We start from the raw sequence: 72,089 nt of genomic DNA, 5'->3' as shown, positions 1-72,089 counted from the left end.
GTCTTCCTGATGGAGGTAAGGTTATAAAGACATTGATTACCGTGTTTCAACAAACATCTATCCTTGGGTGGGAAAGAGCCATGCTCTTCTAATTGAGCAGTACACAAGCCAATCTACGTAGTCATGTTATCTCGCCAGACAGATGCATTTGCCGAAATGATTAATAAAAGGAAAGACAGAGCACCTTCAGCAGACGTTTGACGGGCTGTGTTTCCTCTGCGCCGTCCCTCCCAGGCCATCTGGTCCCGCTGTTTCCCTGTTCATGCTGAGGTGCGCAAGCTCCTGGCGGAGGAGGCGGTAGGGGAGGTGACGTTGGTGAAGGCCTACTTCAGCACCCCTCAGGCCAGAGTCATCCAGGCCACAGGGGTCCTGCTTGACTCAGGTAGTCTGGTAGTGATCCACTAACAGGCTGGATGGACCAGGGTTGGGGAGGCCTGTGTCCTTATCAATAAGATTTGTTTTAAACATTATTAATGAGCATGTGCAGTAGAATACATTTACAATGTGAGGGTTAAGCTGGATTGTTTTGTGTTAATGTTTGATAGGTGTGGATGAGTCCATGGTGGTTGTGATGAAGTTCTCTGGGAACAGGATTGCCTTCTGTCTTCTCTATTGCCGTGGCGCTGCAAAATGACGCAATTATCAGTGGCACAAAGGGAACAATCAAGGTATTGCCACACAACCAATGCACAATCATTTACACATGATAAGAATAAAGTTGAGTGTTGATTGATTTATCAATTGGTGTTTACAAACCTGAAGCATTCATACAATGTGCAATAATAATCCTCTTTGGTATTTGAATGACTAATATGATAATATCCAAGTCTGAATTTTCCACATGCAGATTGTGTGCATAAAGCAAAGCAAATTCATGATTTGAATATGTACTTAGGAGGCTACATTGCATCCAATGTATATTATTTAAGTTTATTATTAGTTTCAAGTAGTTTATTGTCATAACAGTGTGTGGTGTGGGGATGGTTTGGTTTGAGCAGCCACACCTGTCTTGGGTCGAAGTGATTGGGTCCAGGATCAGTGTGGCTGTACGCCTGTTGCTCTTTAGACTAATCAACAAGCAACAGGGAAAACCCCCATCCCTCCACACACACACATAGTAGAGGAGCCCTTGTCATGATATGTACATCTGCTCTGGGCTTGTTCCACCTAGCCCACTCGCTGGTGTGTTTCCAACCCTAGTGTGTTTCCAACCCCATCGTCTGTATCTCTGCGCCGGCGAGCCCTGAAAACGCCAACTAAAACGAAACTCGGGTGGTGTATGGAAGGTGGATCTGCCACACAGTTCATCGCAGTACAGATAGTGTCTGTTGGCACTGAAATGCTAACCCCTCGTGCCATCTCAACAATGTAAAAAAGAAAAGAAAATATTTGGAAAGAGTAAGTCATATAATAGTAAGAATAGTAGCTCAGTGACCATGTAAAGTTGTTGAAGTAAAAAAGAAGGGCAAAAAAAATACAAAATAATATAAAAAGTTCCAAAATGGAATTTCAAGTTATTACATTACTTTTCTGCGGACCAGGTGCTGGGTCCCATGCATTGTCCCACCACAGTGGTAGTGAATGGGAAGGCGTCTCAATTCCCTCTTCCTGAACCCGCATTGCCTCTGAACTTCACCAACAGCTTCGCTTCGAGGCAGAGGAGGTGAGGCATATATCCCAAAAGACAATGGATTGTTTCAATGGCCAGCGTTTGAAATACTCACTGTTAAAAATAAATAAATGTAATGTAAAAAAAAAAAGAAATACAAAATATATATTTCAATTATTATAATTTATGCAAACCATTTTTTTTAAGGTAACATATCTTGATTTATTATTATTGGCTACATATTACCTGATGGCGGACCAAAAAAGGGCCTATGAACACCCGATTATCAATATCAAATTATTCCTTTTGCCATGCATGCTTTTGAATGGTCATGAATAATGGATGGGCCCGTTTCTCACTGAATACGACTGAGTGGCGCTGGTTTTATCACCCGAGAGTAATCAGGAAAAAAGGAGATCATGGCAGATTTATGTAAAAACGTTTTCACTCCACAACACAGTGAAATAGCGCAGTTGAACTTGGGCTGGGCTATTTGGAAGAATTATTCATCACAAGGAATATAGATAGACATACATTGATGTTTACCTCAATATTGGCTCGTAAATGCGGAATCCAACTGATGCACCTCTGCGCCTCCCTCCCCCGCACCTTGGACCCGTTGCAGTTCGCGTACCGGCAGAACAGATCCACGGATGACGCGGTCTCCCAGGTACTGCACACCACGCTCACGCACCTGGATGGCCAGAAGGGGGCCTATGTGAGAATGCTGTTCATTGATTATAGTTCAGCTTTCAACACCATAGTTCCCACCAGACTGGCTGTCAAGTTGTTGGAGCTAGGATTGAATGGTCCGCTGTGCACCTGGATCCTGGACTTCCTCACAGGCCGCCCCCAGGTGGTCAAGGTGGGGAAGTACATGTCAAGCTCCCTCACCCTGAACACAGGATCCCCCCAGGGCTGCGTCCTCAGCCCCCTACTGTACTCCCTGTACACACATGACTGTGTGGCCAGGTCCAGCTCCAACACCATCATCAAGTTTGCTAACGACACCGTGGTCGTGGGCCTGATCACCGACTGCGATGAGAAGGCCTACCGCGAGGAGGTGGCTGACCTGTCACTCTGGTGCCAGGACAACAGCCTACACCTGAACGTCAGCAAAACCAAGGAGCTGATTGTGGACTTTAGGCGTGGATCACAATCGAGGACGCACGCGCCCTTGTGGATTAATGGGACTTCTGTCGATAGGGTGAGCAGCTTCAGATATCTGGGAGTCCACATCACAGAGGACTTAACATGGACTGTTCAAACAGACACTCTGGTGAGAAAGGCGAGGCAGCGTCTCTACCACCTCAGGCAGCTGAGGAAATTCCGGGTCTCGGTGAGGATCCTCAAGTCCTTCTACTCTGGAGCAGTGGAGAGCATCCTGACAGGCAACATCACTGCCTGGTTTGGGAACTGTACTGCCCAGGACAGGCGGGCCCTGCAGAGGGTGGTGCGTTCAGCTGAACGTACCACTGGAACTACCCTCCCCCCCTTGCAGGAGTTATACACCAGGAGGTGTAGTAGCAGAGCCCGTAGGATCATGAAGGATCCTCATCACCCCAACAACGGACTGTTTCAGCTGCTGCGGTCAGGCAAGCGCCTCCGCAGTCACGGAGCGAGAACAGAGAGACTGAGACGGAGTTTCTTCCCTCAAGCCATCAGAACTGTCAACGCTGACCTCACCAGGGGTCCTAACTGAGCCATGCACTAGGCTCCACTACCTACTGTACTGTATGTAGCATACTGTACCGCATACTGTATCACTGTTCAGAGTTGTTCGTGATGCCGTATTGCTGCACCGTACTGTTGTATACTGTGCTGTATTATCCCAAACACTACCTCACACTATTCACATTCACATGCCACTTTAATTCACATGCCACTTTAAATGCACATATCTGTATATACATAGGCATATTCCTTCAACCTATTCCATTTTATTTCAATTTATTTTTTATTGTATTTTATTCTATATATTTTTTATCTTATTCTATAAGTATTCCACTTACTGTATTACGTTTTAGGAGTCAGTTAGTCGGTCTATTAGAAAGGAATTTTCTACTTTTTATTTTATTTTATTTTTGTACTTTTTCCTAGGACTTATTGTGTGCTATCACCGGGTGCATTGCATTACATTTCACTGCATATATGTATGGAAGTATGTATATGTATGTGACAAATAAAAATCTTGAATCTTGAAAAAACGCATTGAACTACAGTATATGATAATGTAAAGTCAACAAGTGAAGTAAACATATTAGAAAATAAAACGGTTTCCCCATATTGTCGGATTTCAGGTAAAACCCTGATAGTCTTGATAATCGCCCTGACAATCTGATAGATAGATAAATAGATAGATAGATAGATAGATAGATAGATAGATAGATAGATAGATAGATAGATAGATAGATAGATAGATAGATAGATAGATAGATAGATAGATAGATAGATAGATAGATAAAGAAAATGGCAACATATGAAAAAAAATACAATATACGCTAATCCTAATGATAAACAATAAATATATCCAAAAAAAACAAACAAAAAAAAACAAAACTATAAACAAATCTATTAAAAAAAACAACTATAAATTAAAGTAAAATAAATTACCCAAAAGATAAACGGGAACTTGGTCATATATGATAACAATTGAAATAAACCTGACAGAAACAAACAAACAAACAAACCTTATCTCAAGGGTGCTTTGATAAACACTGAAAAGGCAAAAAAACAACAATTCTAAATGATCACATTGGTCCACAAGACTCAAGGAGAGCCCTCGGATGCCCCTGTCAGAGTCTGTCCTGCTGACAGAGGTCATGGACGAGGCCAGGACGCAGGTCACGGTGCTGTTCACCCAGGACAGCCCATGACATCACTCCAACCAGAGCTGTCAGCTGAGAGGTTGAGAGCCGCAAGGAGCACGTTTCGTACCTTTTAAACAAATACAAAATGTGCCCCGATAAAGCTTGCAAAACGGATAGTATACTGTATGTATTGAGATTGCTGTGGATTGGACGACACTTTGAGCCACTGACAATGGCCTGTTCAAAAATCAAATCTGTACCGTGTGTGTAAAATCTCCCTTTTACCCATTTTTTTCCAATAATGGGTTTTGAAATCACCAAATGTACATCTCATATGCATCTGTGTTTCACTTGAGGGTTTGCAAATGTCCAACAGAAAACACACATTAGGCTACATGCAGAACACTGTATATAGCCAAAGCCTGCCACCATTTGCTGTCAGCCTTGGTATCAAAGCAAAGTCTATGAATATCTGACCATGACCAGACAGTTCAAACTGGGGGGGGGGGGGGACACGTGCCCCCTCAGATTTGGCAATTTAGATTTAGCTTTTCTCAGAATATATCAACATATGAAGAGTTCAATTTTATTTTATATTTCCAAAACACGATATATAATATGACTGTGTATTCACTCAAAAGTAGTCTCCAAATCTGATTTTCTTAATCAACTGCCCCTTCTTTCCCATTTGGTTCAGTCCTTTCTTTCACAACAAAGATCTTCAATGACACTGGAGATATCTAACTGTTGCTGGAGAACGGAGAAGTTTCCTCTGATTCATACAGATGGACATTTTAGTGGTAAAGTTAGCCTGTTAAAAAACCATAGCGTTGATATCTATTTATAATGCGAAGTGAGTGATAATCAGAATATCAAATGATTTGAACATTAAACATTAAAACATTAAACAAAAAAAACATTAAAAATGATCTGCAATTAGTTAACTTTCAGTGGGTTCATGTTTCCCCTGAATACATTCTTTATCAGGCTCCCACTATACTTAAACATATTTCTAATAGACAACTTCTTATTTTAAGGTACCATGTCCTACAATTTATGTCATGTTTTGTTTTCAATATGTACATGCATTTAAATATGTGTCCCTCTGGGCCCCTTAGGTTATTTTAATTGCATGTTGTGGGTATCAGAGGGTAACACATTTTGTTGCATAAATGAACCTTAATTCGGTAAATAGGCTGAAACAAATCAACTATTCAGGGCAACTTTCTAAACATAGGGCGGCATACTGTTATAATATGCCAGCTGTCACAACGATGTGTAAAGACTGATAATTAGGGCCAGGTTGCATTTCATAAATTGTTAAAGAAATACAAATAATAATAATACAAATAAAAGAGAATCACTTTTAAATCAAGGTGTTCTGCCAGGTCTGACCCTTACCCAGGGCTACAAATAGATTTATGATCTCTGTACAAAAATAGGTTGCACTGTCTGCTTTCCAAGGTCAGGACAGAGAAAGGCTTCATGAGTCAGCAAAGAGTGATGCCCATTTCGCTCCGTTGTTGGCAACACCCATGACCGCTAAGAATTTCAGGATGTAATGGATCGATGCCTTTATATAGAGCACACAGTTTGGAATTACTCAATCTGAAAAGTTGATTAATTATTTTTGCTCTCCCCCTATTGCACTGCATTGATGAAATAATGCCTCGGCCCCTCAAATATTTAAACATTCCCCATGTTTAATGGGTTGGGAATGTGTAAAATTAACTTCATCATTTCTCCCAACATGTGATTAATGATCGAGCGTCCACCATCTCCCCTGCTGTACCTCAAGGTTGAGGGAGAAGGAAGCCATTGGTCAGCTCAAAACAGAAAGCTTGTGATTTACCGGGTCCCAGAATATCTGATGAGATGGAAACTATTTATTTTGTATTCATTTATTTGAACAGATCATTTTCTATTTATCAAAATGATAACAACAGTCGTAGAACATGTGGAAAATAGAACAGTGAAAAAAAAACAAAAAAAAACAACAACATAGGATTATGATAAACCATATCCCAACATTAATTACATTGAACTTAATATAAATACATAAATGGTAAACGAAATATCCAATTTTCAAATATAGATTTATAATATTTTACCTTCATTTATTATATTTTAGATTGAGAGGGAGATTTGAAGAGTGAATCAAATCCATTTCTATAATTTGGAATTGGAAAGCCGAAGAAAGAAAAAACGAAACTTTTGTGATTATGGATAAAGAGTTTATCGTATGAAATAGCGAAATTACCAACACGTGCTTACTGGTTTGCATTACAACAATCACAACTGGAAGGATTAGACGCAGCATAACCATCAGTGCGACGAACAGTAAATGGATTTCTAATGATTCGTCGTCAACGTCGCCGTCGTGCAGCGTCTCACCCAACAGAAGCGGTGCTCTCCCGCCCCCCGCCGGCAGCGGTTGGCCACTACACCCAACATGGCGACCAGGTGGGGGATTTGCAGTGCGGGCAGAATCAGCAACGACTTCACTGTGGCCCTGAAAACACTGCGGAGCACCGAGCACCAGGTAGAGCAACGTCCTTTTGAAAACGTGTCAAACGCAACGACTATATTCACCGATTGTATTTTGGTATGGGAGAAAAATGTACTTGGAAACTTCTGTGGTCCACCCCTTCTGCCGCACGGTCGGCTCGCAGTGATGACTACAAGTCCGTTCCTATAATAAATGACACGACTTTCTATTTCTATTAAAAGCCGCGTTTCTGCAGCTCGTCGTGCATTGGGTGGGTTATAATCTGTGAAGTTTAACCTTCGTGAATGAAACAAAGTCATTTTGAGGTGTATAACAACCTTTCGCTCACAAGGTGGGTGCTGCAATCACTTTTTGGCAAGTGCAAAGTTGCGTTTCATGAGTTGTATCGGCCATTTTAAATGGAGTTCGGCTGTCAAAAAAAAAAGGGCTGGTTGGACTGTAAACTGGGAAATATAACCATCAAGAGTGAAACAAGGTTATTTTGAGGCAGAAACCTCAGCCACGGGGTAGATGCTGCGATCACTTTTTGGCAGGTGGAAACCGCAGCTTACCGGTTTTGGCCCTTCGAGAAGGTAATTCAACAGGTAACAAGGACTGGGCGGGTCATAATCTTTAAAATATAAACTCCCGTGAATGAAACCAAGTCACTTTGAGCCATAAACAACCTGCCGGTGACAAGGTAGACGCCGCAGTCACTTTTTGGCAGCCGGTTTTTGGCAAGACACCTGTCGTTCGTGGTCGTGACGTCACATGACGATTTAAAAAAACAAATAAAACGTCAGTGTTATTGACTGATCCTGAACGGTGACAGGAGAAACACCTTCAACAACGTGCAACTTACTGCACTTTTACCTGTGGAGTCGAATAAAAATGCCGAATAAACGTTACAGGTGCAATTTGTAACTTTTCCGCATTAAAATGTAAAAAAAAAAATTATATAAACAAAAAAAATCGGCTGGAGCTGTGTTAAGTTGTGTACTTGCCTTCATCCCACATGTTCTCACATTTTTTTAAACCCGGAGGAACCCGTTATTTCCATACGGGTAACGGTCCGTTTGACGAGGTCGCCTGTCATGGCGTCACGACTCTTCCTTCTTCCTGGACCTCGCTATCGCTTCCGGGGCGAGGCGGGCGGCACCGGATGTGACGTCGGCGAGTGCGGCGGCACCTCGGCGGCGTGGCTGGCGTCCGCACGCCGCTGGCTCACGTTTTGGCGGCGGCGGCGGTTGTTTGTTTGCCGTTTGTTTTCCGTTTTCTGCGCGTTCTGTCGGCGAAGCTTCCCCCCCGTAAAGATGAAGAGCACGGCGACGACAGCGACTCCCATGAGCCCACGCCACTTCCCCTCCCGACGTCGCCGAACTCCGGCTTTGGTTTCGACCGAGAGACCGCTACGTGTTGTGCCTCTAAAAAGTCAATAAAAAAAACCCCCAAAACATCACATTTTCAAATCCGCGATACGTCTCGTTTATAAGTTGTCTATTAAAGTATGCACCCCCAATAACAATAATTACAGGTATATAAATATAGTTATTAGCCGTTATTATTATTGGACTGACTTTCTATAGCGTTTCAACCCAAGTATCGTTATGTTCAAAACGGAGTCATTCAGCTGGATCAACACATTGCGTCATGTGATCAGTGGGGAAAAAGGGAAACGTATCTCAGGTCCATATGATAAAAGAATAAAGTAAAGAATACAGTACATCCACGTGACCCTTGTTTGAACATTACGTTTAATGAGCCCCCCTTTGCCGTGATTTGATCGCCCTTGCAGGTTGTGGCTGTGGCAGCACGAAACCTAAAAAATGCAGAAGAGTTTGGTGAGAAACACGGCATCCCCAGGGCGTACGGCAGCTACGACGAGCTGGCCCGGGACCCCGACGTGGGTCAGTAAGCTGCGTCGCCTCTACTACGCTCGATCGCCTCTCCTTTCCGATGCGCCGTGTCAGATAAGTTGTCAGAGAGCCGTGTCAACTGGCTGAACACATGAGCCGTATCTCTATACATGAAGCACATTTCAGGGGAGGTAACTCATTTATATTTTCCTAAAAATGCCGGTGATTTAATTGTTGTACCATATGAACCGGGAAGTCTGTCTTAACTTAATCCACATGTCTGGGAAATCCACTTTAAAGGCATACATTTACGTGACGTTACAGGAAGACATTAAAACTACTTATTTACCCCTGTTATAGTATACAGTACATTTAGTCATATATTTTAGTCACTTCTTTAAAATGTTGTATATTTACATTGGAAACACTTCTTAGACAGTCGCCACAAACGTGACAATGAGAAACTTCACTTTCACCAGGGTCTGATCTGACCTTTGGTGCATTAACCTCTGTATTCTGCCATTTTAATGAAGTACTCGACAAACAAGGTCGTCCCGCCCCGTTTCGTTTCTTTGCTTCCCCGTTTGGTTTGTTTTCAGACGTGGTGTACGTGGGCACCATCCACCCGCACCACCTGCGCGTGTGCGTGCTCTTCATGGACGCCAAGAAGAACGTCCTGTGTGAGAAACCTCTGGCCATGAACCGCCGGGAGGTGCAGGAGATGCTGGACTCTGCCAAAAGGAACGACGTGTTCCTCATGGAGGTGCGGGTGCAGATGGGGGTGGTGGTGGTGGTGGTCGAGGAGGGGGTGGAGGAGAGGAAATCCTTATTAACGGTGGACCCTGCTGGCGAGTCATTTAATCAAAGATAACACCCACGCTGCTGTCCGGATGGGGAGGTGATCCGACCAGCTGGAGTGTTCACGCACACAATGTGCTGAGTTTAATGAGTTTGTGTCTGGATGTGCAAAAAGAAAAAAAGAAAAAATGGGGTCTTCTGTTCCGAGAGGACGTGTTGAATATTTTTGGGAAGTTGTCATTGTATGAAAAAAAACCTCAACTATTCTCTCAAATTCAATCAAAATAGTTATGCTGTACGTTCTTGAGACGTTTATTCTTAGGATTAATACCTATTTTATTTTTTGCTTATAGTATGTATGTTATATACGTTATATATATGTTATATATTGTTCACTTAGATTATGTTCTAGTGAGGATAAAACAGCAACAAAAAATAGCAAAATTATGATGTAATTAATGGAAGGTATTGGAATACAGAGGTCTCACAAGTGTGGCAACAGTCCCAGTGTATTTTAATAATCATCGGTGATTATTTTATTTATTTAGTCTTGGCTTGAGACCTCATGGATTGTTAACGCCCAAGAAACTGAGTCAGTGAAGTCACCACATTTCCTTTTTTTTTGTTATTTTCAAACAAGTTGTTAATATCACTTTATTACTCCATTCCAGCCCTTCATTATATTCACAGATATCCATTATATTCATTTATTTTTGACTTACACTCACTTTAACCATTTACTCCATAGTGTATTTCAGTAGTTTACAGTTGAATCTACTCTGCAGGTTAATTCCCATTGAGATCCATCCAGACTCAGAGGTTGTTTTGGGGTCAGATATTGAAGTGAAAGTCACTTCATACAAAAGATATCCAACCAAATAATAATAATAAAAAATGCCTAATCTGAACATAATAGTGATCTGTCCAAATAATTTTGGTTACGTGAAAACAGGCGGTCTGTGCATGAAAAGGCGTTATTTGAAACGTTATGAAACTGATATCCATGTTAATCCTCTCAAGGCCAAGACAACAATCTATACTTTGAGCTCATACGGGGAGTGCTAGCAGAGGTGTTTTCTACCTGCTGCTATCACTGTACAACCCTATTAGAAAAAATACAAAATAATAATACAACATTTGTACAACAATCAGAAGAGTGATTGTGTAAGTACACAGGTGAATGTTTACTGTTCATGTTTGTTTATTATGTTTATTCTCAACATTCTGTTTTTACTGCTCAACATTTTCAGGTTTATTTACCATTATCCTGCCATAGTTTATTTTGTACAGGGTTAACTGAGGTTTATTGTATATTTCACCTTTTTCCATATATTGCTACTTTTCACTTTTTATATTTTTATTCCATTTTTATATGGATGTGTGCATTCTATCTATCTTCCTGATGGTTGTAAGGGCTCTGATGTTGGGAGTGTTAATTTGCTTGCTCCTTTATCTGAAATTAAAAATCAAATGTATATATTTTTCCCTTCCTGCCCCAGGCGGTGTGGACCCGCTTCTTCCCGGCCTCCCTGGAGATCAGGCGGCTGCTGGCGCAGGGCGAGCTGGGCGAGCTGAAGGTGGTGCGGGCAGAGTTTGGAATGGCGATGATGAACGTCCCCCGGGCGGTGGAGAAGGAGATGGGCGGCGGCGCGCTGCTGGACATCGGCATCTACGGCCTGCAGTTCATCTGCATGGCGTTCGACGGAGAGAAGCCCCAGAGCGTCCACGCCACCGGGGTCTGCGTACACACAGGTACACAGTGTGTGGAGGGGTCCGGTGCTTTTTGCGGGGTCCACTTTGGTGGTGGACTGTATCCTGGTGTTCAAGGTAAAATGGCTTCCTAGTACTTGGTCATTATAGACAGACGATTCTTTATTCATCCCCATAGGGTAATTGCATTGTCACAGCAGCCCACATCAAAGATAGATAATATTAATAATAATAATAAAGTCATAAGAATAAAATGGAAAAAAGAAAATGGCACTATGCAATAAATCTAAAAATTAAAAATAAAAAATTAAATAATAACCTACAACAACCTAAAATTTAAGTAGAATTTAGAAAAATAATCAATGATACAATAAACGCTAAAAATAAACCTAAAATTAATAATAATAAAATAAAAAAACTTGCTAAATATATACAATAAACCTTATTATAACCAGCAAATATAGAAACTATAATTATATATTAGATACGATACTATATACATGTAAATATATATGCCTAACAATAAAAAACCTAATGATAAACGAAAAAAATCTGAAATATACAATAAATCTGCTAATTTACAAATACAATGAACCTGAAAATAAGCGATCTTGTCATAAACAATAAACTTAATGACAAACAATAGAAATAGACACAAACCTCAAGAATGAACAGTAAGAATAAACCTAAACAATGAACGACTAACAGAAGTTTGGCAATATACAATAAACCTGAAAAATAAAAAATACACAGCAATTATTGGAACCAATGTCTGCCATAAGATGGCTGTCTGTACCACCGTGGATCCCCCCAGCATGTTTAACAGTTGATTAAGGACATTATGGGATGAAGGAATCTGTTGCAGCCATTTGAATGGATTGTAGTCTGACTGCTGCCACCTAGTGGCCGTAGTACCAAACTGCTCTGAACGTGCTCTGTACTGCATTAATAACAGACGACAGAGACAGTTTTTCAACCACATTGACATCATGTTTTTATCCATTGAATTTATTGACTTAATGTATTAACTTGACTTGTTAATAACATACATCTTTATTTATTGATTCAATGATGCACACAGCGCTCTCCATTCCTGCCGTGCTGTGTCATACTGTTGTATACTATACTGTACTGTATATCTACATACTCGCAAAAATCATATCAAACGTATACAAATAGCCTATCCTATAAACATAACTCTATTCCCTTCTATTTTTTACTCCCACTCTATTATCTTTTTGAGTCTTCTTTTATTTTTATTAAATTTTGTTTATATTGTTCTATTCACTCACTGCATTACGTTTTAGGAATCAGTTAGTTTCAGTTAGTGAGCTAGGTAGGAATAAGGTTATCTATTACATTCGGTTTAGTAACTATTGTGCATAATCTCTGGGTGGGTTGCAAATACATTTCACTGCATATATGTAAGAACGTATGTATGTGACAAATAAACCACTTGAATCCCAGATAGTTGTTAAACATGCTGGGGGATAGACACAAACATGAACAATAAACAGTAAGAATAAACCAAAACTAATTGCTGTGTATTTTTTATTTTTCATTTTTTAGGTTTATTGTATATTGCCAAACATTTGTTTATCGCTCATTTTTTAGGTTTATTCTTACTTTTTATTGTTCAGGTTTGTGTATATTTCTATTACTTGTCATTAAGTTTATTGTCTATCACAAGCTTGCTTATTTTCAGGTTTGTTTTATTTGTAATTTAGTGACGATGAGTTGGAAACAAAGTGTATTACCGGGCTTTATCCTAACGTAATCCCATCGGAATGAGGGAAACAAGACAAAAGAAAGAATCATATTTCTGTCCTCGTTTTCTCAGGCGTCCGGGTTTTGCGCTTGGCCCGGGGTGAAAAGGTGTTTTTTTGGAACGGCAGCTCTTGGTGAGGCTCACAGAGTATATCATTTGTCACAGAGGAGCGGAGTAAATCCTTGTGGCATTTATGCTTTGCCCTGCTCGCTGTCCGTCCATCCCTGGCTGGGAAATTAAACTTGTGGCCACTGAGCCTGAACAGTTTTGACCTATTCTGTTATATGAGACTTCCCCACCATGCATCCAATAATTCCGCAGTTTCTGTGGCTGATGCAACTACAATTCAGGCGCTGACTATTTGGCTTCTTTGGACCTCTTAGTTTTCTGATGTTGCTTTGAAAAACACACACATCAACGTTCTAATCGCTGGACATCTGTTACAGCAGGTACACGTTTTGATTACTAATTGGGATTTTATTTACTTTAAAGTCAAGCTCCTTTTATTTCGTTGTGTGGTGGAAAGGTAAACATGGGCACAGGGGGAAACTGGGAAGATGAATCGCACAAATCATCGGGGGAAAAATCACTTGTCCCGACTTCCGCTGTTCATCCGAATACTTCTATTGATGGAGGCCGCACAAGATGCTGCAGCCAATCAGAGAGCTCAGAATCGGAGAACCCTCCTCTTGGATTCAAGCCTCATCCCTCAAGCCCAGGATGACGATCAAGAAACGCATTTTTAGCTGTCGACCTCAAAGACGTTGCTCTGCCGTTGTACAGGTTGCGTAATGCAAACCTTAATGGGGCAGAAAGATCGGAAGACACAAAAGAAAATGGAAGGGGGCAACATCTTGAGTGTGAAAGTCACCTTTGACCTTTGGACACCCTATGAATACTTTGTACCACACCAGACACAAGTACTTATCTACTTTGTTTTTTAATTGTTGTATTATGGGTTAACCACGGGTCTTTTGTAGGAGTGGACGAGACAATGGTCGTCACTTTGAAGTTCTCCAGGAACAGAATGGCCGTGTGTACGTGCTCTCTGGCCGTGGATCTCCCCAATGACGCTGTGATCGTTGGCACCAAGGGAACCATCAAGGTCGGTCAAAGTAAAATAAAACCCCTCAACCTTCCCTGAAATATTATTTCAATTTATGATTTAACGTTGGCAAGTTATGCAATGTTGGTTCTGAAGTGAGAGTATTTGTAAAGAGGGATTTAGGTTGCACTGATAATTTAACTGCAATGAACAGGAGTGAGGGATATTGTCTCAGATCTATTATAATTACACATAAGGAGTTATGAAAAATGGTTTTAGTCTTGAGCCCTACAATATGCTGCATGATGACCGCCGAGTTTTGATAGAATTGAGGAATATTTTTTTTTTGTTTTTCCTAATTCAGGTCCCTGCCCACATGTGGTGCCCCACATCGCTGATCGTGAACGGAAAGGAGAGCCAGTACCCACTGCCAGAACCATCCCAGCCTCTCAACTACCTAAACAGCACAGGGATGAGATACGAGGCTGAGGAGGTTCGACAGTGTCTGCTCAAAGGTGCCGCGCTTCATTCTAATGCCCCAATCATGGAGATGAAGTGGCTAAATAGCAGACTAACAGATAAAAGGATCTGAACCTGTCTGTATTTGACCCACAGGTGTATGTCAATCAGGACCATGTCAATCAATGTACTGAAACGCAAGATACAGAAGATTTCTGATGAGTTCTGATGTCACCACATGGTGGCATCAGAACTCTTTTTAAGTCTAAACAAATTTACTTGCACTTTATAAATTGGTTCAACTTAAATTAAATGTAAATTGAGATTCACACCTTTGACATGAATGCACTAAACATATGCACATACAACGTAAAACTAGAGAAAAAGTGCAAATTAATACCTTGCCAGACCAGCCATTACAAACCCTTCAATGCCATTTGGTATCGCTTTGGAAGTCTACTTCCATTTTCAAATTGTGCCATGATGATTATTCATTTTAGCTGAATCTGTTGCAGGATTTTAATTCAAAAATGTATTCTGTGTCCGGTCTGCACATTTTTTAAAGTAACGAGAGATAGTTACTACTACAGTACTGGTTTAATCATTGCTATACAGATTTCCTGTTCCTGATATCTATTGGACCTATTTGATAAAAATGTAATGTACCACCATTTCTGAAGTAATGTATCTACTGTGCTGATCCAAATGTGAACATTATCACTTATCTGGGCTCAAAAGTACCACCTGTTCCCCACACAGGGCTGAAGGAGAGCCCCGGCATGTCCCACGCAGACTCCCTGCTCCTGGTGGAGGTGGAGGACGAGGCCCGCAGGCAGGTGGGGGTCGTCTACCCCCAGGACCACCAGTGAAATTAAATTCAGATGTATTTCCAACATGTGAAGATGATGAACCCAACTTTTCCTCACATAGTAGAGACTAGTGCAGTCCTGGAAATAAGCCCAAATTAAATGGAAATTGCATCAGTAGTACACTTACTAATGGGTGTAATGAGTCATTTCTGGGTTTATGGGAGATCTGAACTTAACCCACTGTAAATCTGTAAACTCACCGCAGACTTGGAACACGATTCTTTTAATTCAGTGTCACCATTAACACCACATTTGTAAAAATCGAATTTGGACGACTGAAGAATAACATTCCAACACAAGACAACGGAGGTGTGTTTAGTCTCTTTTATTGATGGAGGTTCAGTCTTGTAGGACACCCAGGTTTAAGATGCAGTCAGGTCTCACGGCCCCAACCAAAAGCGTTCGGGTGGTGAGACACGTCTACAAAGCTTGATAACGTCACCACGGAAACGACTGAGCGGGCGGACGAAAGGAAAATGAGTTCTACCAGTGATCCAGTGCGGGGTTCTGGAGCCATAGGGCTTCTTCCCTTCACCCCCCCCCACCACACCACAAAAGTGCTTAGTTATATAATTTAGACTTTTATTAAACCACATGATGCCGTTTTCATAAGTGCCAACCGAGATATAATTCAAACAAAAATCATGTAAAGGCTTTCGCAGCGCTTCTCTCAACACAAAGACAGTAACTGCAGTTCAAAAAGACCTCTAGTGTGCGGACATCCAAAACTAAAGTTTCTCTACGGTTAGGCAAAAACCAGACACGGTGATGGATGACGGGAATACAAGGATACGCCATTCAACCACCGACAGTCAAGTATAATAAAGAATGTAACATCGTCTACAGTAGATGGGGAGTGCAACGTTTAACACAGACTAAGCTGGCATAAGAATACATAACACACACACGCACGCGCACACACACACAGCAGTGGGAGGACTCGGAGCGCGGCGGAGCCAAGGTCTCGCCGTGACTTTGTTCGTGTTGTATGCAGATTGTGTTTGGTAAACTGGGGTTTGTGGTGTTGGTCGCTCTCTCAAGGTGAGCCCGTCCACGACGCTGGGCTCGCAACGTCTGGTCGACTCGGATTAATACGCAGTGTTTTAGTGAGTTAAATAAAGCACATCCTGGACTGGTTTGGTTGAGTGAACGGACGTGACTCACGGTTTAGGAATACTCTGGTGCGGCGGACTATGTGTGTGTGTGTGTGTGTGGGTGTGTTCGTGTGGTGGAGTGTGAATGGAGGTGTTGTGAAGGACAGATGAAGGGGAAGAAGAGAACCTCCAGGGGTCGTTCAGGACACCAGCACCACACGCATGGTGTTGGTGTATCCGGAGCCCGGACGCCAGCCGGTCAGCACAATGACCACGTCGCCCTCCTTGAAGAAGCCTCTGGCCTTGCCTGGAAAGTGGACAGACACACACACAGGTTAAGGTATAAAAGGAGTAAGGGTGCTCCCATCAGGGTTTTTGGGGCCAATCGCGGGGTCTATTTGCAGCCTTATATTTATCGTTTATCATAAGTTATTTATTTCACTATTCTTAAAAACATGTATATTGAGTATTACAATTCCGAGATGAGAAAGTATCATAAAATGACAACTGTTTATTTATTTATGCATGAGGGGCAAAGCTTTGGATTTAGACCCCGTTCCCACCTGGCATTAACATGCGTCTTTGATTAACGCAAGTGGACAGCTCTAACGCCAGATCTAAGAGCGCCCAATGCGTCCTCAATGCAGTTTGAGATCCGATCGCTCGGACCACATTCAGGGGTGGTCGGGGCCACATGTATCCACATTCTTTTGGCGCCTTAAACGCAAATGTGTCCTGGGCCACGTTGACGCATCGCCTACTCAACCGACATCTTCCATGGAAGTACATACTTATTTGCGCGTCATATTAAAGTCTGGTCAGGAAATTAAATCTCCCCGTCACAGACGTGAAGGATTTGTTATTTACAAGTCAAGTATTTTGACAAAAAAACAGAAAAACATAGTTTTTACTAAATTAGATCCCATAGCAACGGAAAGCGACGGGGAGACGTGCGGCGTCGCAGCACTGGACACACAGGTTTTTCGTTTCATTCATTCCATTACGCAGCGATCGGGACGGTGCCTTCCCTCGGTAATGTTTAAATAAAATTGTTCCATACAAGTAGGAAACAAACGGAAATAAATCCATCTGTCGACACGCTGTCTAGGCAGTGCAGTGGATCCTTGAGGGAGCGATCTGCGGCATGTACGGTGCACCGCTGTCTGGGGGAGAAAAAACTGCACTCCAGTTCCCTCAGTTACATTGACGTTATGCAGTATTACTAGTGTGATAATCACAATGTTATTCTCTCCCTCTGTCCCTCCCACTGAAATTGTTGCAGTAAAACCGCGATTTCCGCAAGTACCGCTTTGCCACTTCCCACTTCCATTTTGGTGTGTTATTACATAACGCGTTGAATTAATACTCATCATAAAAACGTAACCTATTGCATTCAAGATTTTCATTACAAAATGTGGCCTTGTTGCGGTGCCAGCTGAATTATTATCTTTCTAATGTAATTGGTTCAGGATAGATGGCGTGGGCGTCTCACCCATCTCCATGGCGAAGTTGACGCGCAGGTCGACGTCCTCGGCCCACACGTTGTGGGCGGGCTTGTTGTAGAAGACGGGGAAGATGCCGCGGTACAGGTGCGCCTGGCGTGCCGTCTGCGAGTTACGGGTCAAAGCGATGATGGGGGCGCGGGGCCGGTACCTGGAGATCAGGTGGGCAGACCTAAAAGACAAAAAAATAAAATAAAATAAAAAGCTGCTTGTGTGCTTGAAGAGGATGTATGTTGCATGTCAACTCTGCTGATTTATTTTTATACATTATGAACATTGTTTAACACATTATATGAAGATCAGTGGGAGAAAGTCTAGTACATGACAACTTAATATGAACGAAATCGATTGTTCATAAGCCCCCGAATTAAACATTTGACAGACGTGATTTGACATGAAAACTAGTAAATGGTACAGTAGGCCCACAGAGGCAGCTCCACCAGGCACAGGACAGGAAATTAAAACAGGACAGAGGACTGATGCGAGTAGACGCCCAAAAACAATCTACATAAAATGTTTTGTCAAACTCCCTCATAGATCCTTTTTCCAGTTGGTACAAGTAAAGCAAATATTCTATTTAAAATCCCCAATACTTTACTATTGGGGCTTTTGAATAGAATACAATTTTACTAATATATACTATGAGTTTATGTAGACCGTTTATGCCAGATCTCATGACCATGGTGATGGTCTTCTCATTAATCTGGAATCTTTGGCATTGGTTGTGAAAATGAACCTTTGAAACAAAGCTCTTATCAGTAGATTAAATGTTATCGTCAGATTACATCTTTACATTGCATCGGCCGCACGTTAAGTCAATCACAGCACGGAGCCACAGCCTCACTGTTCCCCTTTTTACCAGCACCATGCATGACCAGCACACACACACACAAAGCAAAGGCTACGTTCACACTGCAAGTATAGTGACCCAGATCTAATTTTTTTCTCCTATGTGTGTGACACACACACACATACATATACATATATATATATATATATATATATATATATATATATATATATATATATATATATATATATATATATATATATATATATATATATATATTTTTTTTTTTTTTTTTTTTTTAAATTTTATTTATTTTTTTCCCCCAGCACGTGAAGAGCAACAATCACATGGAATCTGATCTTTTCAAATATGACCTGTGCCACTCTCACACGGTCCTAAATGTGATGCATATCCGATCTGCGCAATATTAGTCATATGGTCGGATTAGGATTTGTGACTTTTAAATCACTTCCTGTTTATATTGGTCATAATTATACATGGCCGGGGCTGTTGAAGTAAAGGTGGAGGATGTTTGCAGCCCGTGGAAAGATGGTGGTCTTGAAGAAGAGGTCTTGAAAATAACTGGCCCCTGACGAGATGCCCCTATTTAAAATGCAACCCGCTTCAAAAGACTATCAAGAGAAATGGCCGAGCAGGAGCCATGAGAGAAGGGCCATTTCAGGAGAGCAAGCAGTTCGCACTGGCATTAAATATGGGCCACATATAAACAAAATTCAATTGGATGAGTGTGATAAATTGGAATTGAGCACGAAGGCCTGCAATGTGCACGTAGGTTCAGAACAGTAGTTATTCATCGCGGATCGAGGAGTTCATCAAGGATTTGCAAAACGGAATCATCTTGATCAATACAGGTATTGACACTCAGTATTGGCACCGTACCTCCAGGGACCAGGTTCCTTGTCTCACTCATCTCACCCCTCCCTCCCTTACCTGCCCGTCTTGGTGAGAACGATGATGGCGCTAGCGCAGCATTTGAACGAGGACTCCACGGCGCCCACGGCCACGCCCTCTGAGGGGTCTCTGGTCAGGTGGGAGTGCCTCCTCAGCTCCTCAAACAGCTGTCTATGGAAGGTGGCGGCCTCAGCCTCCCGTGCGATCTGCGCGTGCGGGCGAGGGTCCGAGGGAGTTTACACTTAAGTCACACACACACACACACAGCTACACAGCAAGCACCAGGGAGGGACTGGCAAATGCTTAGCAAACCTCCTGGATGGACGGGTTTTAGAAAGGAACCACAGCTACATTATTTTTGACTTCCTTTAACACTGTTAAGCGATATAATTCCATTATAACAAATTATAAATGGCCCTGAAATAATATTTCCAGGTTTTTGCACCATTTTGAATCTTTTGATCCATCCCTTCCTCATCCAGTAGGATATAAAAGCAGATACCATGCCTCCCAGGCCGCTTGGTCCCTGTCTGGCCCTTCTCTGAATCTGAACCTCAGCACCTGACAGACAGTTTCCTTGACCAGGGAAGAGTGGTGGTGGTCATGGGGGAGGGGGGTGGGGGGGTGGGGGTCCTGCCTACCTTCCAGAGCCAGTGAGCACAATGAACGCAGAGGCTAAGATCTTAAAGGAGGCTTCGACGGCACCGATAGCGATAGCCTCGGCGGGGTCGGTGGCTTGCGGCGTGCTGCGACGCAGGTCCTCAAACACCTGCCGATGGAACATGGCCGCTTCGGCCTCGCGAGCGATCTGCCGCAGGCCAGGGGCAAGGTGCAACAGGCAAGGGTGCAAATCCACATCAGGCACGCGATAGCAAATCAAAGGAAAAGACATTGAGGAGAACAGATAGGGAAAGAGAGAAGGAGGAACCAAAGATAGGAAATAGGATAGAAGTAGAAAAACACAGAACAGGAGGGGAACGCAATAAAACATTTTTAGTGCAGTTAGTGAGATAACAACTAGAGATGCACCGATCCATCGGCCGGTTCTCAGCTTGATCGGCCGGTCACTGGTCACGGCCGATCAGTGTGAGATAAATGATGGCTCACGTCATGCTAGGGCTGGGCGGTAAACCGACTTTACAGTACATCCATATATTTTCAAACGAGATACGAGGACGACACCACACCGATAGTTTGATGTTGCGATAAAATACATGATCCCTTTCTTCTGAAAGCCGTGCCAGTGTTTGCATCTTCTCTCTCACACTCTCCATGCAACGCGACCCAGGGGGGCAGATGGATAGTGGGGAGTCTGCTAGTAATACACGACTTGAGATAAAAAAAAAATTAGGGGGCGCATTTTTTTGGGCTTGTTTAAAAAAAAGAAAAAAAAAAAAAGGTTGCTTGTTACAAAAATCTGACAAGTGACTTTATTTTTATTTTATTATCATTTTTTTTTAACGTATGCTCACTATTTTCCTCAATGCAGAGGTTCCCAACCACCAGGCCGCTGGGCATTTGCAGCCAGGCTATGAGAAGGCGGGCGGGAATTCTTTCAGAAGCGATCTCAGCTCTGATTGTGCCGCTGCTGCTCTGCTGCGGAGCTGGATTTTATTTGTACAAAAAAGAGCTCTGCCCGGCAACCAGGGGCACTTTATAATTTGAGATTTGTTCGAGTGAGTGGGAGAGAGAGAAGGTCCTATAACCTGGTGCAGTTTTGGAGAAAATGTAAAAGTGATTAGACAGTCAATGTTTAATTATGAACTTACAATTGAATTTCCCATTAGAGAGAAGGTACAAAAATGTTTGCCGTTGCCGTCAATTATAGTTCTTAGAAAGAATCGGAATTGGCCAGAATCGGAATCGGCGGCCAAGAAAATGGCAATCGGTGCATCTCTGATAACAACAAAACGTACATGTTAAAACACATCCAAAAGGCATGACCTGACGACAAACATTTCACTTCGATTTCGAGAGGAAAAACCAAAAAAAAGACAATAGTGCTCCACTACAGTGAAACAGCCAAATTGTTGCACCCTGACACAGTCATTATGACTCATCTAAACTGTCAAATGTACTGTTAGATTGTTGGGTTTTGAGGATTAGAGCCCATTGGGAGTTATAACATGTTACGCTCTGCACAAGGCAAACCATAGAAAAGCAGACAATCAGCAGATGAGAGGAACAAGAAATAGTAGAAAAGTAGAACTCGAAGGGTTAACTTCATGAGGCGTGCAGAAAATAAATATGAGATGTTAAAAAAAAAAAAAAAAAAGGCAGGTGAAAGCCTGCGGGTGAGTGCAGGGTGCCAACATATTTTTGATGAAAATTGAAGAATAAATAAAGGCTTTTCTTGGGAGTGGTAAGTTGATGTGCAGCGAGCAAGAAAGGCGGGGACTGCTGAGTCACTGCTGCATCCTGCAACATGACTGTGCAGAATCCAGAGCAGCAGAGGACAGAGGAGGTAAGCGGTAGAGGAGCAGGAGGACTTGCTGCGTTATCCATCCATGCAGGCTGTTCTAATGCTACTATTCCCATCAGAATTCCTTCCTGAGACACAATAATTGTTTTAACAGGTCTTCAGGTTTTCGTTCTTAAAGGGTGGCTCACCCATAGCTGACTCTGGCCAACACAGAAACGCCAATAAAGAGGTGATATATCGATATAATATCCATATTGTGATTGAGAGTTAATGAGGTTAAGAGATAATGTCTGGGATTTTGGTCAAAGATATAGTTACATTTTGTTTTTAAGGCTGCAGTACAGTAAAGTAATGCAATATTCTGAATGTCAAGACTGTTCTCGCTGTTCTAATCAATGTCCCTACCTGCTTGGTCATTCAAAAGTTCTGTAATATTTCTTGTGTGTAAATATCCTATGAAAGAAAACTTAAGTAGATGGATGGATGGTTAAATAAATGTAGCTCCCAATGGACCAGACCCTCCCTTTATGCTGAAAGTCTGGCCAAGAGGGAAGAAGATGCAGTACAGAGGGGCCAATGAATGACAGCTGCCTTGTCATAAAGGAACATGAAAGAAAATAACAGGAACTTAACTCCCAATAAGTGACTAAGTACTTTAACCTCTAAATACTGTCCTTCAAACAGACAATTTGACTTTTATATGCGTTTGTCATAAACAAAATAAAGGGAACGACATGAAGCTTTGACATGACGGTTGTGTAGCGGTGCCGGAGGTGCGTCACCACGTACTCACCATGTGCTGTGTGCGCACGGCCTCCAGGGGATAGTCTCCCTTGGCGGTCTCTCCACTCAGCATTATGCAGTCGGCGCCGTCCAGCACGGCGTTGGCTACGTCGCTTCCCTCAGCGCGGGTGGGCCGGGGCTTCTTGATCATGCTCTCCAACATCTGCCGATGGGATCCAGATAAAGGGGGCGTTAGAAGAGACATAATGCATTATGAGAACAGTGTTGGTTTAGTTGTTGTTACGTGCAGAGGGGCTGGGTATTGGGGCAGGATCTCCTCTGAAAAAGAAAATGCTGTTTTTCCCGCCTCTGAGCTAACCTGCGTAGCGCAGGTGATCGGCTTGCCAGCTCGGTTGCAGCGACCGATCATCATCTTCTGGGCCAGGAACACCTTTTCCGTGGGGATTTCAATACCCAGGTCACCGCGGGCAACCATGATGCCATCACTAGCCTCCATGATCTCATCAAACCTGCCGAAAAAAAAAAAAAAAAAAAAGCATGAAGCGCAAGAAAACAACTTTTATGTATGTAATGTATCTTGGTGGCTTATGTGGTGTTGGTACGCGCTTACCTGCGAACGCCCTCGTGGTTCTCCAGCTTACTGATGATCTTGATGTCCTTGCCCTTGTCTCCCAGCACGGCCCTGACGGCGTGTACGTCCGCTGCCTTGCGGATGAAGGAGGCGAAGACCATGTCCACCCCCTGTTCCAAGCCAAACTGCAGGTCCTTGATGTCCTTGTCGGAGACGGCAGGCAGGTCCACCGCGGCGCCGGGGAGGTTCACGCCCTTCTTGCTGCCCAGGGTGCCGCCGTTTTCGATCTCGCACATCAGGAAGTCGGAGCCTAAGGGTGAGAGTGAGAGTTTTGTCCCGCTAGCCTACTCTTTCTATCTGATTGCGCATTCTGTAGGTTTAAGTCCCCTCTTCAGTTGAGCTCATCCATCATAGACGATCTTAGGGAGGTACTTACCGATCTCCTTGACCTGCAGGGACATGAGTCCATCGTCGATGTAGATCTTGCTGCCGATCTCCACCACCTTGGTGATGTTCTTGTAGTCCAGCCAGAGGACCTCATCGTCACAGTTTTCTTGGTAAGAGTCGTCCAGGGTCAGCTTGATCATGTTTCCCTTCTTCAGCTCCACCTCAGCTGTGCCACTCTGTCATGTTTCATAAAACACATCGGGTTAGCAAATGTGTTTGGGGCACCTTTTTTTTTTTTGCCTCTGACATGTAAAGCTAGTAGCCATTGTGGTGAATGAGAAGTTTTTGATCACTGGAAATTTAAATTCTCACACCAATGCAAGGAAACCTCTTGCCACTGGTAATTTTCTCCTTGTAAATTGAGAATGACAGTGTTTTCAAAACACCCTGTATTTTGTAAGCACGGTTGAGGTGAATTAGACAGAGGACCGACATGTTTACACTACAGTCTTTCTGTGGGTTGGGCCCCCATAGCAAGTGCACAGCACCACTGCACCAAATAAATACTGAAATGGACCAAATATAGAAATAAAAGTGAAAGTGTTCCATCATTCATGATTGGGTCAGCATAGCTTTATTCCCAAAACTTCTTAAGTGCCCAAAACCGTTAACGTGTATCCCAATCCTGCATGTAGAGTAGCTCTGTAGTCCATACACCATATATTAAGGATTTCAGTTGTAAATGTTCTTCTATAAAAACAACGGTGAAATTGGACTTACTCCCTTGATAAGTCCGGTCCTGATCTCTGGGCCCTTGGTGTCCAGAGCGATGCCCACTGGTCGGTAGTGGATGCTGCCTGGCTCAAAGCTCTCACAGGCCTCACGCACATTTTTGATGGTCTGTTCATGGTACTGTGGATTAAGGAAGATTGTCAGAGATCAGATTCTAGCGATAGTTCCCGTGGTACGAGTTCAGATTATAGAGGTTGTGGCTTAGTGGGAAAACACAAGAGTTACTTAGGCACGTAGGGACCCCTCTGTTCTACAATTAAAATCCCACCAGAGCTTTGTCTTTGTGTTTTTCCTAACTGCTCAATTATTTCCCTCTCTTCCAGTAAACCAAAGTTGGAAAGAATTCTGAAGGAAATGTATTCAGCCTTAGACATGAGCAGGTAGGGAAGCAAGCTTGTGCAAAGCCATCTATAGCACATCTGGCTGTACGGGTAAAGACCAAAGCCGTGACTTTATCTTCAGAAGACTAAATTGCCTAACCCCACGAGCAATAAAACATACATGTACAGGAAAGGACACCACCCAGCCTATAACCACCCCCGCATAGTTGGTGAGTAATCAACAGGTTACGCATAACAAGCTATCACAATACCTGTATAAGTTCAGGCAATTGGAAGATAAGACCTATCTATCTCAAATCTTAATGGCCATATAAATTCATCCCTGATGAATGGGCTTGAATACACTGGGGCTGGGTGACAGGCAAGAATTTATGATGATAATAACCACAGAATTTCCCACAATATCCATATTCATCTTGACTACTTATATTCCAAATCCCATGGTAATTAATCCAATGGAAATTCATCAGATGATTAAGGTATTGTAAATAATGATATTAAACAAACTATAGGGCGTAGTTTATCCAAATAAAACTCCCTCTGATATTCCCTAATATACCATGAGAAATATTTTGTAGCTTCTTGGCATCATTAGTTTAGTCTACAAAAATGATCTACGAAGATGTGTTTTGATCTTCATTTTGTGAGGATACAATAAAACTGAAGGATTGTAAACAATACAACTGAATTATCGTCCAGCCTTAACAGCAGCTGCATTGAGGCTTCATTGCATTACACCGAAGAGAATTTGTATAGACTGTGTGTAGTGTAGTGTGTGTTGCCCTTCTCAAGGTCTCCTCCATCCCATAACTGAACAAAACAAAGCAGCGGTTCTATACGGATTTCTTCTTGTATGGTAGCCAAGTGTTTGTTTGAGCATGGTACTTTAATAACCCTTTCCCACTGCACCAAAAACCTGGTAACACCCGCTAATATCTGGCGTTTGTCATTAGCCACAACATGTAATACCCGTGTTTCAGTCCCATAGACACAGGGGGTGGCAGTAGCAGCAGGTTTTTATCAGCTCCGGCTCCGGCCGGCTTTGATTTCAACATGACACCCAGGCTGACCTGCCAATTTACGCCCCTTTACCGGCGGGATGAGACGCCCGTTGAAGTTTCGGAAGTTGACGCATTGATAGATATCCACGTATCATTCGATCATTTCATATCCAATTTAGAAGACAAAATCAAGGCGTGTCATGGTTCCGTGACAAGCCTCTTTTCAGCGTGTTCGAAACGCCGTACATGAAACGCCAGAAAAAAAGAAAAGAAAAGAACGAAAGAACAGCATTCCTCCTGGCAATGGGTAGGTGTCAATCGCCTATTTTAAAACCCCGGGTAAACCCGCTTATTTAAGTGTAAAAATGGTTTAAGATGGTCATCAACATACAAATGGCTAATTTAAAAGCTTAATAATTGTTAAAGACAAAAACATATGGGATTGGAATCAGTAGAAAAGAAAAGTGGTATCGTGCCACCTCAAGCAAAAAGAGTTGTAAACTTGGCCTGGGAACAGCATTTATGCCCCCAGGGAAACAACGGCAATGTAGAGTACAGAGGTTTATGGGTGTGCCTCTTACCACTGGGTTGGCTGACCATTAAAGTAAACCTACAAATGCTTCAATACGGAGGCAACCACACTGGTGTGACTGCATGCCTGGCCAACAGACTGGAGCCTTAGTTATTAATTTGGATTCATTGCTCAGATCCTCCTCCCTCGCGGATGAAGTCTTTAAATCCAGAGAGGGGCATGGGGCGCAACGGGTGAAGATGACGGCGGTGGGGGGCGGCCGGGATACGCCTCGCTCTGCTTGCCGAAGTTGGGGCGGAGTTCCGAATTTATTCTCAAAACACAGGGGTACTTTTTTTTTTGCGTGACCCCAACACTCTTATTGTAGATGTATTTAATGTATTTATTTTCCTCTGTGCATAACAGGGAGACACTCAGTCACTCACACTATACTGCAGTATGATTAGCAACCAATCAGGTTGGCCTCCTGTCTGCTTTACAAGGGTAACACCTGATCTTGAATTTGAATGATGATGGGTGTCATAATACTTGAGCCACAATTTGCATTGAATAATTTCCGTCTATAATCGAATTAACATTCAAATCATTTGGACTTCAGAGGATGGACAAGGAGGCTTATTGTCTGAAATAATCATTATTTTCAATAAGTGAAGAGTCAAAAAAAGCTGCATGAATACATTTGCACAAAAAAAAACAAAAAACAGCATGAATACATTTGAGTAGTATAAATCTTGACAAATTTCAGTCAATTATGAGCATACGGATCTAAGTCATCAATAACATCTTTCAAGACTGTTTAAATAACACATTAAGAGTTTGTTACACACAGCAAGAAGACACGGATTAAGTATTTATGGTGCTTCTTTAAAAATATAGGTCTGGTCCAAGCCTTTGCACGCACGCACACACACACACACACACACACACACACACACACACACACACACACACACACACACACACACACACACACACACACACACACACACACACACACACACACACACACACACACACACACACACTTTACTGATTAGCATTAAACTCAGTAAATAATAAATTCAATAAACTCTTTAGTAAAAACTCAAGAAATAATCAGATCTAGTGAGGTGTGATAATATGTCCTATTATCTTACTGCTACTTGCATTCTAATGCTGAACTAATGTAGTCATTTCCAAACAAGGAATTGGTTTATTGTTCTGAATTGACCATTACACCAATAGGCATGGAGAAAAGAAAAAAAAAAAAAGAGGGAAAAGAAAGTATGTTTCCTTGTGGCCTAAGGCATTCTGCGATAAGGCACAGTGAGGGGACGTGCTTGAGGGGAGCTTTCAGCCAAGCATGAACATGTCTCAAACAACAAGTCTCTGACACCCATTGTATAGTGCACATTTACACAGTAGGGAAAGAAATGTGGGCCTACCTCGTGCGTTCCGTGGGAGAAGTTCAAGCGTGCAATGTTCATTCCAGATTTGATCATCTCTTTCAGCATATCCACAGAGCGGGAGGCCGGCCCTGTGAGCGTCAGGGAACAGGATTAAGACGCCTGATCTTTTTGAACAGACATATTAAAATTAAGAATTTTTACAAACAACTCAGGTGCTAAACACATAAGACATAAGTTAAGAACAATTTAATCCATGTAAATGACAAAATAAAAAAAACGTCCTTGTAAGTAGAAGCGCTGCAAGCAATGACACAAAATAGGTAACATACTTTGCATGAGGCTATACAAAGGTATGTTAAACAAGGATTACATTGTGATTGTGTGTCTCATGTTAACCAACCGATGGTGCAGATGATGCCAGTGTTGCGTGCGGTGGTGGGCTCGGAGTCGATGTCCAGCAGGCACATGTGTTCCAGGAAGGTGTCGGCCATAGCAGCGTTGAGCTGCTGCGTCTGGATGAAGGCGGAGCCCATGTCGAGAGACTTTGAGTGAGGCATTGTGGTCCCTTGTGCAGCTGGAGAAGTCCTGCAAGGATGCATACACAGTTAGGGATCGACAGTGAGGCTTTCAATCTTTTAGGGTACACTGGTACGAATTCAACAAAAATATATGGACTTCTTAATTACAAATGATTTGTATTTTCTTTTATAATTTTCAAATCAACGGAACATAATAATGCTTATTGAAAAATGTCTATGCATTTGCAACAGCATTAAAATGAATTTGTAATACATTTTAAAAAGGCACACAGTTAATAAAAACAAAATAATAAAACTTATTAAATTACAGACGGAATGCCGAGAAGTTTGTCGAAAACAATAAAATTGGAGCCAAATAACACACACAAGTTCATTTTGAGCATGTCTAAACAACCATGAGACCAAGGTGAAGTGTGTGGATACTGTCCTTGATGTACTGCTCAAGTCATTTGCACTGAAAAACAAAACTTTTTTCCACTCTGCCCCGTCGGAAAAATCAGCTAGAACAACAATATCCCCATGTATCCCATTAAAGACAAACATCATGTTATTGTTACTAAATGATAGGACTGGCAGCTGCCATGAGGCAATGTAGTCATAACTCTTAAATAAAATGACATAAACGTGACAAACTAAATACACAATGACGGCTTATCAAACCTCCTCACCACAGTTGTGTACATGGCTTTACGACATAAGGTGAACAAAAGTGAATTCCCGGCTAATCATTTGTTCATTCATTCGCTTATGAATGAAGGGGAATTTGTATTAAGAGCATGTGTCGACAGCACTTCCCAACACGATTAAACCTTATAAAAAAAAAAGAATAGTAATGATAAATAAAGCTGCAGGCAGCAATACACAGGGTCCAGTTTATTCATGTTAGGTTCGTATTACGGGTTTCTGAGGTTCAGTAAAACACATCCTATTGGACTTACAGAAATGGATGTTCCTTTTGTGTCGTTTTAATGTCCCTCAAAAACTGAGTTATAGTTTTCGGGGTTTTGTGAAACGCAACGCGAGTTCGTTTTCTGAGTTTCCTTTAAACGCAGTGTCTGTTTGGGTTGTCTGTCTACGCGGGTTCTCTCTGAACGCTATCCAGTGCACAAGGCGCAAGTGGCTGGAGGTGAATGACTTCCGAGAGGTGAAGCTCGGACTTGTATAACGTCGGATCATGATGTCACAAAGCCCCCCGCTCATAAAAACGCGCAAACATTCTTCAACTTTCAGTAAAAACAGTTTTTCTGCTCTAAATGTACATCACTATTGATCAAACTCGAATAACAAGATATCGGAAACATCCCCCATTCTAAGGAGACCTCAACCATGTTTCTACATACGGTTGTCGCGTTCCCTATACTAATACTAAAAATACAGAGAAATGTTGATGTATAATTCAAATGAACACAGGAAGATTAAACAGTGTTTAAATCCTAGACATTCAGATATATAAGCACACAGCTTATTGATCTGCCAGCCCAGTGTACATTATGTTCCCTCCCTCTCCTTTGCCCCTCTCAGTAACCCATGGCAACGACACACAATCGAATTGAAGCAATGATTTTGGCAGTGGAAACATTTCATAACTTCCCTTTATCCGCTCACGGAAAAGACCGTTTTCACAGACATTTTATTTGTTCACTGAAGTGACACACAATTATACCCACCTCCTTTTCCCCCACCTAAAATCAATCCTCTAATTCTACAGTTACAAAAGATCTGTGGGAAATGACTCAACACTAGCCAGTACAAAACGGAAACCACAAAATAACACAGATCTACTAGAAACATAAGTCTTTACTTGTAATTTAGGTCTCTTAGGAAAATAGTCACTCTATTACAAGAGGAACTCTGTATGAGGCCCCTGTAACACTGAGGTAGATTAATAAATACCCTAAGGGTTGTTTTGCAAAAGGTGCTGAGGCTGAATCTCTTTGTAGGCAACAAGATCCTCATCATTGTCAGGGTTCTGCTCCTATAAATGAGGCTCTGTTGTTGGAGTTATAGAACAACGGTGACAAATCGGGGCAGACGCTTGGTGGGAAAGAATGCATGTGTGGGGAATAAGTGTTTCTCCAAAAATAGTTCGGGGCCCCACGGTGCATCCAGGAAACATCAATAAAGGTGCCCATGTTACTTACATAGTAAAGGATATCTGAAATTGTTTAAAAAATTAAAAATAAAAGTAAAACCCAAGGTAAACGATGCATTCTCCCCAAAAGAAAAATCCATGTTTCTCCCCTGGGGTTCAATCTATCTTAAAAGTCTCCCTTTTATAGCAGAAGTATTGGAGGTTAAGTATTATCTTTGAAAATAAATCATTACATTTTGTTTAAACAGGGCAAAAACCTACCAGGCAATGTTGGATTCTGAAGTAAATATTTAGAAAGACTGTGTCCCAAAGAAAATGTGAAGACAACATTCTCTCTCCAGCTTTAAACTTATGTATTCGGGCAACTGAAGGCGATGCAACCATAAGGCCTCAAGCTAAACCGCCATTATAGGTGATTTGGACTAGAGTCACCAAGATGAGACTAGATGCCACCAAGTACGAAAATAACTAAAAATTCCAAGACCTCTAGGTGCACACAAAAAAACCCCACCCCCGGAACTGTCCAGTAATTTTAAGTCCTCATCTTTGCTGCAACCATCATACATTTAGAGAATGGTGTGGGAGGAAGTGGCTGTTGCACTGAAAGTACCTACATAAAAGGATGAATTGACACATAGGGGAACTTTCAGAGTTACTCATCAGTGCCCAATGAAAAATGCCAAGACAAACTGGCGGATTCACATTTCCCCTCACAGTACTGAGAGGGGAGAGAATTCCAGTCAGCAGCCCCAATTTGACCAATGGGCTTGCTCAAAAGGCTGCAGCTGACTGATGACGTAACACCATCGTCAGATGAAGGATGCTCCCACCCTAGTGCTGTACGTGAGCACAGTCACATCCCCACTCCGCTGCACAGCACACGAACACAACCACAGGGGACTGGGGGGGCAGCCCCCCCATGGACCAAACCATTCCTCTGAGAATACGAGGGAGGACAGCAGAAGGAGCATGGAAACATTTCTTAAATCCTGGCTGTTAGCGCACTGCTTTGAACCTTTACAGATTTAAACTTCAGGTATACTTAAACCAAGGACCAATGCCATATTTCAAGGCTGATTCGTAGTCGGAAAAGGTTGGTCATTTGTATCCACAGCTTGGGTACAGATCCAACCAATTACTTTCACAGTGGAGGCTTAGATCGATCATTTGGAGTAATTATAACACATTGAACTGCATTACAGTTGTATATTTCGTATACAAGTCAGAATTTCAGATGTTTACACAACCAGCTAGCTTATCATCCCTGCCTTTACATAGAGATTAAATGCCACATTTAGTCTACCACTTACCTTTGCCTTTATCAGTCACTATGCAAAACAAAACTCTTTATGCAGCTCCTCTGGTGAGAGGTTATTGCTAAAGGAATGTGAGTAATATAATTAGCATGAGAAACAAGGCTCTTGAGAGGCCCCTTTAACAGTTACGCATAGGTCGTGAACCAACAGGTGCAATGGTACATCCCACGGCAGGGCCAGTCTGACACAGCTAAAGATGGACTACGCCACAACACGATTCAAATAACAGCATTGACAGGGCTGGATCAGTGGCAGAGACGAATGCTCGATCTGAACCCAGGCCAGTCAGCCAGCAGCCGCACCGGAGGAGCAGCAGTGACCGTGACGCAGACGTAGCGCTAAATTTAGGGCCTGCTGCTAATAATCCCCTCAAATCCTTTTACTTCTCTAATTAACAAATACACTGCCCACACAATCTTCCATCCTGAAGAGGTTAACCCATTGGCTAAGATCAAGTTATAACCCATTGACATTAACATGTGTATGCTAGTGTTGCATAGCCACACCTTTGCATTTAATCACTATCATGGGTAGAGGTTACATTAGCGTGCAAGGTGACGCGCCCTGGCAGGTCACCATTATACCGACATATTAGGAGGCTAATCTGGGTCAAACGAAGGAGTGGCTCCTCTATCTCCTACTACACTCAACAAGGACCTTATCTGCTACTTACCCCCAGTAGTCCTTTCGGTTTCTTCTGGGGACAAAGAAGCACGTTGCTGCCACCGACTTCCGCAGCCACCCCACTGTGTTGGAATCTAGAGCCACAGACTGACCCTCTCTCAGCAGTAGCAACCGCAGCACAAGTGACACCAGCAGACGATCCTGCTGCAGTGGGTGTGCATAAGCAGGCGTCTGTCAGGGGCTCACAAAGGGAGGATAGACGGGACCAAGAGCCCTTGCTCCTTCTGTGACCAGGAAAATACCATGACCCAAGAGCATGGACATACATGAGACGTGCTACTACAGGTTTCACTACACAGCGACAACAAGCACACGCATGTTCTGCAAGGGCATGACAACCTCAGTCATCTAACTCCAAAAATAAGTATGTACTTTAAGTACATTACTATAAGTAAAGGGATTCTACCCCTTTTAAACAGTAAAACATATAATGAAAATCAATATGTAGCTGTCAATGTTGGTATTCTCATAAAAAAAAAAAACGTATGTAATGCATAAAAAAACAAAACAAAAAGAAAAAATGCGATGCTTAGGCCCGGCGGGGGATCAACACTGGGAGGAAACCCTGAGGTTCGTGAACAGGACAGAATCAATTTAAGCAAACTCAAAACCTTCAGCACCTTAAGGACAGAGCACTACTTAGTGCTGTTCCCAGAACTCCAAAATAGTCACGAGACAGACACAATGACCTGTGGGGGTTCTCTGGAAAAAGGGCTTCCATTTTGTCCAAACACGGACCTGAACCAGGACAGGACATTATATAACAATAGTCTGGCAGCAATGTTCGACCTGCAATTTGTCTAAAGACAATACAAAAGTTCTGCTCTGTTTTTCCCCGCACAGCTTATTATTTTAGGCTTTGATAAATATAGGAAGCCAACTACCCACACCTCACAAGGTACGGTTACTCTTTCAATTTAAGTGAACGGCTTTTTTGATACGACCAAACCTATAAAAATAAAACAATAATTCATCTTTACTGTTTTGGGAAGAGGAAGGCAAGGAGAGCTGGATGATTGCACAATGAGTCACTCTGGTGCATAGAGCACGTTTTCCCACATGATATACAGTATATGTGGTATTTTTGTTCAAACTCTTAAGCATTCTGTTTTTAATGCTATTTGTCTGCTGGGCCAACAGTGCATCGACCATGATCAAGGCACATGCCCTTTCTATAAAATTGTACTTGGCCTCACAAACAGATTGTGCAAAATTTGAAATTTACATTTTTCCATCTATCTATGTCTGACGCTTTATATATATTTATTTATACGCAGCAGTAGCTTTGTTTTCGGATTTCGTGCAATTTAAGAAACTAAAACGCGGAGGAGACGATGCCCTCGCTCTGCGTCATATTTTCCTGCTCTGAGCGGCCGCTCAGACGCGGACCAATGGGAAGCCGAGCTTGCCGCAGCACCACGCCCACACCAGGAGGTAGCAGGAAGCGACTTCCTGACGTCACACCCCACGCTCCCCATCTCTGCACCGCATCAAGTTACCCCCTTGAGTCCGTCTGGGGAGAGACCCCTTCCCTGAAATTACCTTTTTTATTTATAAAAGACCGTTTGTCGACGGGACACGCGGTTGAATAGCTCAACTCCGAGTATCCGTCGATCCTCTACGCGGCGGAAAACAAGTTTTGACGTTCTCCCGAACTTGACCACATATTACGTAACAGACATATTCGTTACGTTGTCCCCAGTGGTAAACTGCCAAACGGGTCTTAAAACTCAAAATGGACGAGAGGAAAAGGTTAAATAGTAATGCGATGTGCGGCGGCGGGGCCACCGGTGCAAGTCAGTGATGTTGTCCTCCAGTAACCGAACGCACTAGCAAGATGCCACCGATGGTACAAACAAAGGGGCTAGGAGGCTGGACGGTAAAGTCCCCCCGGTGCTAGCCGGTGGGGACCGGAGCACCGGGGGGGATTAGCCTTAACACCGCTGCTGCTGCTGCTGCCTGATACTCACCTTAACCCGCTGAACGCCCGCTCGGATTGACGCACCGCGACACGCAGCAGCTCAAGGTGATCCCACCCACACAACCGCCGGGACTACTTTTTGGAGATGCTGCTGGGTTAAGTATACCTCCGAGCGGGCTTAGGTCGTTCGGCAAGCAGACGCGGCGCTGATGCGTTTTTGTGTTCTGCTATGTCATCGAAGTTATGCGTCATCGCGCGGGCAAACAATGTCGCGGGCTTTTCTGCCCGTCATTCTTCAAACCAGGGAGATTTTCAACTCTAAACGTCAAGACGCGGAGGGTTAAATCAATGCCGTGGAGGTGCGTCGGCGTGGTTGGGGACCAATCAGGAAGCAGAGACGCATAGTTTGGAGCGCGAGCCCGCACGTGACTGCCGGGACGGGTATGAAGGAATGTTTCTCATTTGGAACCGAATTATGTATTTAAATGATGGTAATATGGGTCTGATAATATAATTAAAATATACGTTATAATATAATAACATCATATGATAAATACACAAAAAATATGAATAATCACATATCACATAATACCTAAATATATATATGTAAAATATGATGTGGTCTATGATTATTTATAATTATTATGTATTATCACATTGTAACGTATGTCATCTATATATATATATTCATGACATATGTTGACTTACGCTTCATATATACACTACTCACAAAAAGTTAGGGATATTTGGCTTTCGGTTGAAATTTATGGAAAATGTAAAAAGTTCACGCTACAGTGATATTACATCATGAAACTAGAGCATTCAAGCCGAAGCATGCAATGGTGATTTCCTCATCTCAAACAATTTATTGAAACAAAAGCCAACGACAGCGGTGGGTTTACAACGACAAAAAATGTCAGTGTCTCAATAACTTGTCATGTGCCCTTGAGCATCAATTACAGCTTGACAACGACGTCTCATGCTGTGCACAAGTCGACTTATTGTCTGCTGAGGCCTGGCCCCCCCACCCATCTTGAAGGGCGGCCCTCAGGTCATTGAGGTTCTGGGGTACAGAGTTACGAGCCTCTACACGGCGACTCAGCTGATCCCATAGGTTTTCTATGGGATTCCGGTCTGGAGAAAGTGCAGGCCACTCCATTTGAGGTGCCCCAGTCTCCAGCAGCCGCTCCCTAATGAAGCCACCTCCATGAGCTGGAGCATTGTCATCCATGAAGATGAAATGAGGCCTGTGTTGTTCATGCAGGGGCACAATGACTGGATGAATGATGTTATTCAGGTAGTATGGGCTTGTCACTGAACCATTCACAAAGTGTAGGGCAGTTCTGTATTGACTAGACACACCTGCCCACACTGTAACACCACCACCACTAAAGGCTCCTCCTGTGACAACAGTAGCTGATGCACAGCGCTCTCCTTGACGTCTCCAACATCGTTGGCGGCCATCATTTCTGCTCAACGTGAATCGACTTTCATCAGAAAACAGCACTGAGGCCCACTGGTCCCTCGTCCAGCGTAAATGCTCCCTGGCCCATGCAGGACGATGATGCCTGTGCCTGGTGGTGTGGTCAGGTACCCTTGCAGGTCGTCTAGCACGCAGACCACGCTGATGTAAACGGTGTCGAATGGTCTGACGTGACACTTGGATGCCTCTCACCTCCCTTAAATGTGCCTGGAGTTGAGTGGCATTTATCATCCGGTTGCGCAGGGCACTGTTCACAATGAAGCGCTCATCAGTGTGGGATGTGGCCAAAGGACGTCCACTTCTATGCCTTTCTGTGACTCTTCCAGTCTCTCTGTATCTCTGTTGCAACCTGCTGATGACACTCTGTGACACTCGAAGATCAGTGGCCACTTCCCTCTGAGAACATCCTGTTTGAAGCCTCGCAATGGCGAGGGACCGTTGATCAGTTGTTAGGTGTCGTCTTGGTCTCATGATGTCAAAATGTGAACAGCATGATGAAGAGGACTGTTTAAATACCAATTCTAATTGAACCAGGAAATGTATTGGTCGATTCATGGATCGAACACCTGTTGTGAATTTTGCCGTTCAGCTCCTTGTTAGAGAACAGCAAGTTGTGCAAAAAGTACTGAAACATTGAACAGTTGGACATGTGCATTCAAAAGTTTAGAAAAGGACAAATTAGGTTCACCTGTAAAGGTTATAGTGCATTTTAGGTTCATCCTGAAATTTCACCCGAAAGCCGAATATCCCTAACTTTTTGTGAGTAGCGTATATATATATATATATATATATATGTTATTATTATTATTATTATTATTATTATTAATTATAATAATAATAATAATAATATTTCCTGAAATTTCATCCGAAAGCCGAATATCCCTTACTTTTTGTGAGTAGCGTATATATATATATATATGTTATTATTATTATTATTATTGTTATTATTATTATTATTAATAATAATAATAATAATAATAATAATAATATTTCCTGAAATTTCACCCGAAAGCCGAATATCCCTAACTTTTTGTGAGTAGCGTATATATATATATATATATATATATATATATATATGTTATTATTTTTATTATAATTATTATTATTATTATTATTACTATTATTATTATTAATAATAATAATAATAATAATAAAATAATAATAATAATAATATTTCCTGAAATTTCACCCGAAAGCCGAATATCCCTAACTTTTTGTGAGTAGCGTTTATATATATATATATATATATATATATATATATGTTATTATATATATATATATATATATATATATATTAAAACATGGTTATATCATAATAATGTAATCTGGTATGATATGATAACATTATCTGATTATAATATAATAAAATAGAATATAATTATATAATCTGATCATAATATAAGCTTGATAATATAAATAAATGCTGTACTCTATGTACACTAATGACTGTGTGGCCAAGAGTAGCTCCAACACCATCGTAAAGGAACCTGACAACACAGTTGTTTATGGTGGGCCTGATCTCCAAACTACGATGAGAAGGCCGACCTGGGAGAGTTGGAGGTCCTGACACGGCGGTGCCCGGGCCGACAGCCTCTACCTAAACGTCAGCGAAAACCCAGGAGCTTGTGGTGGACTTGAGAAGGGCATCCACACCACTCTCACCATCAACGGGGTGAGCAGCTACAGGTGCCCCTGTGTAAACATCACTGGGGACCTGACATGAACATTACATACAGCCAAGACACTCTGGTAAAAAAAAAAAAAAGCTAGGCAGCGCCTTTATCACCCCAGACAACTGAGGAAGTTCAAAGTCTCACAGATCCAGAAAACCTTTTACTCTGATGCCATGGAGAGCATCGTGTCATCATGTCAGGGTGAATCACCGCCTGGTGTGTGGGAACTGTTTCTCTCCGGACCCCAAAGCCCTGCAGAGAGCGGTGCGTTCGGCTGAGCGTACCACCGGGACGACACTCGCCCCTGCCTACAGGACTCATACACCAAGCGGTGCAGGACAAGGGCTCAGGGGGATTATTATGGATTCCCACCATCCCAACCATGGACCGGTCCTGTGGCTGTGGTCCTGCAGACGCCTCCGCAGCCACAGGACCAAAGCAGAGAAGAGCTTCTACCCACAGGCCATAAGGACACTGAAAACCTGTCACAACCCAGGTCTCACCTCATAAATACTGTGTCCACCTCATTACTGTAATACTTTGCACGCATTTATATTCCTTAATATTTATATATTATCATTATTCTCAGTTCGCTAACACTGCACAGCATATAATGCACAAACGATATTGCACAATGTGCATAATTATATACAGTACATTTTTATACATTTATACATATAGTTTCTGTGGATCCGGTAATTTTCCTTTTTGATGCTGTATATAGATTTAAATTTGGTGTTTACTTTACTCATATTTTCTTTCTCATTTTTATTCTCAGCTTGTTTTAATTTTAATGTTTTTCTTTTTCACATTTTGTAATTATATGATATATTATTACCATATTACTATTCAAAATATGATTTATATTTCATTACCTGCTATGTCACCAAGTCACTTAGTCACAGATGTGCAAAACGTCTTCTTTCTGTGGGTGACTGAACGGTCCAAACACTTATCGCTATCGGTTATAAGAGTTGTGATGTCATAAAGACATCACATAATGATGTGTGGGGAATTCCCCTCGTAGGAGGTATACACGCACACATACTTACACACACAGGCCCAGCACACTAATACAATTTCACCAGCAATTGTCTCATTAACACAACCACTACTGCTACTTATACTACTACTGCTACTATTACTACTACTTCTACAAATAATAATACATATAATAATAATAATAAGAATAATTATAATAATAATATTAATAATAATAATAATAATAATAATAATAATAAGAAGAAGAATTATAGTAATAACGACTGGCCAAGCTTATATAGCTGTTTGTGCCTACTCACCAGGTGTCATGACATTTTAAAGCATATATGTATGACCGTATGTGTTGTATGTGATAAATAATCTCTTGAATTTGAACTTGAAGTTGGCCTGATCCTGACGGACCACATTTTGGCCCCAGAGTAGAAATTTATTTTTATTATTGTTATTATTATTACTATTATAAGTAGCAGTAGTGGTTGCGTTAAATAGACAATTGCTGGTGAAATTGTGAACCTGTGCTGGCCCTGTGTGTAAGTGGAGCGAGGAGCTAGGGAACAGTCTAGTCTGATCATATATAATTATATAATGATATATTATTAATATATCAACAACAGAATTATATAATATCAGACTTGTATATTATAATTCCTGATTAAATTATAAGTGTGCTGGCATAATAATCGTTAAATACATGTTTTATTGGAGGCCTGATGAGACAGTTATGTTTAGGGTCATATCATGAACTTAACTGTTAGGTTGTTCCTCAATGTGACAGATTAATCATCAAGTACAGTAATAAAATCAACTGCACACACAGACCTGGGAAATACAGCACTGCAGGTTCAGCGGTGCTGAAAATATCTTGGTGTATGTCCTCAAGGATGATTACACCTTGTGTGGTCATAATCAGATATGTCCCTGACACACCTCGCACTAACCACCTCGCTTCTAAAACTGCGATATGGCAAAGACATATTCATGTGACCTCTAACACAATTATGCAATGTACTATATGAAGCACAGCCAATAGGGATTAATGCTAACTGTCATTATTTTACCATCTTGTCTTTTGTTTGTTCACATGCCTAGTTCAAGCGTGCATCCACCCTCCCCTCAAGCCCCTTCAAGGTCTCACCTTATCACAGCAGTGGTGGTGTTAGCACTGCTGCTGCCACTGCCCATTTTGCCGTTTCACTGAGTCTTTCCAGCCTCTGTCCAGAGCCAGAACTCCGCTCCGCCGCCCCAGGCCAATGGACACACACCTGCCCAGGTGAGAGACAAGCGCGCAGTCCAATCACCCCAACCACTCTCCAAGTCCTGAGCTGTCCCTCAGGATTAAGGTCTCTGGACATCTTCTGATTAATCCAGGCAGTGTGTACTAACTAGATTAGCTAGAGTCAGAAACGCACCTGGAATAATATGGCTCAGTAACTGTTTCTCGTACTTTCTAATACTTGGGACTTTTTTTCACTATGTCAGTATATGTACGTATGTACTTCTATAAATGATAATTATATCTTAAGAAGTGCAGCAGGGTACGGTAGAACACTGTAATTATGTATCAATAGTGTAAAAAGGAATCTCCCGTATATAGCTTGATGTTCGATTATTTTTCATATTGAAAGGTGTCATATTGATGTTAAAAAATACTAAATTATATTATATGTTATTATTCAATCGTATTATATGCCCCTTTAATATAATCACAAATTCAGATTTATTTCTTTTCTTTGAGGATGGCTGCCAAAATGAAACATTTACAAATCCATTTGCTACCAACATATTTTGTGCTGTAGATAGATATTCAACACTAAACTTCTGGTACGATGCATTTGTGTGGATTCACAGGCAAAACAATAGCTGTTGAAAACTCAGTAACAGACCATCCACAGTACCTCTCCATGCCCTTAACTATGGCTCCCAACGGTCTACCTCTCATTTTATGCATGCCTGAAATATAATTTTTTATGATGTAATATATTATATATATATATATATATATATATATATATCGTGCATTAGTGAATTGTCTCGTAATCCTGTTAGAAATAGCTCTCTTATGATCTATTTAATTCTTCATTTTATATTTTGAAAACATTAAGTCCATTTGTGTGGTGTTAATTTAGCATTTGAAAACAAAATATATATATTTGCAGGCCAGATTCATCACGATAATATCACCATGTAGTGGGCCGGATGTGCCCCCCTCTAGTTTGAGACCCCAATGTTTGTTTGTTTTTTTTACAGTTTATTATCTAATACATCAAACTGGATCATACAAATGCAGCAGGAACATATAATATGTGTTTATATAAACACTGCAGACATTAACGGGCCGCTACTTAGAGACATTGCTCAAATACACTTTTTCTGACTATGGACTTTTTCAATAGCAGCCATCCAACTGGCTCCAAAGTAAATCTGACCCATGTAGGCCTACCACATAACACGCACGCACCCACCCACCCACCCACCCACCCACACACACACACACACACACACACACACACACACACACACACACACACACACACACACACACACACACACACACACACACACACACACACACACACACACACACACACACACACACACACACACACACACAGGAGCCACTTCCCTCCATCCTTCTCTGCTCGTCTGCACAGTCAGCTGCAGGTCACATGGCCACCTGGCTGCCCCGACTGCGCATGCGCGGGCCCTTCTGTGTCGTCAGGCAAAATATGAGGCAGTGGTCGAGCGGCGCAGATCCGCAAGAGATAAACACGCGTACCCCCGCACGCGCACGCGCTCACGCTCACGCACGCACGCACATCCCAGCTGGCTTGCCCACCGCCACGGACCCACACGAACACACGCAAAACGGACGGACAAAACCTGTTCATTTTGATTTTGTGAAGGACCGTTTTAGTGCGCGCAGCCGGGGCGCCCTCTGAGACCGACAGGAGGCAAGGACGGCATCCTTCTGCATCCTAGAGGTAAGAGGGGCCTTATAATAAACATTTATTATAAGGAGGGTGGAACCGCATCCGTGCATGTTCTAAATGTTTATTATTATTATTTGTATCATTATTACGATTATAACCGTTGTTATTATTAGTAGTATTAGTATAATTATTATTATTTATTTATTTATTTATTATTATTTTTCATATTAGAAGGGGAGGGGATGTGGGGTCCGTCTGTCTGTCTGCAGCTCTGTTGGTATGTGATATGTTTCAGTGGTGGGGGGGCAGTCTGCAAACGGGGCAAAAAAGGGATGGATGGAAAGATGATAATGGGTTATTCTGATAGTGAAGGGGACTGAGATGTGTATTCTGTATCCAATGATATGTTGTGATAGACCTCGATGCAATCCACGCAATACGTCTTCAAGCTGACAGAGATATTGAGTTGCCGGGAACAAACAAAAACCTGCACCATGTGGAAAGAAAAAACAAAAAATGCTCAGATCTAGACAACAATGAACTTGATGCTCCGAACAAGTCTGGCAAAAATGAGACAATTAACAATGGATTCTCATTTGATTTACCCATTCAGATTATATTTCTGAGAGAGGGACATGGTTGCTGTGAAATACAAAAGAGAGATGGGATGCCGTCTGTGATGTTGATGCTGTCTTAATTGATATTTGGATAACCCCTTTCTTCACAATCAACACTTATTTTCCAAAGTACACCAAATTTCAACAATGGAAGACATTTTGTGATGTCAAATTCCCTCATGAAATGTCCCCAGGTATCTTAGAACAATCAAATTGGTGAAGGTATAATTATATGGCACCTGGGTGACTCATAGCAGCTATTTCCAATGCCGGTCCAGAGGCACGGTGATGTAAGAAGTTGTGAGGCTACAGTGGACCTCTGACGGCGTGCTAACCTTTCAGCATTTTTTGTTGTAATGAGAAGACGTCTGTGCTGAAATGTGGAAAAAACAATCCAGACATCCTGCTTATGGAGTGTACAGCACACAAAGCCGCTCTCCCACACGCTCTCCCCACAGTGATTAATGCCACTCTGACAGAAGGCAGAAATGGCTGTTGCTAGGATACGTGGCAAGGTGGAGTGCAGACGATTAAAAGAAAAGACGAGGACCGCACTATTTAGCGAGCGTGGAACTGCTGGAGAAAGGAAAGGACCGTCCCTTTGTCTCTCGAGTGTTTTTTTGTTGTGTTCTTTTGTTTTCGCAGATATATTATTTGCTGTCCTTCTCAGGTTCCGCGACGCTGAAGGACGTATGAAAGCGCAGGCCAGGAAAAAACGGTGTTTTCTGACTTCACTTCACCCGCTCGGAGCTCAGCTGCTATGGCCATCAGCAGGAAAAGGCCTAACCCATTCTGAGCGAGCCTTATGAACAGCAGACCGATGGTAAGATGGAATAACATCATAAATAATATGAATATCAATGTCTCTGTGTAAACACCAATTTTAATCAATTCATAGTGGTCCGGTCAGTGGTGGACTTGAAAAAATGCAATTATATTGACTATAGGGTCATAAAGACGGAATACAACTTATAGAACTGAACCCAACTTTCAGACCTGTGATAGACAGCTAAATGTTACAGCAGACGGTTCTACCTGGCTGAGCATTTTAGAGCTGTTTAAAGTCTAAAAATAAGTGTACGCAACCAAGCCGGGGCTTTGCTATAAATGGAATCACACAAAGCAACTGGCTATCTTTATTACAAAAAAAAAAAATATATATATATATATATATTTTTTTTTTTTCTACTTGCAACAATTTATCCACTTCCCTTGGTGGTTGAATTTCAATCGCATCCTGTCCTTTGGAGGAAGAAAAGGCTGAGAGGCTATAAAAAAAGCTCCCCGCAATCGAAAGGAGCAATCGAAAGGAGGCTCGATGGGCAGATAGAAGGATAAAGGATCCTGAGACGAAAGGGACGATAGAAGCCGTCTGGGTTCTCTCCACTCGCTTGTAATGGCCTTTTTATGCCGTGTGGTCCTCCAGGATATCAAAGGCCAGTGCTGGACGGACGAGGAGTCGGACGGGGAGAACGAGTCGGAGCAGTTCCTCTATGGAATCCAGGTATGGCAGTGACTAAACTTCGACATCCAGTTTACAGTTTCCATCATGCAGTTCCCCCTATATGCACCTGGCAGCGGCGGTACGTCAATATGACCGCCGTTGCTGATTTTTATTTTTATTTTTTACGAGAGGAAAGGAGAGCGAAGGTGAGGATGGGTCGCACAGTAGGAGAGGAGAGGAGAGGAGAGGGCTCCACCTTATCTCTTTAGAGACTAAAGTTATATTATTTGCCGCTATGGACGCTATGTATGAGTAAAGCATAAAAAAATTGCAATTTGAATCCCATTTCCCGCATTTCTACATACATTTGGGGTTACGGTAACCAAAACAAAACCCATCATCATTATCAGTTTACTTTTATTTTTCAACGGTGTTCACTTCTTATCATGTTCACTGGCTCCTTCCTCTCATCATCAACAAACCAAAATCACCTATCCCTTTATACCGCACATATAACCTGCCTGAAAGTACTAAAGATAATAATTAGATTAAGTTTTCTTGAAGGAGCAGATCTCAAATTTTTTGATGTCAATGTGTAAAAGTCCCAGAACGCTATGAAGACTGCCGGAAACTTACTTAATATTTTAACTTTAGTGTTTGTCGTAATAACGTTTTTTTTTTTATGAATGGAGTCTTCATGTATTTCCAAGATGATGAAGACAATTACATCATGGCAGCCATTTTACATGCAGTAAGAAAAAAATTATATACTTACAAGCTAATTACGTAGAGTAAGTTAATCTTAAATAATATATTATAGAAATATTACTGCTACCGTCTACGAAAGATAAAGAATTTTGGTATGAAAACCCGCATTTTTAATTTAACCAAGCACCCTGTATCATGAATACGCGTCTGGCGTTTATAACAAAAAACACCTCTTGAAAATGGGTTTCGAAAATTCAAGGAGTTCTGAGGATTTTAATTGTGGATTGACCTCCTGCCTCCATAGACATAGGTTAGTACAGTACATGCAGGGGGAGACGCGGCCGCCCCGCACCGATGTGGCGGCGCAGGGTAATGGAGCTTAACAACATGCAGTGTGGTAACAGCTGTAAATGTGTTTTATTCTACTGAGTGGTAGAAGGAAAGGAAAATCTCTGACACATCCCTTTATTCTAAGTTAACCTTTGCAAAGCAGCTACCTACTGGAGGTCAGCCACCGCTTCCAGTGATTTGTCCACAGACACTCGTGCCGAGGGCTGGTGTGTTTGGGGTTTTGGGGATGGTAGGCACTGGACCAGACCACTGTGAGGCATACGAGGGGTGGGGGGCACAATCTTTCGAAACCTACTTAAAACGTAAAAACACATTGTTTTGCGTCTATAAGTGCTTTCAATGTATTATTATTTTTGTATTATTTACAATCACATAGTTATGTTTACGTCCCCCCTGTAATTTCCGCCCTCTGGGTATTCCACATGCATTACATTTCACTGCATATATGTATGGAAGTATGTATATGTATGTGACAAATTAAAATCTTGAATCTTGAATCTTGAAATGCACCCACTCTTCTTCCTGGAGGCGGGCCTTACTATGTTTGAGGGCCACCGTGACGCCCAGGAGCTGTCGATCTTAAAGAAAACTGACAGATTCCTTTCACCCGTCTGCTCCTATATTCTTCCTTTTTTATTTTTATTTTTTGCTTACACTCGAACAAGTGCCCCAGTTAATAAATTGCTTACATCCCACTCATACATATTATTTGGACAGGATTCCCTTAAAGAAACGTCATTGCAGGCATCTGGTTCAATTTCACCTCTGCTGCTACAACTCCATTTTAAGGGAACCACTGCATTATGACACATATTGGGTCTTGTAATCCACCCTAACCCCCCTGGGCATTACCATATTAAATAGGGGTGTCACGATTCTCCAAATCCACGATTTGATTTGACTTTCCATTTTAAGGTCATGATCCGATTAGATTTTCGATTTAAAAATTATTTTTTTTCAGCACTGCGACTATGCCATTGTTAAACTATCGAGTCGTGATTTGTGAAGAAAAACACTCGTTTCTCAATAAGTAACTTTTACTTGACTATTAAAAATGATAAATAATGACAAAAATATGAGAATATTTTTACAACGCACCGAGACAGTTAAGAGCTTTAGCAAAACCAGACTTTAGAATAACAAACAAGTTACATGTTACACTACTTTTAAGTTACTCACCAAAATAAGTGTAAAAAAACGGATGTTATTTGTGCCAGAGGGGAACGCTGGTAGTGAAAGGTGAATTACTACCTGCAGCTCAGATCAGAGCGATCTTTTCTCCAAACAAAGCAAATAAAAACTCTAAAAGTATTTAATTTACTCCGTTTCCCGCTGCTGTGGGGCAGATCACAGATCGCACCTGGTAAAATCCCGCCCGGGTTCTCACCGTCCGGGTGGACTGTGCAACAAACTGGATAAACTTGTATTGAACTTTAAAGGTAAACATAAAGGTACTTTATTAATCCCCAAAGGAAAATTCCAGCGTTGCAGCAGAAATGACATACATGACAAAACACACATGATTTACAAAAATAAACATTGTTTTGAATCAATTTTATTGTTATTTTTCTCGTAATATTCAAATTCTATTCGAGTTTCCTTGAGCGGGTGACAATGAGCAAATCTCCCACTGCCTCTCCATGCCGATAATGCCCTAAAATACCTGCTCCTGCCATTAGAGCCACTGGCTCTGAGATGATTTGTTCCAATACACATTATGCTTCTCATCATATAAGTTTTTTTAATTTGTTTTTTATCTATATCGTTCATTTGAACAGCAGGTCCTTTGTACCTGACTCACTAACCTCAACTATAACGCTGGGAACCAAATTGTGTGTTTTTGTTTTTTTTTCACTATTGCACTATTTTTTCTAATGGCTATTTCTTTCCACTACTCTATTTTTCTTGACAACGCGTGTACTATCGCAGTTATTGTTTTTCCTCTTGAGATCCAAAACACAGAATAAAGTGGAGGTTTCCTCCAACTTGGGCTTGTGGCACACCGGGGCAGTTGAGGGCTTTCGGGCCACAGGGCCAGTGCTTGTATTTTTTATTTTTTTTTGGTCTTTCTTTCTAATGCATGAAACGCCGATACCAACTGCCATACGCCAAGCGGAAACGAGCACAGTGTCTTGGTGATGCGTTTCTGCACTCTGTTGACACGGTGTAATCCGTCGAAAGATAGAATTTTGCAAGTGCGAATTTAGTTCTTGACTGGAAAAAAAACGTCCGCTCCTGTCGCGCTCACGTGTGCTATTTCTGAGAGTTTCATTACTCCGTTCCGCAGCAGCTCGGTCAATACCAATCGAAAGCAACACTCTCAAATCCTCCGCCCGGGCGCCCGTTTAACGCGTCGTCTTATCTGGTTAAATCCCGGCGCACCACTTCCGTGCAAGATGCCACGGTAATCTTTCAGCCGTCCCCTTCTTTTTTTTTATCACTCATCTTTCTAATCCGGTCATGAAGATGTAAATCACAGTTTTGATCGCGAAAACCTGAAATCCTCATGCAAATTGAAGAACTTGAAAGCACCTTTTTTGGAGAACGGTTACAGACATAATGGGCTCTGACACTTAGGGGGATTAGCTGGAAAAAACGTTTCCGCGTCTAGACAGAAATGGAGAGTTTAAACTACCTCGGCCAAACGGGTTATGGAGAAATACTTCTGATCAAATATGTCTCGCCTGTTGGAAAAAAAGAAATAAAATTAAATCACTTGAGAAATATTCCAAAACCAGCTCACACTGCATTCCAAATTATTATGCAAATGATATTTTTCTCTGGTTTTCCTAAATAGTCGATGCAAATGACAGTTAGTATCATTTTCAAGTCATCAACCGTTAGGGTTTAATTCAAATGTTGTTGAACAATGATAACTGTATTTTTTTCAAAAGTAAAAAACTCAAAATGCACTGTTCCAAATTATTATGCACAACAGAGTTTCAAAACATTTTATAGGTTGTACAGAACTGAAAATGGTCATTTGTTGAATTTGCAGCATTAGCAGGTCACAGAAGGCACAGTTCTTCTTCTTGTACCCTGGAAGTCAGACAGTCAGAAACTCGATATACTGTTCTGAGGTCATTCACACCTTCAGGGACCCTAAAGGGGCCTACCAGCTTTCTCCCCATGATTCCGGCCCAACACATGACTCCGTCACCTCTATGGCTGACGTCGCAGCCTTGTTGGGACATGGTGGCCATCCACCAACCATCCACTACTCCATCCATCTGCACCATCCAGGGTTGCACGGCACTCATCAGTAAACAAGACTGTTTGAAAATGAGTCTTCATGTATTTCTGGGCCCACTGCAACCGTTTCTGCTTGTGAGCATTGCTTAGGGGTGGCCCAATAGTAGCTTTATGCACAACTCCAAGCCTCTGGAGGATCCTACACCTTGAGGTTTGCGGGACTCCAGAGGCACCAGCAGCTTCAAATACCTGTTTGCTGCTTTGTAACAGCATTTTAGCAGCTGCTCTCTTGATCCAATGAATTTGTCTGGCAGAAACCTTCCTCATTCTGCCTTTATCTGCAACAACACCTCTGTGCTCTGAATCAGCCACAAATCTCTTCACAGTACGATGATCACGCTTAAGTTTTCGTGAAATATCTAATGGTCCCAGGCGTTGCACTATTTGAGGCTTTTCGGCAGCAGAGAGATCCTTTTTCTTTCCCATACTGCTTGAAACCTGTGGCCTGCTTAATAATGTGGAACGTCCTTGTTAAGTGGTTTTCCTTTAATTGGGCTCACCTGGCAAACTAATTATCACAGGTGTCTGAGATTGATTTCAGTCCAAAGAGCCCTGAGACACAATACCATCCATGAGTTTAATTGAAAAACAAAAAATTAAATGTTTATGACACTTAAATCCAATTTGCATAATAATTTGGAACGCAGTGTAGTGTGATATTCTGTGATTGACAAAATCCCAGGCTGTCAGATATCCTCAGACGTTTCAGAAAGCAAAGGCTCATAAATAATATATGGTTAGAATATGTTATTTGAGTTATTTGACACGCAAACTAACATGTAGGTATGTGGAGAGATGCATTTACAGTAACTATGCGGAAGGAATACAAGTCAGACAGACAGCGACTCCAACCACTGGCGCTTTTCAGTTCTTCTACATCCGCTGTATGTTCTGTGGATAATAAATTTTTTTTTTATGAATTATTTTGTGTGCGCGCGCGCGTGTGTGTGTGTGTGTGTGTGTGTGTGTGTGTGTGTGTGTGTGTGTGTGTGTGTGTGTGTGTGTGTGTGTTTTGTGTTTTCCTAGGGGAGCTGTGCTGCCGACCTGTACCGTCATCCTCAGCTGGATGCAGACATCGAGGCGGTGAAGGACATCTACACTGACAGTGCTGTCTCTGTTAGGTACGGCACACACACGCACAGGCGCGCGCGCACGCCCACACTCACACCCTTACTAGCTTTTTTAAAAACATTCATTTGTCTTATACTGTTTTTATGCCCCTTACAGTCAACGTTTTATTTTCTAGGACACATACCATCCAGGTGCTTATTCTACTCACATACACCACACACACACACACACACACACAGACACACTCACCCCCTCACACTCGCTGACACACTTACTCACACTTACAAAATTTAAAGATAACCTAATTAGATCATATTTTCTACTATCAAGGAGAGATTTGCCCCAAATTGTATTCACGGTTCGCAGATCATAATCCATTTAGTCCGGACGGTATGACTAAACAAACAACATTAACACATTTATTTATTTTATGCCCTCGTTTGATGATCAATAGCGTTTCCAGACTGTGTGTGTGTGTGTGTGTGTGTGTGTGTGTGTGTGTGTGTGTGTGTGTGTGTGTGTGTGCGTGTGTGTGTGTGTGTGACACATTGCATTACCTGTGATAAATGAACCGCGTCTGTTTTTCCTCCCGTGAACAGGGAGTATGGCACCATCGACGACGTGGACATTGATCTCCAAATTAATATTGGTTTCTTAGATGTGAGTGGGTTTCTTTCTCTGCATCCTCTGCATCGCTTTTCCTGTCTCCATCACATCATCACATTTAGTTGGGCTACGCTGCTCGAGCTTGGGGGTCTTATGGGGTTTATTAATGTGATGATGATAGAGTTGAGTGGATACTTATTGTTCAAAAACAACCCCAAACCATATGAAGAACCTTGTGAAATATATTGGGCAGTATGCTTGAGTATACTGTGAAATAGTATATTTATTATGACTGTAGACTGGTTATAATGTGGCCCAGAGGCGGAGCGCATGAGGACATGACTTCAGCACGTGAAGATTTTTCTTTATTTCAAATTTTATTTCAACCTTTTATTTTTTGCCACGTTGAGATTCCCGATCTCTCTTCCTATTGTGAAAGAAAAATGCGCTCTTTAAGCCAAAACTTACAACGTTATGGTTCAATGAAAAAATTGGTTCAGAAGTGAAAGCTTTGTGAGGTATAATCCGCGTTTACATTTAGATAAATAGAACCGAAAATGAAATGTGTTTTATTTTATTTTGATTGTTTGACGATGAAACATTTGCCTTCGTGTCAGTAATTGTTTTTGCTTTACATCGATCGGTAGTTCCAAGTAAATATTATCACTCTATTATGCTCAAGACAATCCCACTCGTAATGGAACCTCATCTCCTTATTTTTTATTTTTTATCTCCTTATAATTAAAACAGTAAAAGCTTTTTGCTGTTTTCTGATTTAACATTTAATGTAAAATGGTGCGATTTATGCCACAGTATTAAGCCATGTCTGTCCATCCCTACATTTTTATCTGAGGATAGTGTGTATGTGTGTGTGCGTGTGCGTGTGTGTGTGTGTGTGCGTGCGTGCGTGCGTGTGTGTGTGTGCGCGTCCATCTCAGGAGGAAGTCGCGACAGCCTGGAAGGTGATTCGCACAGAGCCCATTATACTGAGACTGCGCTTCTCTCTGTCTCAGTATCTAGATGGACCAGGTGCGTAATTTTCCCACTGTGGAGGATCTCTGTGCGTGCACCGTGATGTTGTGTGACATCACAACATCATGTGCCAAAAAGTGGGAGATGTTACCGTCTGTGTGTGTGTGCGTGTGCGTGTGCGTGTGTGTGTGTGTGTGTGGTGTGTTTGCGAGTCAATATGAAATTCTATGTGATTATTCTGCTCTTAGAACCATCAGTGGAGGTGTTCCAGCCCTCCAATAAGGAAGGCTTCAGTCTGGGCCTGCAGCTTAAGAAGTGAGCGCCCATCCATCGTGTTTTCAGTGCCATTTTGTTGTGTGAAATGGTCGCCGCAGCGGTCCCCCGTGTGACGCCTGTCTTCCCCTCAGGATCCTGAGCACCTTCACCTCACAGCAGTGGAAGCATCTCAGTAATGAGTTCCTCAAAGCGCAGCAGGAGAAGAGGCACAGCTGGTTCAAAGCCGGAGGCACCATCAAGAAGTTCAGAGCCGGCCTCAGCATCTTCTCCCCAATACCCAAGTAGGTTTCCTTCCTTGAAATATGTTTATAATCTTAATATATCATTTTTCATGAACACACTAACTATATCCCAAAGGTAGGCTAACTATATCCTAAAGGCTCTGTTGTAAAAGCTGCACTGTAGTAATTTTTGGAGGTATGTGTTGTAAACCTTGTCGTAAAAAGTACATTTTTGAGGGAATTCGCCAGTGGCCAGAATGTCTCACCTTACACCAAATATATAAATATTTTATAACACAAACACAGTATATCAAAAAATACATTGGTTTATTATAATACAATGAGGGTTTCCATCACAAAGCACCTATATATATATATATATATATATATATATATATATATATATATATATATATCAATGAATTGTCATGTATTGTGATCATATATATAAATAAGGTAAAAGTTAAGTAAATTGAATATACAGTATGGCAATAATAAGGCTGCCAAACTTTTTTTATGACACATATTTTAAGTCCAAATCTATCATAATGAAACCAATATGATTCATATCATCACACACTGTGGTACTCCATATTTAGACTGTTTGTGTTCCACCCCCTAACCCCACGTAAAGGTCCCCCAGCTTCCCCCTCATCCAGGACACGGTTCTGAAGGGGAAGCTGAGCGTTCCCGAGCTGAGGGTGACCCGTCTGATGAACCGATCCATCTCCTGCACCATGAAGAACCCCAAAGGAGAGCTGTTCAGCTACCCCCCCAACAGCCAGGTCAGAGTCGCCCCCGCACCCTCCGCACCCAAACCAGGACGGGGGTCAATGAACACCACCTTTCAATTCTACATTCTAAAAAACGTTTTGTTTTTTTACTGAAGAAATTCAGTAGAAGTTTTCATGGCTTAATAGCTGTTACTCTGGAGGTCCTCGTTGTAGGACGCTTATAATAATAAGAACCGCTGCCTCTCAAACTGTGCTTGAAATGTAATTGTATGATATGTACAGTATACAGAAGAACTTTTCGTCTAGAATTATTATTAGTCGTGATACTTCATCAGTACAAATATTACAATCCATAAGACTCTTCTAGTTGTTTTGAATTGGAATTGGTGCATTGACCCAACCCTGAGATTTTTGGATATTTTTGTATAACAGCAACTTTGTCATAGATGCACACAAGCCCATTGTCCTCTCCTGTCTGTTCCACTTCCCTCCAAAAGTTCACAAGTACCGCACACCTACGAACCGGTGGCTTACAAAAACATATTATTTACTGGAATACATTTTTCATGGCAATTAAATGCTTGCTGCTTGCATTTTGAGCGCATTCCCACAATGTGTGTTGTTTAATCATGAAAAAAAACGCCAATGACATGTCTGCATTTAGGACTGAAATATTAAATGTCTGAAATCTGAAATCTGAAAATTTATTATAATATATAATAAATCGAGAAAAAAAACACTAAAACAACATGATCAATTCATTAGGTATCAGCATTACCTTTAAAAAGACACCCAAAACCCCAAATCTATTAACAAAACAGTCCGACATGCATCATGATATATTGTGAATCGAGAATTTTCCAGATAATTAAATGTTCTAATAGGTTTTGCTAAAATTGAAATTAGGGTCCACCCAAATCCCAATTAAACCCTCGGTTATAATCGTCACTCCAAAGATCTCCACAGAGTTTTTCTTTCAACAGAATCATCATTTGGTCCATTCACATGCTCAATCACAGATCGCTGAATGAACGACGGCCCTATTGTCTTCATGTGTATCAATGCAAAACAGCCCATCATTATGGAACACCCCTGATTAAAGTGTCTTCCGCCCTTTTACTTATTTTCTACTTATATGCATGCATTTTATGTTTGGGAGCTTAAAAGTTGATTTTAATATGAGAGAACATTAGGAAACCATGATATGAAATATATTGAAGCAATAATAATGAAACTGCTGTGGAGCACAAAAAGCAAGAAAACAATTCATGAAAACAACACTTACATGTTAGAAATAAGCAATGGCCTCAGTACCAATATAAGGAATAAACTTTGGAAATCACTTAATAATCCAAATATCCCAACCGATGTACAGTGTATTTTTCCTTCCCTCGCCTCAGTGATTGATGTGTTTCTCCCCACATGCTGTGTCCCTCACCCCCTTTCTCCTGTCGGCCCACCACGTGCACTGTTCCCTCCCGAGCCTCTCACCTCCCCCTCCCGTACGAAGGCTGCTGCGCCCTTTCCCATAATGCTTTGTCTTCACTTGACCCATCAGACTGTGGCTGTCCCAGCGGCCAGGGCCCCAGCGCAGATTACCACGAGGCAGCTGATTGAATTATTTTTCTCATCCCAGGCGGGCGGCCACTGCAAGAACATCCCTACCTTGGAGTATGGCTTTTTAGTGCAGGTAAGGCCTGCGAAAAAACAAGGCAGATATTAACTCCCTGTGAGGTTACAAGTGCATTCCGCAATACAGAACCCGGATAAATATTCAGAATAACTTTAGTTCACTCTATGGCACAGGGTGTGCTCACAGAGAAAGCAGGTGCTTCTGTTGCATAATGTTACATAACCTTGAATTAAACAAATGTGTCATGCCTCTTTATATTCTAGAGTGTTTTAGGTGGTTTATAGTGTGTTGAGGCGTATAATGGAGCTTGTGATTGCTATTATGATTATGATTATGATTATGATTATTATTTTTTTTTTTTATTGTTATTGCTATTGTTGTTGTTGTTGTTGTTGTTGTTGTTGTTGTTATTATTATTATTATTATTATTATTATTATTATTATTATTATTATTATTATTATGGGTCCATCCCTTAGGGGCTATTGTTATTGTTAGGGCGATTTCGGAATTTTGAAGCCTAAAACTATCTGGAACATCAACTTCGGCATAACACACGAACACGGTTAATGTCTTGTGTGAACTGCGTTGTCATAAACATCTTGTGGTTGAAGTTTAATCCGATTTGATCCACATACGGCGCAGATATTAGCGAAAAGCTGGCCAAATTTAGATAGATATTACAGAGACAAGCCAATGCATTTCACGCCGAAATATGTCCAACGCGGCTAAAACTATCAGGAACACATACTTCGGCATAAGCTACGAACATGGTTGAGGTGTCATTTAAACCGCTATGTCACAAGGATCTCGTGGTTTAAATTTCATCCAAATCGATCTACATACGGAGCAGATATTAGTAAAAACTGAACAACTTTGACCCGAGATATTCAGTTGGTCTTGGTTAACTGACACGTCACGCGCCTCGTTCTAAATTGAACGAGATGAGATTTACACACGACTCTTTATGATGTCATAATATTATTTACCATAAATGTGCAGATTCCGATTGAGGATGTCCAGTTGAATAGTGTTAGGTGTGTGGCAAGGACTCGAACACTCTGTACTTTTTAAGAATGACCAAACTATCGATTTACATATTATAGAGCTTGAATTATAGAGCTATTTACCTGGTAGATGTCATTAGATCTGTCCGATTTATTTTTAAAATCTGTTGTCCCCATTACTTTGCTAGGTTAAAAAAAAAATAGAATGAAAGGTAATCCTTAAATATTTGTCATTTCGTCCACTCGAAAACACTAAAATGTAAAAATAGAAGCTGTGCAATGGTAATTACTCACAGAAATCCCACAATGTTTTTCGTATTTCATGGAAATGTAACCTACTGAAAATGTTATCCAAGTAAAAAACTCAACTCAGCTTTACAAATGTCATAATTTACATATACGAGACACGACGCCATGTACTTCAACGCAAAAAGGAAAATCTGAAAATCGTGCAGCGTTTTTATAGAAAATATTTAAGTAAATGGCTCTTCAACTTGTGCCAATGTTGATGTCATGTCAAGTCCATGGATAAAATGTATATGTATATATTAATATAATAATAATAATAATTATTATTATTATTATTATTATTGTAGGGCCGATAGAGATACTGGTTTTGGAAATCAGTCTGATACTAGGAGAAATGTTGAAAATATGATACCCAAATCCATATTGAATTAGTCAGATATTAAGGTCTTAATTTTATACTTTCTTTGACAGAAAGACAGACATATCATTATCTGTATATCATTATGTTTTAATTATCCCAAATTAAATGCATAGTTTTTACCCAGTTCAGTGAAAGATAATGCTTGAAGCGGTTCTCTCTATCACCCAATACTTAAAATGTGACATTCAGAATCACCATCATTAGGAAAAAAACGGGTCCATCCCTAATTCGTTACCACAGGGTTATTGTGCGGCAACATGCTTCAGATCAGAAGACTAAAAGAAAACTAAAATATCATGTAAATCTGCACGGACATTTCGGTCTGGGGTGTAGACGTGCGTTGCCGCCGACTATTGTGACACCTGCAGTCGCTTTAGTCACGGTGTGCAGACTTTTTAATTTAGTCTCGTTCAAGAGCCGTCGAGAAGATGACTCACTCCGCCGGGCTTTGGCTTATGAGCACGTCACCAACAAAGAAAGAAGAAAAAAATAATTTCTAAAGGTAGAGCATCGGCTTCATGAAGGATCCGCTTCATCGAGGAGTCTTTTTTAAAGCAATTTTAGCTGTCACCCGGAAGACACCATATGTAAAAATGATTATATAATCTCGTGAATATTTAATCTTCATGTCGTTGCAGCCATACACTCGCAGCAAATTACTGCCTGCCATAACCCGTCTCAGCCATATTGTTATATATGACAGAGCGCAAAAAGGGGAAGTAAAAATGATAATACAATAGATCTGACACCTGTATATAAATTTGCAGCCGTATATTTTAATGGACTAGTTTTAACTGAAAAGGGCATTAAACGAAAGCACCGAAGCCACTTGACACATCTGCCCTTTTATTTCATTTCACGAACATAGACCATTCATGGCTATGTTATGATAACTACGACTGACACGTCCAAGTGTCCAAAATATTCTGCGCCTTAGAAGCGGTGAAAGTGATGTCCGGTGAGTTTTGGACCAGTCGGGGAAACCGATGTTCTTGTTTCCTGACAGATAATGAAATACTCAGAGCAGCGGATTCCCACGCTCAACGAGTACTGCGTGGTGTGCGACGAACAGCACGTCTTCCAGAATGGATCTATGCTGAAGGTATCGCCAAAAAGCAACTTCACGACACACTATCTGACGTATTCCCTCTGTACTAGTATATTTTACTGAAACGGTCGTGTTAAAAAGACCATCGCCAGTATTTTTTTGCAGGTTTTTTTTTCAGCAAAGTGCCTCTTTTTTGACTACTCAAGCCGGCACGTCCACTCATCATGAAATAATCTGAAACGACTGCAGCATTTTGACTCAAAAACTTGTTTTGCAAGTCAGCTACCATTCATGGCTATATCCTTTATAGAGAGGTTGAAGAGAGTGGAGGAAAATCAGCCTGAGTGCTCGCTACGCTCACTTTCACTCTCTGTTATTGACGTGAACTTAGATAGTTGTGTCGTGAGATTTAGATTTATTTATCTCCGGTTGCCATGGTGCTGTTGATGCACAACATTGGGTTGCTAACCAGGCCTCGATTGTCTGCTTGGAGAAAATCTGAGGGTGAAATTGTCTGATTGTGAGATTGTCTGCGGCTGGCTGTTTAGAGGATTTGTAAGAGTGAGTGAGATAAGATGAGGGGGAGAAAAAGCATTTTTATTTACAGCTGTACTTTTTACTTTTGCACTGCTCATATAGCACGTTATATGAGTTATCTGTGTGTGTGTGTGTGTGTGTGTGTGCGTGTGTGTGTGTGTGTGTGTGTGTGTGTGTGTGTGTGCGTGTGCGTGTGCGTGTGTGTGTAGCCGGCTGTTTGCACCAGAGAACTTTGTGTGTTCTCCTTCTACACCCTGGGTGTGATGTCAGGCGCCGCTGAGGAGGTGGCGACTGGAGCAGAGGTGTGAACTATGCTGTATATCCACTGATGGATGGAATAATAATGTTATATGTTATATATGTAATAATGTTTATAATGTATATACTATTATATTATAAACATTATTTGATATGATATGATATTATATTAAATTATATCATATCACATTACGTTACATTACATTTCATTATATTATATTATATTATATTATATTATATTATATCATATCACATTACATTATATTATATATATTATATTCTTAACCAGCTTCCCAAATTCTCGCAGTTCGAGAGAGAAGGTTTCAAATCTTTTTACTTGTCAAAGTGTGGATATGCCACACTGCATATTAGGAAACAGTTGCATGTCAATTTCAGCAGGGAGGGAGCTCCAAATGGATTATATTGAATTCATGACCTATTTCAAACTTATTTCACTCCATTTTTCTAATAAAAATATATCAATCAAATTCCGAATTTATCAGTGTTATTTATATGATATACTCTCCCTATGTGCTGCTTTTACATTTTCTCATCTTTAACCTGAAGCCTGTTAGGCCTTTGGCAAAGTTATTTAAAATACAAACCGATATAATGGACTTCCTCCCTCCCCAGGTGGTGGACCTGCTGGTGGCCATGTGTCGAGCCGCTCTGGAGTCTCCTCGTAAGAGCATTATTTTCGAGCCCTACCCCTCTGTGGTGGACCCCAACGACCCCAAGACACTGGCCTTCAACCCAAAGGTCATACCAACAACTACAGTAATAAAAATATCAATTAACACATCGACTGCCACCACTCATCGAGAGACAGTTGAGTTAGCCGAGCCGAGAGAGACCGTGAACTTTGCAATAAAAAATAAATGAATACTGCCTGCGGCAAACGCGCTTGCTAAACAAACTGTCACTGAGAAAATAGAATACGTTTGCCCAGCAGCAGTCGCATTTTTTTTTTTATTTGATTTTTCTTTTCGAAGTGGATAAGTCATTTTTGAACTGAAGCCCTTCATTGACATTCCAACTAATCTTTATTCTCCTGGTTGTTTTTGGACGTTTCAATGTTGTGTCTCTCTGTTTGCTCCCCCTGAACGCTGACTCCGTGCTACAGAAGAAGAACTACGAGCGTCTGCAGAAAGCGCTGGACAGCGTCATGTCCATCCGGGAGATGACCCAGGTCGGAGATGATGCCTTTTCCCGAAATGCTTTATGGGGGTTTTTTGGGGGGGGTTTTTTTGTCGCCTCTCAGTCTGAGTCGGTAACTTGTCCTGGTTATTTTCGGTTGCACAGCTCCCGAGCGCTGCTTTTGAAGGTGACATCTTTGAAGAGCGGCAGTTATTTTGGGTATTCGCCTTATTTGGAGCTGTCACAATTATTGCGTAATCGCCTGATCACGATCGCCTGAAGACAGATTGCAGTTTTTTTTATAAAATTGTTAGATTCTACAATCATACGTTTACATCCAAGTTGAATAGTTATTTTGAGGCAATGTTAGAAACTTGATTGTCTAGGTGCGTTTCCATCATTCCTGAACTTTGATAAATAATAGGTGCACATGTATTATTACAGGTTTAATTTTATGCCATTCTTATAATGGCGTAAAATGAACAAAATATAATTACGTTGTTAATCACAGTTATTTACATGACAATTAATTGGCAACTAAAATGTCATGATCGTGACTGTCGTAATCTTTAGCATATTGGCAATTCCAATGCCATCAATTTCAGTGTGTATATATACTGTGTATTCACACAGTTATATTTTACATACACACTTGAATCAGAATCAATTAATTCCTCCAGGTACATACACAAACTGTATACGAAGAATTTGTTCTGGTGAGGTTTGGTGCATTACACTTTAGACCATAAGCATTAAAAAAAAAAGCTTAACAGTCTGAAAAAATGCACAAAAAGAAGAATAAAATTGAATAAAAAAATTAAATAAAAATAAAAATAAGAGTTAACATGCAAAATATATCTAGAAGAGCCAAAACAGGAATAGTCACTTATATAAAAATATAGAAATATACAAAATGCGATACTGTATGCGCAGGATAAATATCACAATCATCATAAGCGATGCTGTCACATGCCAGCCATATACAGCATGTCATATGTGATACTTGCCGTTGTTGTTTTTGTTTTTTAACATAAAAAATTAAATCATTTGTGATATTTTTATTGTTTATTATTAATTTGTGTATTTAATTTGTAATGTTTTACTCCAAATACAATAATTGCCGTGTTTCCATGCTGTAGGGGTCATATCTGGAGATAAAGAAGCAGATGGACAAGTTGGATCCGCTGGCGCACCCTCTTCTGCAGTGGTAAGTAGAAACCACCTGGAAGAATATCCAAACAAACATCCAATTTCCCCTTTTGATATCTTCACTCAACACTTTTCCCCAAAAATTATCACATTTAATGCATCACGATAACAAAAACCCAAGCTTACACAATAAACCTGAAGGAGCATTTTACACACGCTTAAATGCAGGATTTTATTCTTGATATTTTAAAATAATAATGTGTGAAATAGTAAACCTGTTTTGAAGGCAAACAACTTTATTGTGTATAACCATCTCTCCCGACATTATTTTCAACAATCAATTATTATTAGATATTGACGTACAAGTATAATGGAAGAACAACATCATAGAATTTGTCTGCAGTTAAATTTCACTTTCATTCAGTCTGCTGCAATTAGACGTTGCAAAAAAATGCATTAAAATGTTGTTTAAAAAATTGCTAAAATCAGCATTTAAACCCCAACTGTGTTGGCCTGACACAGAGCTTGTATTACTGTCGCCGTGTTCCTCGACGGGCCGCTTTGTGTTGGAACAAACACTTTTGTTCATTTTTTTTTCCCCCCGTTGGACCTCCTCTCCCTCTCCCTCCTCCATCTGTTCCCTGTGCTCTGCAGGATCATATCCAGTAACAGGTCGCATATCGTCAAGCTGCCTCTGAGTCGGGTAGGCACCACAGAGAGCTCCCGGGCTCCCCCCCTCTTCCTCAAAGCCTTCCCCAAACAATTGTCTTGAACCCTGAGGCATATGCCCTGGAGATATAAGAGGCTGTTATCCTAATATCCACGTGAACTTAAAACCGTCTGAATATTCGTAGTTGTTTGAGACTTCATAGCGTCAAACATTTTAAGTCATATCTTTAGTCGTAGTTTATCACTGATCAGTGATAATGTTGAGATTTAAAGATCATAAATCATATTTTTGCATTACCAGCGATGCCGCTTCGTCTCATTGGATTGTCGACGCTCAGATCGTCTCTTTTTTCTCTTTGTATATTTCATCATCATTTCATATTTCATCATCATTTAAATCTCTATCTGCCCCCTTTTTTTTTTTTTTTGTTCTTCCTTCTTCACCTCCCTCTGTCAACTCGCCCGTCTCGCCCCCCTCGGGCAGCAACTGAAGTTCATGCACACCTCGCACCAGTTCCTGCTCCTCAGCAGCCCCCCGGCCAAGGAAGCTCGCTTTCGCACCGCCAAGAAGCTCTACGGCAGCACCTTCGCCTTCCAGTAAGTCCGCGCTGCCCTCCGGGCGTGAAACCGAGTCACGCCCGTTCTTACGGAGATTTGATTTATACTATGCCCGTTTCGCATTTAGATTATTCGAGCACATCAGACTCGGGTTCATTCGTAAGGGATCGCCGGTCGTTGCTGTTACCCATAGCGACCGTCGCAGTAATACCGTGATGAGGGCGGCAAAGCAGATACCTTTAACAGTTACTAATGATGACTGATAACACTGTGACGTTTCAAAGTGATTCCAGCAGTACCCATCCACCTCCATGTCAACCCTCTGTATCACACCATCAGATACTGTACGCTGCAACGGCAGAATTTGCTGTGGCAGTGTTTTTATATCAGCGCACCAGACCAGGGGCCGTTCCTCTGGACTTGGACGGCGACCCACATTGCGTCGGTGCCAGAGCACGGAGCCAGTGATATCCGTGAGATAGAGATTTGGTACCGGGGCAGATGGGGCTCCGCCGAACATTTTGGACACTCAGAGCCCATCTGGCTCCTGTTAACACTGGATTACAGCGATTAGTTTTTCCTCTGTTTGCTTATCTTAACAGATCTACAGTATGTATATACTATGTTTTATAGATAGACAGACAGAGACAGATAGACAGACAGGCAGATCAATAGAGAGTTAGATAGATAGATAGATAGATAGATAGATGGATAGATAGATAGATAGATAGATAGATAGACAGACAGACAGACAGATAGACAGACAGATAGACAGACGGAGAGCTAAATAATTGCAAAGTAGCTGCCTTTGGGATTTCTATGACACAAGGGCAGTCAATCAAGCTGGAAACTGGTTTTAATTCACAAAGAAGTCTCTTGAGTCCATCAAAAAAAACAAGACAGTTTTCACACAGTCATGCAAACACGGGGGCGGGGGGTCCAGTGCGGCAAGCTTATGGAACATTTGGATGTACAGTAGTTGTTTTTTACCTACAGTACTTCACACTTAAGGCAATGCATGTGTGCATTTGGGATGTCAAGTGGAAATAATTTCATCATTAGGCGACCCCCATTTTAATCCTGCCTGGACTTTTCCTAAATATTATTATCAAAAATTAATATTAATATTAAAAATATAAATTCCTATTCAGTGCAGTCAGCCGTGATGAGGGGTACGGTCAGGGGGGTAACGTGAGGTGTGTGCTGACGAGTAAAAGGGCCAAAACTTGAGACCGGTATGTCCTTTAAAACACACCTGTGAAAACAAAACCGTACGACGTTGTTATGTGTTTCTGTGTAGCCGCCTCAGGCCGCGGTTGAAGTTGATGAGAGTCGGCTGATGCTCACATGGATCTGATTCTCTGTCCCTCTTCCTCTCTCTCTGCACTTGCTCTAGTGGTTCCCATATTGAGAACTGGCACTCCGTTCTGAGAAATGGACTAGTCAATGCCTCTTATACCAAACTGCAGGTATGTGGCCCCCAGCAGGTGGTTTGCTTGTAAGATGCATCTCCTCTGGATAGTGCGTGCTCTCCAGCAGAGCAGGCCGCTGTCCAGCTGATTCATTTTGACAGTCAACGGATGCCAGATTCCCTTTTTTTCAACTTTGAAATGGGGGACTTAATTGGGCGGGGCACATCAGGAGCTTTGTCCCTTCACAATGGGGGGTTTACTTCCTGTACTTCTTACTTCCTGCGCTGAAAAACAAAGGACCACACCCCACAGCTCTTCCTGTTGTGGATCAAAAGGAGGTTATAGGTCTGTCGCGTTTAGTAGGAATGTCCCTTTAGAGTCGGAAGCGTGAGATGCATCCCAGGCAGTGTTCCTCAAATTTCAAGAAAGCTTTGGGTCAGTCTCGGATATCACAATTGATATTAAAATAAAATAAAAATCAATACAATCACAAATACAAACAGAAAAGCTGAATTTTCAAGTTTAACATGCAACGTTGCTAGTTGTTGTCTAGCCACTTAACACTGCCTTGCTCGGTTGCTCAATTGATGGTACTTCTGGACAAAATAGGTACCTTAAAGGGGTAATCCTCAAGATTATTTGGTTTAAAAAGAATGTCCATATTTTCTACTTTATTTATCTTGCACTTTATAAGAAACAGTCATTCAATGTGTTTGCGTGATCCATGTGCTCTTCTATATGCTGTTTGCATTGTTGGCGGCGGGGTCCACCTTACCCGGCAACAATGCAAAGATCAGGCATGGGTAAGAAGTGAAAGGGAGCGACGCAGAATTTGGACAAAAATAAAACGGAACAACAACCTTGCAATTGCATTTGCAGTTTCTAATGGAATTCTGGTAGTGTAATCCACACGACACCGACGATCTCATGGATCGCCACTTTAAAAGACAGACAGCCTAGATGGTTACCAAGGTGATAGGAGGGACAGGCTGAGAATCCTAACAAATGCGACAGACCCAAACTGCAGAACCTGCTTGGGTGTGAGAAAGCTCTGGGTGTGTCCCGCTGGAAGCCCCCGGGGGTTAACCGCTCAGAGCATCGAGTAGGTCAGGTCCGCGGACGTGGGACTCGAACGTCGACGTGCTCTTAGTAACGTGAGTAGGGATGATGGCGGACGCTGAGAAGGTCAGTAACTACCGTCGCTTTGCATCGGTCTATGACCTGGTTTTGAGTTGACTTAGATCTCTGCCCGGGTAACGAAACGGATCCAAATGTTTTCCGGCGTCAGGGCTGTTTGGATTCTCCAGATTCAATTTCTGCTGTGTTTTTTCGTAAAACCAACGCAGCACAAAAAAAAAAGATTAAAAAAAATTCTAATAATTGTGGTCAATTTTGAATAGTTAGTGAATGTCAATCGTACCTTTGCAATGGTTCAATTTTTATAATGAAGCTTCTTTTGCATCCTTTTCTGCTTTTTATTGTGTTGTTTTTTTTAAAATGTAGATATTTTATTTTGAAGGTTACGATGTGTACCAAACCTTTTAAAGCAGCAGTGTCCGCAGAAACGTCGTGGCAGATTATACAGATGATCCAAAAAATAGGAACAAATTAAGAAAAGCTTGAAACTAAATTCTTCGTGGATGTTTATACTCACTCCGTGACCTGTGATCTGTGTGCTTTTTATACCCTTCCTTTGTTCTCCCGACTTTTTGCATTCTGAAAAAAACTTTGATCTCCGCTCCGCTCACTCACCCTCCCAGCTTCACCTTGAACGCTCACTCCGCTTCTCTTTACTTAATGATTCAGGAGCTAAAACCACCGGCTCTGTCGGCGGACGCCGCCATCGCACAAACCCCTCCCCACCCCCTGCCCCTGTCTGGGTTTTCCTTTTGATCGCCTCCAGACGGGCGATCACCTCGTCCTGACCCCCCTCTGCAGACTCACATTTCACCCCCCCAAAAACCGGAGCCTTTTGTTCCGACTTCCTCCACGTGTGTGTGTGTGTGTGTGTGTGTGTGTGTGTGTGTGTGTGTGTGCGTGCGTGCGTGCGTGTGTCTGTTCTGCACGCCGTCTGCCTGGGACGTGTCCTTGTTGTCACCCGTGTCTCGGGCGCTCTCTCCCGGAGTTGAACTGCAACTGCCGGTCTCCACCGTTATTATTTGCTCCTCATATCGGCGTCATCTTCTTCCGTGTCGTCACGCCCGCTCCCATCTCATCGCCCGCCGGTCCGGACCTCCTGTGCCTGTCTCCTGGAGAAGTTTGGGCTTCCGTCTGCACGCGTGTGTGTGTGTTTGTGTGTGTTTGTGTTTTATACCTTGGTCAAATTATAGTATCTAGTGTCATTTGGATCGACCTGAGTGGGAAAAAAAAGAACAGGAAACACTTATTTCACCAGCCTTATTTTTCCATCGCCGGGAATCAACCCCGACGACGGCATCAGAATCTTTAAAAAAACTGATCCAATCACTCAAGTTGACTCCCAGGGATGAAGGATAAAGCTTCGGTTAAAATATACCCTTAATGTGAATATGTGGACGTTCCGGCTTTCTCTCACTGTGTTGCCAGTTCTGGCCAACATCACCCATTTCAGTGCTTCAAGCTCACTGCTATTCACTTTTACCTGTGACCGAGGTGTGGTAGTGTGTGTGTGTGTGTGTGTGTGTGTGTGTGTGTGTGTGTGTGTGTGTGTGTGTGTGTGGGGAGATGTTTATTTATTCGCTCTCTAGTGACCCTTACCTCCTTCCTAATCTTTTCAACCCAAGCTGCATGGGGCAGCCTATGGAAAGGGCATCTATCTTAGCCCCATCTCCAGCATATCTTTTGGATACTCAGGTAGGAAACGACTCCTTCCTCGCCACCTTTGCCGCTCACCCCGTCTACCTCCGTTTTGGTTGAGTCCACTCCCGTGTTTGACATTTCCATCATGTGGGTGGTGTCCATGCTTTCCGGGTGTGGTGCTGCTGTGCTGTTATGTGTGTGTGTGTCTAACTGAGTGGGGACCATGGACCGTTTGGGCCTTCCTCTTTGAGTCTGTGCCTTGGCTTCCGTACGACACTTTCAGACGTGTCTTCGTGAGGTGGATGGCACTCACTTGATCGAGTGCTGTGTGTGTGTGTGTGTGTGTGTGTGTGTGTGTGTGTGTGTGTGTGTGTGTGTGCGCGTGTGTGTGCGTGTCTGTTTGTGTCGATGGAATGCATTGAGGTTAAACCGTCGCCGATGTTGAGTTTGACGCTCAGTTGGGTATTGTTTTTTTTCTAATAGGAAAGACTCTATGGCTCCATGTGGACCAGGCATTCATTCTCCCGTCTCTGTTTGTAATTCTTTGTCAGCAGAGTTGCCGGTGGCTAGGTTTTATTTTCTACTTCACTATATAGAGCTTGGTGATACTGACAAGGAGATTGGCTGCTTAATCTGGAAGCTGCCAAACCGGCACTTGGCAGATAAATCCCACGCATTCCGGTGGCTCAAAGCAACATATATGACTCGTGTTTTTAAGTTATTATTGTTATTTTTTAAATAGCGTCATCATGGCTAGCAATAACTAGTTATTAACAAACTTTAATTCCCAAAATTTAATATACAACATTTTGTTTCATAAGATATAAGGGGAACACTTTATTATTCCCCTGGGGGGAAAGTCAGGAAATTCAGGAACCCCCCCCTGTCGCATCCTGCATTGCCACCTGGTTGATAAGAGAATTCTCAGTAGAAGAACCGTCCTGCGCTGGGGTTCGGTGGAGATAAGCCCCAGCCGTGATAAGATCCTGTTCTGATTGATCCTGATTGATGCTTTCCACCCGGTGCTGCGCAGGGATGGGGAAGGGACAGCACCGCATGCCCACCAAAGATGAACTGGTGCAGCGCTACAACCGCATGAACACCATTCCACAGGTAAACACACTTGGACACAGACCCGGTCAATACAACAGATTCACACATATATATATATATATATAATACAGCTTTTGGAGTAACTATGACATGTCCAGTGTATGGATGAGGATACTTATTCTAATATCTGTTCTGATTTTATAATATACATGTATGGGTTATTTTTTTTTGATGTTCTGTGTATGTGAAAGAGAACTCCACACCTTGTGCTTACCGTCCAAACAGAAACAGGTTGAAAACTGGGTGTGTGTCCAGTGAAGACATATAGAAACACGTCAAGCCTGCTCCATGAAGCCATAAAGAACATTTTTGCAGAAATAGTCTTGTTGCTGTAGTTGCTTTCTCCCCTTCTTCTGGGACTTCTTTTGGGTTTTGAAGAATTTTCTTCCATGTTCTTCCCCGTCCCAAAGAGGAATTGATCGGGTGGCACTGTCATATCGCCCCATTAATGAATAAAAGTGATGCTTTTAAGCCGTTACCACCAAATTGACGGCCCATTAAATGCCAGTAAAAGGTCATGAGACAAAGTACAGGACTGCACAGTGGAGCACAGATATAGTATAGTTGGATGAAGTAAGACAGGCGATAAAAAAAAAAAAGAAGATAAAGAAACAAACGGCAGCTCTACTCTATCTCTGCATTATTTCTGGGCCGTTGTGGCGACGATCCCCGGGCGCTTGCGTGCCCTGTTTGCTTCCGGCCGTTGGTTAAACACGAAATGACACGTTATCTGCATTTGCGCCGCGATAGTTCTGTGACTGCAAATCGAGTGTAAATAACACGTCGGCGCCGCGCGTGTCTCTTCTCAACAGAGTCGCCCGATACAGTCGAGGTTTCTTCAGAGTCGAAATCTGAACTGCATCGCTCTGTGTGAAGGTAACCACAGTCTGGCTCTAAGACCAAATAGTGGGAAAGAAAAGTCTGTAAACCACTGATAACATTAATATTGCATTTATTGTTTAACATAAGGGTTGCAAATAGATCTACAATCCTGACAGCTGCTATTTGAAAAAGAACCACATACTGTAGTCACCGGGTTGTGCCTACGCCTCTTTTCACACACTCTCCCTTTACCTCGTTCTGAAACAGTGATCACCTCGAAGGACCTGCAGAAACACGGCAACATCTGGGTGTGTCCCGTGTCCGACCACGTCTGCACACGCTTCTTCTTCGTGTGAGTAATCTTGTGGTTTTTCCGTCCTCCGCGCAGATGCCACGGGTCTTAGTCATCCTGCTTCCACTGTTTTAACTGTGATTATAAAAACCCCGGAACAGCCATCAAGCCCATAAACACATTCTTTATGGGTGGTGCAATGATGTCAATGGGCAGGAACAAAGTATTCATAATCACTGCGAGGACCATTCTGGAGGGTGTTATGGTTTTTAGGAATTGTCTGTCAGCGGGCGGATATTGCGGCAAGTAGCGGGATAGCGAAACAATAAAACAGTGCGATTGTTAATGTTTTGCTGGAGCGCCCTTCAAAGTGACTTTGTCGTTTTCCTCGCCACCCTCTCCCTAAAATTATTCCTTTATGGTAAAAATTAATGCGGAACGCGCACCGTCTCTCGTCATCGTTTCGTTAATTGGGGGGCTTTATTGGAGCTGCGATACCGTTTTTTTTTCTTTTTTTTCTTGAGATAAACCAGGTAGAATTGAGCTCAATCTGCCTGACGTCGCCTGCTTGTGTGACTCCCAAGCCCACGCCTGGCAACACTCAGCTATGAAACTGCGATCTGAAAACCGAGCCGCTTGTACGTCTCACCCCCTGTGTTAGTTTGAGTGTTATCGAGTTGGAATTGTGAGATATATCATTTGGGGAATGTTTGAAAGGGCCTAACAGCGTAAATATTTGTGCCAAAAAACAGCATGAGGTTATTGACAGTGACCGGTTTCCTGTGGCCATTTGGATACCCATGACGTCCATGAGACAAATTGTCAACTTGCTCTCGGCACTACTTCACAACAGTCATTTTAAGAATTTGGAAAATGGAAAACCCGCTTCAAAACGTCTCTGGCTCAAAAAAACTATTCTGTCAGCATTTACATCTCTCAATTATTTGTACATATAATAACTATAAATAATAATAATTATATAATATAATATAATAATTGACGTCACGCGTCACATTTATGTGCGAACTAAGGAAATCCGCTCACGGAACAAGAGCACAAAATGGGCTTTTCAATTACGGCACCAAAGAAAACACAAAAATGAAGCCGTCAAAAGAGTCAACACGGATAAGATTGACTGAGGCTCCCTCTCTAATCTCTGGCTTGGTTAAACATTAAATTGGACAAATGGAGGTGAAGGGAATGAATTTAAATCGCCCCAGGTGATGCACCGGATTAAAATGGACTCCTCCGCTCCAAGAAAAAATGAACGGGCAAAGAAATTGGAACCGATGTCCCAAAAAAAGTCGAGCTCCTCCGTTGTCGCGGACTGACTCTCCCGGCACCTTGTTCCGCTCAGGTACGAGGACGGCCAAGTGGGCGACGCCAACATCAACACCCAGGAGCCCAAGGTCCAGAAGGAGATCATGCGTGTGATCGGGACCCAGATCTACTCCAGCTAATGTCGGGAGCCGCTCCTTTCCACGGTGCAGCCAGAAAAATAAAGGACGGACGGACGGACGGACGGACGGACGGACGGACAGACAAACAGACACGGCGTTTGGGACGACGTCAGCCCTGCATGACAGGCTGAGTAGGAGTATTTGAGCACATTATCTATTTTTTATTTTTTTATTATTATTATTATTATTATTATTATAATTATTGTTATTCTTCTTATTATTATGGCCGCTCTGATTCTTCTATTTGTTCCTCACCTCTTCTGTTCTGAGAATGGAGAGAAGGCACGGTGTGGTAACCTTCGCTCGGGTTGCCAGGTTTGACGTTGCTGCGGCTTTTCTCTGTAAAATAAACTGCTTCAGCGGGATATCGGACACGGCGGGGGGGGGGGGGGGGACGGTCTCTGGAATCAAACACATCGATGCGCACGCACGCACACACACACACACACATCCATGGAAAACGCACTCAGACTGACACACGCACACACACATTCATATCCTTTCCGGCCCTGCTTTCTCATTTCCTCTCCGTTCTTGTCCGAGCGTTCTCTATTTTCTTTTATCAGTCGTGCTTTTATGGATCCCTTTGGGGCGATTTATCTCTCTTTAGAATTTCTCTTTGTGAATATCTTAAAAAAAAAAAAAAAAAAGAAATCATTCCAAATGGTAATTAGATCCCTTTGTGGTTGTGGATGGATACATATAGGAGTTTGTCCTCTCATTGTGTTTGGCAGAAGCATTATCTCAGTGTTCCGTTTATTTAATATTCTTTGGCTAATGACATGTATTAGGTTCCGTGTTGCGTTTATCTGAGCGAGGGCGGGCATCGCTCCCTCTCTGGGTCCCGGCTTTGCTGGATGGATGGATGGATGGATGGATGGAGGATTCCCAGCATCCAATAAGTAAACGTGCAGCCCGAACACTGAGCTCGAGACTTTCTCGTCCGTCAATAACGTCTCTTTTTATTTGTGCCATATTTGAGTATATCGCTGCCAAACTGCACTTTTTTCAAAACACCATATCCCGGCTTCTTTCGGATAAACGAGAACATATTTGAAGGCCGGCTTCTCAAAATAAAAACGTTTTGTTTTTATTTTTGGAAAGCGTTTACGTCGGCCTGAGAGGTCCCCCCCCCCCCCCCCCGCAGCAGTTCACCTCTTGCAAGTCACTGTTTTTCCGGTCTCTCTCTCTCCCTCACTCTCCCTCTCTGTCGCTCTTCACAAAATAACTGAGAATTATAGAAAGCTATTTGAAACCATTCACCCGCAGTGCGACGGAGGCGAGCTCACGCACCTCAGCAGAACCCTCTGGACGCTGGGTCTCCTGGATGGTTCGGCCCTGAGGAATGCCAACTTTGTACCGTTGACGCAGTTTATCGGCTTATGTACTGTATGCATGTACCGTGTGTGTGTGTGTGTGTGTAAAGACGTACGGGTGGACGTCTGGGTGGATGGAGGCGCGGATGTGCCGTACGTACGTATATGGATTTGTATTTTCTTGACATTATACTAGACATTGCACTTATTCGACATCCGCCTGAACGGGGAGGAACAGAAACTGTACTCTGATCGGCGGTGGAAGGAGTTTTAAAATACACAAAAGGATTACGGGAGTCACCGGATGTCCATCCGCCTCGACGTGGCCGCGCGGGGACGGCGCTCACCGGGAAACGAACTGTCCGAGCGCCGGACGGAAGCCAAAGGAGGTGAATGGAGGCCGGACCATGAATAAATGGGGACACCGGAGACGTTGTCGGATGACGTACTTGCCAGAGAGAGGTGCCCGCAGACAGTCGGCTTGTTCCGCAGAGCTTAATTCGGGTGTGGGCGGGGGTTACTCTCAAAGGCCTTAACCCCCCCCCCCCCCCCCCCCCCGGCACCCCTGAGACAGTGCGGAGTGATGTCATTATTAATGCCTGGTTCTCCCCCGCCTGTGCTGGGATACTGTATCAGAACCAACCCCTCTTTTTTATTTTTCTCTCTTTCTTTTTGTTTTATTTTCCTGCTCGCTCCCTCTCTCTGGTGTCGTCTCGAAGGTGATGATCACGGTGACGACGATGGTTATTGTTATGCTGATGTTTATGATGATGATGATGATGATGATGATGATGATGATGATGAACGTCTATGATGAAAGAGGGGAAATTAATAAAGACGGATTTTTGCACAATTTTAGATACAGCGCTGCTTTTTCTTTGATGTCCGGGGAATACTGACCATGTTGCTGCCGGGGGAGGGGGGCGACGTTGCCGTTCCTGCACTGTTTGTCAACGGCGCAAGAATATGGAAAATACGAATGTCAAACAATGTATCTTCAATAATTGAACCACCACTTTCCTATAAATAATGCACGTGCGCTGATCATTTTTAATGGAAATATTCATGCGATCAGTTCATTTGGGAGGACGAGGAGTCGTTGCCGGGATGAATGGTTCTCCCTTTTTTAACCAGCAGGTGGTGTCACTTCCACAGGAACACCCTGGGGCAGTCGGGCTCTTTTATCATCACTTTGATCAAAACATTATATAAATAACCTTGTTATCAAATCCATTATGATTGATTTCACATGCATGATTACTATAACTATTTAAAACCTGAAATAGTTATAGTAATCTGGCGTGTGAAATCAATCACAACCCATTGATGTATCACGGTCTGGGTCCTGATCCAGGTCCTAAATAATAAGAATGGGGTCAGCAGATAATTTCCTCTCCAAAATGAGCCTGCTCTTAGTCTGCCCTGCCCACGTGTAGTAGCCCCGCCATGGATACGCTTAAGTCGTGACAGATCTTCCTTCAGCTGCTGTTGCCTTCGATGCATCGCATTAAAACCCAATGAAATCCGACATCGCTCAGTTTGAACCCTTTGCAATGTTAAATTGATTGCCAACCTGGGGTGCCAGACCCCCACAGGTAGTCACCATAGATTGCAGGGAGTGCAAGGCCTTGGACGCTTTGAGGCATGCGCTTCCTAATCGTCAATATGGGTTCAGAAATGTGCATTGGTATAAGAATAGTGTAGCACATAAGTATTGTGCCTTTTAAATAGGATCTGTGGGGGAAAAATAGGTTTGGAACCATTGATCTCGATGAGTTCAAGCCTTGTCTTTAATCGCTATACCACTGTATCGCCAGCAGGGTGCACTGCCGCCTCAAATAGTAGTTCATAACTTGTTGACTAACCATTCACCCATTCTTCACCACTCTCTGTCCCTACTCTTTTTTTGTTGTTGTTGTTGTTTGTCCCTGCATGCGATCCATCTTCCTCTCTCTGCCTCCCTCTCTATTTGATCGGGGCGAGCTGAGTGCCGGCACACAACTCCTCATCCCCGCAGATCACCGGTCTGATGGCTGTTTTGGCACACAGGACCCTGTGTGTGCACGACAAGTGTGGAGCTTGTGGAGAATGGGCATCACCACGGGCCACGCTGAAGCACCCCTGGGAGAAATGAAGGGCACTTTATGTGTGTATTATGTGGGGATGGTACAGTAATTGGGTCCCCACCCGTCCATGCTGACCCATTTAACTGTGTCCGTGGCCAGGCCCTCGTACTGATGTGTTTATGTATTTGCGACTGGCGTGTGATGTGTTTGGTTCACATGGTTACTTGGATCTCCGAGATGCAGCCCTCATGTTGGACATGCCCCCGCGGTTTGGCTCTGTCCAGCCCCTGCATCGCCAGCTGGCTGGGGTTTGACGGCAGAAAAACATTCGTGGGTCCACTTTAGGACCGAGGCCCTTCATTGTGTAATGCAAGCAACGGCCGATA

General features: G+C 42.2%; 3 protein-coding genes across 7 annotated transcripts in view; 2 read left to right on the top strand and 1 right to left on the bottom strand.

Annotated features, from left to right (window-relative positions):
* dhdh.2 (dihydrodiol dehydrogenase, tandem duplicate 2) overlaps nucleotides 1-15,441 on the top strand; it is a gene marked incomplete at its 5' end in the record, with an annotated part of 15,943 nt that extends 502 nt beyond the window's left edge. Inside the window, 13 exon segments of the mRNA XM_079997986.1 lie at nucleotides 1-15; nucleotides 235-382; nucleotides 546-603; nucleotides 605-668; nucleotides 1,542-1,663; nucleotides 4,377-4,452; nucleotides 6,851-6,961; nucleotides 8,703-8,814; nucleotides 9,363-9,526; nucleotides 11,061-11,313; nucleotides 14,020-14,144; nucleotides 14,449-14,599; nucleotides 15,303-15,441. The exon segment at nucleotides 1-15 is cut by the window's left edge and continues 149 nt beyond it. Of these exon segments, the coding sequence (XP_079854112.1) occupies nucleotides 1-15; nucleotides 235-382; nucleotides 546-603; nucleotides 605-668; nucleotides 1,542-1,663; nucleotides 4,377-4,452; nucleotides 6,851-6,961; nucleotides 8,703-8,814; nucleotides 9,363-9,526; nucleotides 11,061-11,313; nucleotides 14,020-14,144; nucleotides 14,449-14,599; nucleotides 15,303-15,412 (1,509 nt within the window). The 3' untranslated portion in view covers nucleotides 15,413-15,441.
* A 281-nt stretch (nucleotides 15,442-15,722) lies between these two features.
* pkma (pyruvate kinase M1/2a) lies at nucleotides 15,723-34,622 on the bottom strand. Of its 4 annotated transcripts, none has more exons than XM_079997759.1 (11): nucleotides 34,490-34,622; nucleotides 28,289-28,473; nucleotides 27,925-28,016; nucleotides 24,615-24,746; nucleotides 23,884-24,070; nucleotides 23,487-23,757; nucleotides 23,235-23,385; nucleotides 22,926-23,078; nucleotides 20,352-20,518; nucleotides 17,999-18,180; nucleotides 15,723-16,813 (listed from the first exon to the last, which is right to left on the bottom strand). In XM_079997759.1, the coding sequence occupies exons 2-11, from the start codon at nucleotides 28,443-28,445 to the stop codon at nucleotides 16,707-16,709; spliced, it is 1,599 nt and encodes a 532-aa protein (XP_079853885.1). In that variant the 5' UTR covers nucleotides 28,446-28,473; nucleotides 34,490-34,622; the 3' UTR covers nucleotides 15,723-16,706. The 4 variants fall into 4 exon arrangements, with proteins under 4 accessions (XP_079853885.1, XP_079853884.1, XP_079853887.1 ...); XM_079997758.1 differs by lacking the exon at nucleotides 20,352-20,518 and adding an exon at nucleotides 19,750-19,916; XM_079997761.1 differs by lacking the exon at nucleotides 34,490-34,622 and adding an exon at nucleotides 32,509-32,640.
* An 8,309-nt stretch (nucleotides 34,623-42,931) lies between these two features.
* LOC307228403 (protein mono-ADP-ribosyltransferase PARP6-like) lies at nucleotides 42,932-68,321 on the top strand (the record flags this gene model as incomplete). Of its 2 annotated transcripts, XM_079998046.1 has the most annotated exons (22): nucleotides 42,932-42,968; nucleotides 43,572-43,649; nucleotides 48,927-49,021; nucleotides 49,571-49,631; nucleotides 50,516-50,606; nucleotides 50,798-50,864; nucleotides 50,957-51,106; nucleotides 51,681-51,831; nucleotides 53,339-53,470; nucleotides 56,095-56,190; nucleotides 56,883-56,975; nucleotides 57,565-57,690; nucleotides 58,055-58,120; nucleotides 59,208-59,275; nucleotides 59,872-59,920; nucleotides 60,371-60,483; nucleotides 61,841-61,913; nucleotides 64,619-64,688; nucleotides 65,668-65,747; nucleotides 66,560-66,623; nucleotides 66,837-66,921; nucleotides 68,219-68,321. In XM_079998046.1, the coding sequence occupies 22 exons, from the start codon at nucleotides 42,951-42,953 to the stop codon at nucleotides 68,319-68,321; spliced, it is 1,929 nt and encodes a 642-aa protein (XP_079854172.1). The 2 variants fall into 2 exon arrangements, with proteins under 2 accessions (XP_079854172.1, XP_079854171.1); XM_079998045.1 differs by lacking the exon at nucleotides 42,932-42,968 and having other exon boundaries at nucleotides 43,542-43,649.
* Between the last annotated feature and the right edge of the window lie 3,768 nt (nucleotides 68,322-72,089).

Source organism: Zeus faber, assembly GCF_960531495.2.
Source record: "Zeus faber genome assembly, chromosome: 3".
In the NCBI taxonomy this organism is placed as follows: domain Eukaryota; kingdom Metazoa; phylum Chordata; class Actinopteri; order Zeiformes; family Zeidae; genus Zeus; species Zeus faber.
The sequence above is the reverse complement of the archived record's forward strand: the minus strand, read 5'-3'. Positions and strand labels throughout refer to the sequence as shown.

What these genes read in the sequence shown, in the direction of transcription:
- pkma (XM_079997759.1), bottom strand. Translation starts at nt 28,445, where the DNA reads ATGCCTCACTCAAAGTCTCTCGACATGGGCTCCGCCTTCATCCAGACG. An exon ending in CGATCACCTGCGCTACGCAG is followed by an intron (nt 23,079 to 23,234) that starts GTTAGCTCAGAG and finishes TCCCATCGGCAG; the next exon opens with ATGTTGGAGAGCATGATCAA. An exon ending in GTGCTCACTGGCTCTGGAAG is followed by an intron (nt 18,181 to 20,351) that starts GTAGGCAGGACC and finishes TTTGTCTTTTAG; the next exon opens with GTCTGCCCACCTGATCTCCA.